At 56.3% G+C, this 69,516-nt stretch overlaps 2 protein-coding genes across 6 annotated transcripts; both read right to left on the reverse strand.

Moving 5' to 3' along the window:
• Positions 1 to 7,152: 7,152 nt before the first annotated feature.
• Positions 7,153 to 32,628, reverse strand: BCL2L11 (BCL2 like 11). Of its 5 annotated transcripts, XM_071208701.1 has the most exons (6): positions 31,502 to 31,559; positions 30,847 to 30,980; positions 30,601 to 30,690; positions 21,132 to 21,241; positions 12,522 to 12,885; positions 7,153 to 11,143 (listed from the first exon to the last, which is right to left on the reverse strand). In XM_071208701.1, the coding sequence occupies exons 2-5, from the start codon at positions 30,965 to 30,967 to the stop codon at positions 12,808 to 12,810; spliced, it is 399 nt and encodes a 132-aa protein (XP_071064802.1). In that variant the 5' UTR covers positions 30,968 to 30,980; positions 31,502 to 31,559; the 3' UTR covers positions 7,153 to 11,143; positions 12,522 to 12,807. The 5 variants fall into 5 exon arrangements, with proteins under 5 accessions (XP_071064802.1, XP_058134062.1, XP_071064801.1 ...); XM_058278079.2 differs by lacking the exons at positions 12,522 to 12,885; positions 31,502 to 31,559 and adding an exon at positions 32,529 to 32,588; XM_071208700.1 differs by lacking the exon at positions 31,502 to 31,559 and adding an exon at positions 32,529 to 32,588 and having other exon boundaries at positions 30,601 to 30,980.
• Positions 31,498 to 34,539, reverse strand: LOC139436807 (collagen alpha-1(III) chain-like). The gene is made up of 6 exons (XM_071208972.1): positions 34,347 to 34,539; positions 34,066 to 34,260; positions 33,723 to 33,926; positions 33,140 to 33,299; positions 32,388 to 33,045; positions 31,498 to 32,304 (listed from the first exon to the last, which is right to left on the reverse strand). The coding sequence occupies exons 1-6, from the start codon at positions 34,537 to 34,539 to the stop codon at positions 31,498 to 31,500; spliced, it is 2,217 nt and encodes a 738-aa protein (XP_071065073.1).
• Positions 34,540 to 69,516: the final 34,977 nt, after the last annotated feature.

A 69,516-nucleotide genomic window follows, 5' to 3' on the forward strand; every position in this document is an offset into this window, starting at 1 on the left:
CATCTATCTATCCATCCATCCGTCCATCCATCCATTTATCTATCTACTATATCCATCTATCCATCAATGGCTATCCATGTATCCATGTATCCATCCATCCATCTATATCCACCATCTATATTCCTCTATCATCCATCTATCCACGTGTATCTATCCATCTATCCCTCCACCCACCCACCCATCCATCTATCATCTAACGATCCATTTATACCTATCTACACATGCACACACACATACACTTAAAGGGCACACACCAAAATGCCAACAGTGGTAATCTGAGTGTGTTTCCCCCTTTCTGTTTATATGTATTTCCTATGTCTTGTACAAGGGGTGTGTGAATTATTCTTCATGTAAGGTTAAATAAAAAGACACCAAGAGACAGGGATGGAGCCAAGAGCCCCAGGGCAGCATGCTGGACCCAGAGTGGCCACAAACAGCCCCCTGTGCAGGGCGACTGCCGACAGGTGTGTCCACGCGGCTACATGAGTCCAGCTCCTCAGGCAGGAGGTGGAGGTGAGGATGCGCGAGCCCTGTCCCCTGGCTCTGACGGTCAATCTCAGCTACCAAGAACAGCCATGCCGTTTTCACATCTGCGTTGCCTCAGTTGCTCTCTGGAGAGAAAGCACAACTGTGGGACTTCAGGCTCAGAAGCGGACCCGGTGGGGATGTCCACTTGGCCAGAGGGACTGAAGACCCTCCTGACTTGGCCCACAGGGCAGGGACCCAGGCCACTGCGGCGGCCAGCCGCCAGCCTTCGCCGCGGGTCAGCTTTTACCTGGAGGGGGGCAGGCGTGCCGCGGTCCCTGGGCGGGCATGGGTGCCGAGATGCCCCTCGTCCCCTGGTGCCCAGCACGCTGCGCAGTTCGCCAGCCCGCCTGCCTTCTGCCTCCAGGGGGCCCGGAGAGGCACTCAAGGGTATTTAGAAGAGAACCTGAACAGTCTGGGGGGCAAAAGGACCCCTTCTTGAGCCCAGTGAATGCCGGGGCCAGAGGGAAGGCAGGTGGGAAGACTTCCAGGCCCCATCCTCGGAGAGAGGTGACTCGACAAAACAGAGGGACACTGGCGCGGGGAGACGGCTGGCCCGGGGCAGTCGTGGCTCGATGGGTCTGGCTGACAAGACCAATGTTCTCCAGCCCACGAACAGGGGTGCGCTGACCCCCGCAGAGCCAGGCCCAGGGCCGGGCGGGGGCTCTCGCTGCGCCCCTCTCCAGGTGAGCCACTGACCTCTGAGGGCGGGGGCCCTGGCCTCCGGAGCCGGTTTCCTCCCCAGCCAGGCCGGAGGACGAGGGCTGGCAATTTCCCCGGAGCCCAGGCCCCTGGCGGGGGAGGGGAGTGCCTGGGGCTTCTCACCTCCTTGCTCAGGAAGGTCCTTGGCGTTTGGGAGCCTCGGGGCTTCTGTCTCTGATCTGCCGTCTTATCTGCTGTTTCCCCAGAAGAAATCCTTTAACTCACTGTGCGTTGGCCCAGCCCGAGCAGTGCGTTCAGAGCAGGACCCCCGGTCCGGGTGGAGGAGGACGGGGCCTCCTGTCTGGGGCTTTAAACCAGAGCAGCTTTATTTACTCACTGGACAGCCGCGACCCTGGAGGCCAGTCCTTCCACCTGCCCTCCGCCCTCCCCGCGTTTATGCTTCTAGAAAGACCCAGATCAACGCTACAGCTCCTTCCATTACTAGTCACAATAGTTCCATAGTAGAATATCAGTAAGTCCACTCTAGTCCATACTCTATTCCTCCATCCTGTGGACCCTGGGATGATTGTGTCCACTCCACCTCTGTATTGAGAGGGGGCTTAGATTCCACATGGCTGATGGATGCAATTCTCCTGCTTGCAGCTGTAGGCACCCTTGGCTCCCTGGTGTGGTGGTTGACCTTCTTTATCTCCCTGTAAGTCAGGGCAAGTCCAAGAAACCAGAGGGTAGGAGCTGCAAGTCTGCTGAGGCTCAGGGCCTGGCTGTCACATGGCTAGTCCAGAGCATTGATGTGGAGAAAGTGGCTACAGCAGCTGCTGAGGGTAGAGAGAAGGAAGATATGATGTGGGGGCATTTTCAGGATGTGGAGTTGTCCTGGGTGGTGCTGCAGGGACAGAAAATGCTGGACATTGTGTGTCCTGCCATGGCCCACTGGGTGGACTGGGAAGAGTGTAGACTACAACGTAGACCACTGCCCATGCGGTGCAGCAGTGCTCCAGAATGTATTCACCAAATGCAATGAATGTCCCACGAGGATAAGAGGTTGTTGATGTGGGAGGAGTGGGGTGGGGTGGGGGGTATACAGGACCTCATATTTTTTTAATGTAACATTTAAAAAAAATATAAAGAAGGGAAAAAAAAGACAGACCCGGGCCCAGGCCCTCCTCCTGCCCAGGCGTAACTGGGCACAGCCGGGGTTTTGCTGCGAACACAAGCACGCTTACTCCACCCGGTCACACAGCCGTCTGTCCGTCTGCCTGTCCACCTGCCTGTCCGTCTGCCCGCCTGTCTGCCTGTCCACCCACCTGTCCGTCTGCCTGTCCACTTGCCTGTCTGCCCACTTGTCCGTCTGCCTGTCCACCCGCCTGTCCGTCTGCCTGCCTGGCTGCCTGCCTGTCCGTCTGCCTGCCTGTCCATCTGCCTGTCCGTCCGCCCGCCTGTCCATCCACCCACCTGGCCGGCCGCCTGCTGAGCAGCTCTGCCCCACGGGGGTCCAGGTGGAGGGAACAGGCCGAGCCCCGTGACGGTGGCCGAGTCGACTCTCTGAGAACTCGCTCCGAGGCCTCTAAGCGCACGGCAGCCGGACAGAGGGCCAGTGCCCAGGGCCGCCCGGCGCCATTTTCAGCCTGACCCTCATTTCCTGCGGAAGGTTTGAGCAACGTCGGCTTGGCATCCCCCATTGGGGTCCCGTGACAGGCCACCTCTGACCAGGTCCCCCAAGAGGTGACCTCGGGGTCCGCAGGACAACGGGGAGCCTCTCCTGGCCCCCGGGTGCGTGGTGGCTGTGCATCCCAAACCAGAGCTGCGCCTGACGCGACCGCCGAAGCCCCTGCCACGTTAGAGCGCTGCGCTCGCCGCGCTGAAGGAGAGCCTGACCCCTGCTGTCGGCTGTGCCCTGGCTTCTCTGGGGCTCACCCCGCGCTACGTCCAACGGATCTGCTCTTTTTAATTTTTGTTCTAGTAACAGATACACACCTCAATTTCCCCTTCCAGCCACATGCAAACGCATATTCCAGCGTTATTCCCGTTCGCCACATCGAGCTCCCGCCACCCTCCGCTGGCTTTTCACAGCTGCCTTATCCTCGTCTCCCACCTCCTGCCACCGCCTCTCAAGATATAATAGACAAGGACAAACGTTCTATCTTTTCCTAGAATTTGAAAGAAAACTGCAGATGCAGTGCCCTCACCCGGCTCCTTTGGTGTCTCCTGGGAACAGGACCCTCACCAGCCACAGCACAAGGTGGAGACCTGCAAGTCCACACCGTGAAACATGCAAATAACAAACAAGTAAGTAAATAACAATTAAATGGCAGACATCTGGGAAAAAAATCTACAGATTTTATTCGTTTTACCGATCGTCTCAACCATGTCCTTTAGAGCAAAGAAAGCCCAGGTCAGGGGCGCCTCGCGGGGTCCTGGGCGGGGCGGGAGCTCCGAGCTCACCCACCTCCCCCACAGCTGGGGCGCTGCTCGCCCGTCTGCTCCCCGACCCGCGCCCGAGTCTAAGCCCCAAGGGCCTCGCCGCCGCTGCCCGCCGGGGTCCACGTCTGCTCACTGTGCGGATGCGCGCACTTCGGGCCACTTGGGTGGTGGACCACAGGCCCCTCGGCCCCCTCCGACGTGGGCCGGAGACCTCAGGCGCTGACCGAAGCGCCCGGGGCAGCTGGGCTCGCCAACCCCGGGCCCGTCCCGGCTCCCAGGTCACCGACTCACGTTTCGAGAATACGCGCCACGTCTTCTGCACCCGGGACCTCGGCGTCAGGCTCCTCTGTGGACCAGGCAATACGGAGGCCTGCAGGGCCATGGTCGGGTCACACCAGGACGGGCCCCCGAGACGGAGAATCCCCCGCCGGAAGGGCCTCGGGGTGCCCAGCCCACGTACCGGGCCCTGGAGCAGGCCAGGGGGGCGAGCCTGGCAGCGGGTAGCGGGCAGTGGGCAGGGGGCAGTGGATGGGGGGCATCGGGCAGGGGACAGTGGGCAGCGGGCATCAGGCAGGGGGCATCGGGCAGTGGGCACCGGGCAGTGAGCAGGGGGCATCAGGCAGTGGGCAGTGGGCAGCGGGCAGTGGGCAGTGGGCACCGGGCAGTGGGCAGGGGGCATCAGGCAGTGGGCAGTGGGCAGCGGGCAGTGGGCAGTGGGCAGTGGGCACCGGGCAGTGGGCATCAGGCAGTGGGCAATGGGCAGGGGGCAGCGGGCAGTGGGCAGCGGGCCGGCGCTGCTCCGGGTGAAGGCTGTTTGGCTCTCAGCACATGTACCCGCGTATCCTCCGACCTCGAGGCGTTGTCAAAGTGGGGGTTCTTCTGCGGCTAGACTGCCTGGTCCCTAGGGGCTCCCCCAGCTGTCCCTGGAGAATGGGGTGGGTGGGGGCATGTGCTCCGGGGAAAGACAAGCCCCCGGGGCCTGGTGTCGGTGGTGGGGGCTCTGGGCTCAGGTTGGCAGGGGCCAAAGCCCGCCTGACAGGTGTGGGGGGCTGGGGAGAGACGCGCCCGAGAGCTGCTGGGGATGGGGGGCCTGCCGCAGCTCACCCCAGGCTCCCACTTCCCTGGGGCCTGGGACCCCGCTGCACCTTCAGCCCAGGTGCTGGGGCGCCTGTGGCAATGGCCTCCAACGCCGTCGGCCACGTGGGGCCAGCAGGCTCAGGCCCGCCGCCAGCACCTGGGACCCCACCTGCCAGCGCGGAGACAACGGGCCTGGGGGGATGGAGGCCCCTGGTGCCTCTGCTGTCAGGAGGGGCTTGGCCCCGGCCGCAGGCGAGCGCCCCGAGGGCCTGGGGCGTTCCGGCCGCCCGCGCTCCACCCCCACACACACCCCGCGCTCGCTGGGCTACCCGGGGCGCTACGGTGGGGCAGCCAGACCATGTGCCCTACAGCCGCGTGTCCGCTCTGCCACTGACACATCTGTGGTTCTGGGCCCGTGGCTCAGATGCTTCGTGACTCAGTTTCCCTCCGGACACGGGGTCATGACGGTTATGTTCGAGGGCTGTTTGTGCAGAGGGGCAGGGGGCTGAGATGCTCCAGTGCCACGCACACAGCAGGGGCCGGCGGTGTGCTGTCCCAGGAGCGGGACCCCGGCACCCACTGCTCGCGCCGCCCTCCACAGGCAGAGGTATGGGGCACGCAGCCAAATAAAAACCCGTGTTCACGGAAAGGCCTGTTCCAGAATAGTCCCAGGGCTTTATTCCTAATCAGCCCAAACTGGAAACAGCTCAGGGGTCCGCTAGTAAGATGGTGAACAAGCCTGGCCAGGAAAACTCGAAAAAGGAACAAACTGCCGAGCACATCCACTTACCACTGTCAGCAGCCCCCAAAGCCCGCCTACCGGAGGGCCCGGTCCCTCGGGGCTGGGGGCACAAGGAATCTAGGGTGGAAAACAGGAGCAGGGCCACGCCGGAGGCTGCCTGGGACGGGGGTTTCTGGGGCCATGTGTGGGCTCGGCTAACATTCGCTTAAGATGCCTTACTATATGTACATTTGGTCTAAGAGAGAGTAAGAACTGAAAGTTAATGGCTGCCTCCTGAAGTATCAGGTGTGCGGCTGCAGGACTAGCGTGGAGTGCTAGGCTTCCTGCGCGGCCGGTAGGGGACGAAGCAAGGGCAGTGAAGTGGTCCCGGGGGCTCCAGGGGTGGGGGCTGTTTGCTGTAAAATCCTTTTGACTTTTCGTGTTGGGAAATTTCAAGATAAAATGCTAGGGGAGGAAGATACAGAGCAGACTCAAAGGAAAATATTCCTAAGGAGAGATTTATCTAGAATATCGACAGAGCTAATCAATAAGAAAACAGGAACCCAACTGAAAACAAGCCGAATGCGAACTCCTGAAGACTAGGCGACTTGAGGAGCTTCCGCGTTGACCACCCGCCAGGCTGTTGACCCCTCACCTGCGGGCAGTGCCGCTGGAATAGTGGGCGTCCTCAGGGGCTGCGGGTGGCCGGGCAAGCCAGGGCAGCCGCTTCAGACGGCACTGGACGCAGTGTTGGCACAGGCACCCCAGAAAGACGCCCGCGCAGGCAGCACCCCCGACCTGGCTCCCACATTCGCGCCTCGGTGCGGGGCATCGTCAGGGTGGGGGGCCCTGTCCCACTGCGGAAAGGTCTAGCACCGACAGCCAGGCCTGAACCACCACAGCGTGATGGCAGTCAGCAGCTGTGGACGCATGTGTGCGCGCACACGACCTACGAGAGGGCCTGGAAAATCCAGACTCCTGCTCCGATGAGGAGGTCGGGCTGGAGGTGGAGGCCAGAGAAGACTTTACCTTCGTGGTTTTATAATATCTGTAGGAAGTACATACTCATGTGTTGCTCACGTAACTAAAATTATCAACAGGTTACCTGTTTAAAACAACTATCAGCCACAGTATTTAATTTTCCCAGCACTTATTTCAGGGCAAAAGTGACAAAGTGTGTCACTTCTTACTTAGGTTTCTATTTTTTTAGGAGGCGCCAGGGATTGAACCCGGGACCTTGTACATGGGAAGCAGGTGCTCAACCACTGAGCTCCATCTGCCCCTGCTCTAACCTTTATTCCTAAATCAAGGCTCCATTTCTCTGATTGTCCCTGGAGTGACTCAGCCCCGGGCACCCAGCCGCTCCTCCAAGGCTGTGCTTGGCCAGCACCCAGGGGCCTCCGGCTCAGTAGCCTGGCCACTCACAGGCGAACCAGACTTCCCATCCTAAACGACGGGCGAGGCGCAATGGCGGGCGGGTGATCAACACAGCTCAGGGCCGTCTGCCCTGGGCCCCCCCGGCCCTACCTGCTCAGGTGCTGAGTCATACCTGGAGCCGTGGGCCACACTGTGCCGTCGCGCCAGCCACTTCAAAACCCGAGAGGGCGGTCTGCTCTTAAGTACGCCCCACGGCGCTGTCTGCGAGCCGGCCCGCGGTCCTGCCGAGACGGCGCGTGGGTGGGCAGGGCTTCGGAGCCCAGCGCATCTTCCACCACTTTGTTTAACAAATCAGACGGCTCACCAGAACTAGTTGAAAGTTTTATTTATATAAAATTCATTAAGAACATAAAGGATCAAGTCTTAAAAATCTACAGTTATTTACAGCAGTATTGCACAAGAAAAGTGGCAATTACCCTGTCAAAATTCATCAGTGCAAAACACAAGCCAGGGGAATTGCAACACAAACCCTACATACACTGGGTCCTGGGAAACCAGTTGGGTGACAAGTCAGCATACGGACAGATCAGTGCTATTTATAGGTGGGACCTGACGAGTTCTGACACAGTAACCCGGACACAAGAGCCAAGAGTTTCTCCGCACTGACATTTCCAAATACAAGTAGTCGCGTCATCCTGCCAGGCCGTGCTGGGGCTTTTCACACCACAGATGTTTGCAGCGGAGCAGGAGTCACCCCAGCCGATTTGGTGTCACGGGCCAACGCCTCCCCGCACACGCGGGTGCCAGGTGGACCCGCAGGCACTGGGCCGGGCAGCAGGGATGGCCGGCCACAGCCACAGCCCCAGGCGGCTCCCGTGAGCGCCCAGCCTTCTGCCCCAACTCCTGGTCCAGGGGTCCCTGGCCTCTCAGACAGAGAAGCGGGAGGAGGGCTTCCATTGGAAGCATCAGGCAGCCAAGTGCAGCAACTTTGGGGGGCCGGGGGGACTGGACAATGAGCTCCTGAAGACAATCCGTCCCCAAGCAAAGACCAGGAAGCCACAAACCAGGTGGGGAGACCCCAACCACTCTCCAGCGGCCAGCCGAGGGTTCCTGGCACCAGGTGGCTCCCAACAAACAGAAGCAACACTGCCCAGGCCAGGGGCTGTTGGCATGGACCCCTGTACCCCACCCCGGCCAGCCCTGGACACCCACAAGCCGGCACCTCTGGACACTGAGTTGTCAGGATGAATTTCCAGTGGAACAGTCTTTCCCAACTGCTGATAATACCTTTTATTTTTAAGATATGGCCTGGAATTAATTAAAAGTTGCTTCTAGGAGAAGCTAGCTGCTTTGGAGCAAACAGAATGAAGCTGGGTAATCCAGGAGGAGAATTCTGTAGCCAGACGACCGACCTTCTCGTGGGCATCAACACAAGCTTCCTTGTGAGGACAGAGAAGCCCGGGAACTCAGAAGCAACGGGAGTGACCAGGAGCCAGAGCAGCGCTGCGCGGACCAGGGCCCACCTGGCCGTAAAGCAACCACCGGGCCGGAGGGGGCGGGGCGTGCGTGCGTGCGGTGAAGCAACACTTCAATGATTTTCAGGACTTGAGACATTAAATAAGCAGGAAATAAATATACATTATTTCTACAAGTTACAGCATTATAAAACAGTAGGACACATTACATAGGAAAGGATTTACAGTATTTACAATCTTCGATTCTGAAAAAGTTGAGAAAAACAGGGATTTTTACTTACGCTGTACAAAAATATACAAGAAGAAAAAAGAATTGCACACAGACATCTGGCTCAGTTGATTATGATCTAATCTAATAAATAGTCTAAATACATACAACAGGAAGAAGGGGAACTGGAGGAAAACGTCTCCTACTGCACATCTCTAACCAGAAGGGTCTTTCCACTGGCCTTCCCACAAGCAAGGCAAGTTCTCCACAAAATCCTCCCTGCAGGCGGGAGGGGCGCGGCAAGCTGGAATCTGCGCCGCGTACGCAGCATGTCTGCCGCGCTTCGGTGCCAAGCACGGGACACTGTCTACGAAAACCTCACGTGGGCAGAAGTCGTCAAGGCACAAAACCTGCACTGCATCTTCAAAAAAGAGATCTAGTGACTTTTTCTACCAAAAAAACAGGAAAAAAGCGGGCCCGGCGGGGGGAGGGTGTACCTTCTGCGGGAGCCCCTGGGCGAGCGCGGCATGGCCACGCAGCGCGCAGGTCCCGCGCCATAGCTGCTCGGACTCGGCCACCTGCAGCCTGTCCCTGGGCACATGGCCAGGCACGGGGTCTCGGGCTGCGGTGTCGCTGTGGGGGCCGCGAAAGCTGGGGCCGCAGGAAAGCGCTCCCAGCAGAGAGAGGCCGGCACGAGGCCCCAGGGGAGCTGCCCACGCCCCTCGGCCTTCGGGCGCGCCTGGTCAGTGGCAAGAGAAAGGCTGCTTTGTGCCTGTGGGCGTGCTGGCCCTCGAGAGGGGTTCGAGCCTGGTCAAGGCCACAAGCCAAGGCCCAGCCGCTGAGAAAATCATACACAAAAACCCCGAGAAGATAGTTGGGGTAAAAAAAAAAAAAAATAGGACTACTACGCAGAATCAAATGATCTCTAAAGGAAACCACCCGTCAAGGAGAAAGAAGATATGCACTGTATACATATATACGTGTGTTATGTATAAAAACATATATATATATACACACATACCCGAAGATACCTGTGAATGGATTCTCCCTTTCAATTTAACAACAGGAAAACACTGGTCCTCTATGGGGCAAAAGCAAATACAGTAACTGTTGGCACTGCTGACTCATCTGAAAAGTCACGTATTTCTCTCAAAAAGGCTTTTTTGAAAATCTGAGTTTTCCCAAGCAGTAGGTCAGGGTCCTGGAACCATCCCAGCCTCCTTCCCTGCCCCTCACCCATCTCCTGGCCTCCCAGCTGTCCAATTGCCTGACATGACCGGCCGGCGCAGGGGTGTCCCGCGCTGCGCTCTCAGGGCACGTTCGAGGAAGGCGCGCAGCCCGGGGCAGGCGCCGGTGCCAACAGAGCCCAGCTGCCAGCGGAGGTGGCAGAGGCGAGTCCTTCAGAGCAGAGGGCCGGCTCAGGCGCAGACCCGGCTGGTTCTTCTTTGGTATCGCTGAAGCTGGAATGATGCCTGTGTCGTCGCAAACTGCACTCAGAAGCGCGGGAACTGGCCGCCAGCACGTGCGCCACGTCCAGGTAAGCACCATGCTAGATGGACAGTACGGCCTGCACCAGGCCCCGTGTAGCCAGGCTTCTGGCAGCGAGTGCGCAGCCAGATGGGCTAACACCGCGGGCATCTGTCCGGGCCGTGGGAAAGTGCGCAGCGTAGAGGGGCTGCCCTTGCCTCCGACGGACGAGCCTGTCAAATTGGAACGGAAACCACCTCCGGGGACGCGCTCACCGGACGCCGACGGCAGCCTGGAGCGGCGGGCGAGACGGCAGGTCGGCGACCCCTGCTAGGACTGTGAAAATATGCTGGACCCTGTTTGCACAGTATCCAGAGAGACCCGGGGCATGTCACAAAAGACGGGGGAAACGCTCACAAATAGCCTGAAATTTTGCCACAGATGCAAGCGAGTGTAGGAAGTAAGCCAATATTTACAAAACAGCACAGGCGCATCCACGCAGGCTGACGACAGAACCCCTGCCCCTTTAGCAAGCTCTGCGTCAAAATAACTTTTGGTATTAAGAGTAATAAAAAATAAGGACAAAAGACGACGCAATGGCAGAACGTCGGGGCAGGGAGGTGCTAGCACGCCCCACCCTGTTTAAAAATCTGTACAGTCACCTCCAAAAAAATCAAGGCAGCCTTTTAAGTTAGCTGGCCGGTTTCCACTGCCATTTACATAACCCTCTGAGGGGGGCAATAGGTTCTTAAAATTTGAGTACGAAAACCATTCACGATTTTGTCAAAAAGTTTCCATTTCCTTTCTGAAAAACTTGTTCTTATTAAAGAAGGTGAAAAAAAAACCTTGCCAAATGTAAACACCATTCTTGCATAAGATCCTGCTCCAAAGAACCGTGGTTTGTGCACGTCTTTTAAAAAAGCTCTCCGTTGTTTACATTCACAACCAACTTCCATTTAAAAATCCCACCCGAGCGGCGAGCAGGAGAGTCAGGAGCACGTCCACGTGGTGTCTCGGGGCTCGCTGCTGCGCATCAGGTCGCGGATGGCACGGCGCGGCGCTGGACGGTGGTGTGGCCAGCAGGACACAGCCCCACCTCTGCCCGCGCAGTCACTGTGCCCGCCACACCAGGCGGAGGACGTGGCGGAGCACGCGGAGGATTGCCAGGCGGGGGCGGGCTCCGGCCGCGGGGTAGTTATTCCAAAACACCTGCAAGAGAAGGGCAGCCTTTAGTTTGAGCCCTCGGGGCGTCTGGGGGCTGAGGGCACTACTTAAGACCCCTGATCCCACCTGTAGGGCCACGGACGGCAGCCCGAGACCCCGCCGTGCCACCCCAGCACCGTCTGTCCAGGACAAACCCATTCCTACTTCCCTGCTACAAAGGGGGCAGGGGACACCACGGGGTTTTCTTCTTAAAAGGGAAAGAAAAGCAATCCAGAGAAGGTTCTGGAAACTCAGACCCCCGAGGGGCTGCCCTGCCCCTCTAAAGACCACATGCCCTTGTCACAGGCGAAGCCACCACTGGCTGCGCCGCCTGGCGCTGGAGAAAAGCCTCGGCCACGTCGAGCCGAGGGCTACCGCCTCAGTCCCTGGCACAGGCGAGGGAGGCCAGGAGGCTGTGGCCGCATCTGTCGAGTTATGGAGATGCCCAGACACACCTCAGTCCCCCACGCGTGTGTCTCCTGCAGCTGTGATTTACTTAAGAAGCCAGCAGTTGGGTGCAATGGGCCCTAAGAAGCTAAACGCGGCCGAGACGTCCGTGCCAGGCCGGTGGCTCCACCAACTTCTCTCGGGCATACACCGCCGACCTGCGGTCAGGACAGGCCGAGGGGCTCCCGGCGAGGGCAGGAAGGGCCATTTTTACCAAAGGCTGCTCCTCCAGGAACCGCTCACACGTTCAATACGGATATTTACTACAGACCGAGATGCGGTTCAAAAGCACCGGAAAAAATGCCAATTACGAAAGGATCCCGAGGCCCTCGAGTCTCATGGAGAAGTCTCCCTGGTGTGGCGATGGCGCTGCAGGGCGAGGACGTGCCAGCTCAGAGCTCAGAGGCGCCCAAGAGGCAGCGGGGCGCGCCGGACCTGTGTCGAGCTGCGCTTGGTCTCCTGGTCTGAAATCCACGCCGCGCCTTTCCTCCACGAGGGGCCCACGCACAAACCGCTTGCCTCGATTGGCCGCGGCGCTCAACGCGCCTTCCAGCCCATCGGGCACCTGCCACCAGCATCGGGCTGAGAGCACATGCCCCAAAGGCCACCCGCAGATCCCGCCAGCCTGGGGCTCCCTTCTCCCAACTGTTGACGCTGTTTACGGAACGGGGCTGAGATAAGCACGCGGCATTTCCCCTTTTCCTTCCATAACGAGGTTGGAGGAAATCAGCTCTAAGTGAGCGACTCCTGCCGCGGCGCGCAGTAACCACAGTCTGTGATTTTTATCTTTTTGCACACAAGATCGCTTTGTTTTGATTTAACTTTCAAAATTACTCTGCTTTTGCTATGTGAGAATAATTCAGGGGAAGGTTAATTTCAGTTTAGACTAATATTAATAGCTTGAAAGGAGCTTATTCAGAATAAAACCACGACTTACTACAGTGAGGTCGGCGCGTGCGGTGGGAGGCTGAACAATCACCTACGCCGGGGACGTGCCCGGCTTGCCGCCACCCCAGCGTGGCCGGAGACGAGGGTGTGAGGTTGCGAAAACGACCCCGGCACGAGCCTGGCCCCCGGGGACACGCCCTGCCCGCCTGCCCGGAGAAGAGGACGCCCAGGGCAGGACCGGACAGCGTCGGAGGACGGCAGCGACGCAGGGGACGGCAGGCGCCGCGCGGGGAATCCCTTCCCAGCTCTCCAAGGTCTGCTTCCGCTGCGCGAGCTCAGGGCAGGCAGGGCGTCTGAGCACTCCCGGCGTGGCGTGCCCCTTCCTCCAGTCCCGACGACTCGCCCCTGCGGCTCTAAGGGAAAACAGAGAGCAAGCTTGGGCACAAAAGGAAGCGACGAGAAGCAGCCGCGAGCGAGGCGCGCAGACGAGCGCGCAGGGACGAGGGTGCCTGCCGTGCAGGTGGCAGCAGGATGGTGCACAGGCTGGTACGCTGCTCGGTCACTGTTTTGGGCCAAGTCAACAGAGGAAGCCAGGCCACCCCCAGAGCTGCACCGGCCGAGACCCCGGGCAGTGGCACACGTGCCTCGGGCAGTGGCTGGAGGTCAGCAGGGCCTCTTTCAGGCACGCCGGCCGCCTCTGCACCTGTGGCCACGCTAACGAGCGCGCCGGCGGGGCGGAGCCTGGGCCCAGGGGCACGACAGCACAGGTGGCAGCCCTCAGCCCCGGCTAGCGTGCATCGTCCAGGTAAGGAGCAGCTGCTGTGGGTCAGGCTAACCAGGGGTGCCCTGGGGTGCAGGAGTCAGAAGGCTGGCCTTTCTGGAAAGCTGTGTCTGGACTAGAAGCCTGAGCCATCGAAGCGCCCTGGAAGGGGAGCCTGAGAGGCCACAGGAAGTGGGCAGGGGCGGGCAGGGGTGCCAGGTCTGGAAGAAACTTCCACGGCAGCCACCAGGTACGAACAGGTAAGGCCAGTGAGGAAGTAAGGGCCTCCGGCATGCCGGCCAGGGCACCGAGGCCCCTGCCTGGGCGCGGGGCGGCCACTGCGGAGGCGCTGCAGGCGCCTTCCCAGACCTGCCGCCACACCGGAGGCGTGGGTGCAGGTGGGTGCAGTGGGGCGCAGCTGCCCCTGCAGAGGCCCCGGCCGGGCAGCTGGGAACGGCCTCCTCTCCCGCCTGCGGGGTCCCCGTCCCCTCACGGGCTGCATGGAGGCGGGGCTATGTCGGGTCCCCCTGCGCACTCAGCGCCCGCCCCCAGGAGCCGGGCCCTGAGTGGCCACCCGCCCACGCAGGCCCGGCGTTCCGGCACATGTCCCATGTCACGGCCTCGGGCGTGGCCATCGAGAGTCACTCGTGGCATGATCGGCGAGAGCAGCGAGCAAGCGGTCATTCCCGATGAAGGTCCCGCACGGAGCCCATGAGTCACAGCAGGGACACACAGCCCTGAGGGCCTCGGCCGCAAATGCGGCCCGTCTGCAGAGCCTGCCTCGCATCTTCACTTCCTCCTCCCGAGATCTGAAAGGCCCCAGCCAGGCCACCAAGGCCACCCAGCGCCTGCCATGTGAGGGCCACGTGGCCCACGGCCCACAACCCACGTGGTCTGAACACGTGCACATGCCCCACGCCTGCCACACGGAGACGCGCCCAGCACACCTGCCCACGCACGCCAGGGGCCACGCACACCAGGGGCCACGCGCACCAGGGTTTCCAACAGCAAGGCCAGCGTCCAGCGGCCCCGTCCCGAGTGCGCAGGGCCAGCGACAGAGTGCTTCCCGCCCAGGGCAGCGGTGATGGCGCCGGCGCCTGCCAGCTCCGCCTCCAGCGTCCCCATTTGGCCTTTCTAAAGACTGACTTTGGAGAAGCCGTGGGCTTACAGAACAGTCATGCGTCCCGTTTAACCTCGGCTACATCCACGGGACAGACAGGACGACATGCACACGAAGGTTCGCCCCGCAGTGGTGGGAGCCGCCAGGGCCTCGCCCCATGAGCCCTGCGTGTCCACGGCGAGGTGTGGCCTGCGCCCTGTCACTGTGCTTGTGGTGTGGAAACGCGTGGCCAGGCTAGGCAGGGAGGCCCAAAGCAACCACGGAAGCGCCTCCACCACGTGCAGGAGCACATTGGCCGAAGCCCAGAGCTGCGCCGATTGGTTTAGGCCGCTCTACCAGCCGCTGAGAGGAAAGCGGTCACTGTCAACGCACATCAGGCCACCGCGAGGGCCGCGGCTCGCCGGCAGGCCTAGTTTTCATTTAACGCTTGGTATTCAGAGCCGTCGTTCTCTTCAGACAGTAACACAAAGCAGCCTATTTTTAATTCTCCTTTCTTTTTAGAGTGTTCAGGTTTTTGCATTTATTTATATTTGTTTTCTATTTGTTTTTTCTTTTCACGTGTTTTGTGTTCATAGCAGCTTATTTTATTAAGCTCAACAATTAAATGTCTCAAAAGATTGCAATTGGAGAACACACACACGTAGGTTTGCGTCGTTTTTGTTGCTACAAAACAAGGACAGACCCCTGCCTCGTGGCACAGGAGGACAGCTCTACTTTATTCCAACGACAAGCAGGTGGCGCAGGGGGTGTCACTTCCTGTGACACTCAGATGATGGGGAGTTCACATGTGCGTGCAAGAGCACACGGCAGAGTTCGCACCCACGTGCAAGAGCATGCCGCGTACACCGCTGGAACCCACGTGGCCCAGACCAGCCCGCGAGTCCCTTCTCCCTGCCCGGCCCAGCTGCACCCGGCCACGTCCACGTGCGCAGTCCTGGGCGCGAGCGGGAAGGCGGCAGAACAGGACTCACGCTGGTTCTCGCAGGCAGGACGCGCCCGGCGAGCGGCAGGCTCCACTCAGTCCCCGCCCGTGGAGCGCCCTGCCTGGCGGCAGGCCCGCCGCGGCCGCGCTATTAAGGCCCTGACTCCCCGGCGCCCCCAAGGCCGTGCTCACCTGCGCCCAGGGCCTCTCGGGCTGCGCCACCTGCCCGCGGAGCCCCCAGCAGCTGCGGAGGTGCGCGGGCGCAGGACGGCTCCTGCTGTCCTTCCTGTCCTCCCGGCAGCCTCCCAACGGCAGTCGCGGCCCCAGCCCAGGGCACTGCCCCCGAGTGGGCCCAGGGCAGGCCCACGGCACCGCCCCCGAGTGGGCCCAGGGGGCAGGCCCACGGCACCGCCCCCGAGTGGACCCAGGGCAGGCCCACGGCACCGCCCCCGAGTGGGCCCAGGGGGCAGGCCCACGGCACCGCCCCCGAGTGGGCCCAGGGCAGGCCCACGGCACCGCCCCCGAGTGGGCCCAGGGCAGGCCCACGGCACCGCCCCCAAGTGGGCCCAGGGGGCAGGCCCACGGCACCGCCCCCGAGTGGGCCCAGGGGGAAGGCCCACGGCACCGCCCCCGAGTGGACCCAGGGCAGGCCCACGGCACCGCCCCCGAGTGGACTCAGGGGGCAGGCCCATGGCACCGCCCCCGAGTGGACCCAGGGCAGGCCCACGGCACCGCCCCCGAGTGGACCCAGGGCAGGCCCACGGCACCGCCCCCGAGTGGGCCCAGGGCAGGCCCACGGCACCGCCCCCGAGTGGGCCCAGGGGCAGGCCCACGGCACCGCCCCCGAGTGGGCCCAGGGCAGGCCCACGGCACCGCCCCCGAGTGGACCCAGGGCAGGCCCACGGCACCGCCCCCGAGTGGGCCCAGGGCAGGCCCACGGCACCACCCCCGAGTGGGCCCAGGGGCAGGCCCACAGCACCGCCCCCGAGTGGGCCCAGGGCAGGCCCACGGCGCCCGGTCAGCCGGGGACTCATCCGGCGCAGCCCAAACAGCGCGGCCCGCCCAGAGGCCAAGGCGGAGGCTTCCTGCGAAGTTCTCGTGGACAGCCCGAGCCTCCGGGCGGCCCAGCCCTCCTCGCGGCCTTGACCTGTCCTCAGGCCCCGCCCCGGGTCCCACACAGGACAGCTGCGCATGGGCCGAGATAGGGGTTCACTCAGCAGAAAGTGCCCCAGGAGCTTCCGGCCCCTCGTACTTTGTCTGCTGGCCCGTGTCCCTGCTTCCCAGGCACGTCGCCACTTTGTAACAAGGCAAAGAGCACCCGGGGGCTGCCACCAGCCAGGCCCGGGGCAACGTGGCCTTCAAAGTAAACACCGAGCCACACACAGTAACGCGTCACGTGAAAAGGGGCTCTGTGGGTCCGAGCTGGTGAGCTAGACACATAGCAAGGAGGGCAGCACGTCTTCCTCGACGAGCGCGGGTGCTTCACGGCACACGTGGGGAAATCAAGTGAGCCAAGTCCATGTCGCCACTCAGGACAGAGCCACCTGTGCTGCTGGGTGCAGAGGCCCCGGGGACAGAGCCACTTGTGCTCACAGGTGCAGAGGATGGGGGACAGAGCCACCTGTGATCGTAGGTGTGGAGGCCCCGGGACAGACCCACCTGTACTCACAGGTGAAGAGGCCCCAGGACAGAGCCACCTGTGCTCACAGGTGAAGAGGCCCAAGGACAGAGCCACCTGTGCTCACAGGTGCAAAGGACCGGGGACAGAGCCACCTGTGCTCCTGGGTGCAGAGGCCCAGCAGCATCTCCGCAGTGTCCCTGCCGTACATGCCAGCACTAAACGAGTCCCAACACAGGGCAAGTGTACAAGAGCCGTCCAGTTCCTTTCAAAAATGTCCCCATCAAGAAAGAGGAAGTCCCAGATGAAAGAGACCGAAAAGCACAAGCACAAAATGCACCTGAGCCCAGACGGACTTCAGATGGACTCCCGGACCAGAAAGAAAACTTCTTGGGGGTCTATAAAGGACAGTGTTGGACAACTGGTGGAACCGGCCGCGGCCCGTGGATGAGCACACAGGGCTCCACCCCTGGCTCTTCCTACTTCCTACTACTCCACCGTGGTTACAGACGAGGAGACGCTTAGGGCGGCACTTTATTCTCACACAGTCCAGAACACGCACATGCATGCGCGTAAGGAGAGCGGCTAAAGCAGACGTGGCTGAACGTCAGCGGGGAACCTGCTTTAACCCTCCTGGAAGTCGTCAGGGCTCGAGATAAAGGGTGACGACCACACCCGGACCACCACCGGTGCTCCTGCCCCTTGGGGGGCCGCTTGGGACATGCCTGAGTCGAGGGGAGGGAGCACGCACGGGACTGGCGCTCACCTGGTGCCTCAGCTGCTCATCAGGGGAGACCCACACCCAGCACACGCCTCCCCACTGCCCCGAGGAGGGGTCAGCACACGACAAGGACAGGACGCCTCCTCTACCTCTCAAACGGAGAGAACGGGAAAGGAGCCTGCCAGCTTCGCAAGGCTCACGGCACCAGGAGACGAACGCTTCAGAGAGCACTGCAGCAGGGGAGCAGGGGCCGCACGCCTGCACGCTGTCGTGAGGCGGCGCGGGTGCACGCTCGCCTGCACACTGCTGTGAGGCAGTGTGGGTGCACGCTTGCCTGCACATCTACACACTGTTGTGAAGCAGCACAGGTGCACACTTGCCTTCAGGCTACACATCTACACACTGTTACAAAGCAGCGTGGGAGCAGGCGCGCCTGCATGTCCGCATGCTCTGCTGTAATGCAGCACGGGTGCACGTGTGCCTGCACACTCTATTGTGAAGCAGCACGGTGTGTGCTCGCCTTCAGGCTGCACGTCTGCACGCTGTTACAAAGCAGCGTGGGAGCAGGCTCATCCGCAGGTAAGACTGCGGGGCACGCCCGCCTGCATGCCCGCACACTGTCACCAAGCGGCGTGGGTGATGCTCACCCTCCAGAGCCGGCCCTGCTGGGGAGGCAGCGGCTGCTCAAGGCACAGGTTCCCGCCCTGCTTCCCGCCCTGCTAAGATTCAGCAGCAGCCAACAAGTGCAGATCAGACAGCGGGCGGCATTCACCCAACAACTGCAAAGTGGCCCCTGCGGATTCAGGGGCCACTCAAGTCCCCATCTGGACTTTCAGAGTTTGGTGTCTGGAATTGGCAATCGTCACCGTGTCATTATCGTTTCAGACATGTGGGGTCATCGTACCCTGGGATCTGGAACACCCCGGCCTGCAGATGGCCCATGGTCCTTTCGGCCCCGGGGGCTGCATTTCCACACCGGGTTACTTTTTAACGTCCATGAAAGGAGGTCACGATCACAAAGCAGCCTGTGAGGTCAACCTACTTCTGCCCGAAACCACTGCACGAGTCCCGTCTCTTGAGAAAACCAGAATGAACTGTAAACACACCGTCTAAATGGAGCTGAACGCAGGGAGGAGCGGAGAGCATGGCCGGGAGCCTGGCCACTGGGAGGCCCTTGGCCAGTCATGTTGGCACAGCCATCCACGCTCGGCCACTTACAGGGGCGTCTGTGCAACAGCCGTGGCACGTCCAGCTCTGCAGCCAGAGGCTGATCCAGCCTCCGAGGAGAGGGCCGAGCTGCTCCCCTCGGCGTCCAGGGCTCAGGCAGCTTGGGTCCACCGCCTCGCCTCTCAGGCAGCCGCGTCCACGTCAGACTGGCCACTCAGGCAGCCACGTGCCCGGTATGACGGGGAAGGAGAACGCCCGCCCCGAGCTGGGCCTGGGCCACGGAAGTGAGCCCGCCCTCTGGACCCAGAACACGATTTGCCTGCTCTCCGGAGGGACCCACTTCCTTCCCACCTGGGCATCCAGTGGCCCCGTTCCTGCTCAACAAGGAGGGCGCATCCAGCCGCACAGACCCCAGGCCCTCGGGGGACAGGGCAGGGGAGGGGGCAGGTCGCAGCACCAACGTCTAAATCCACCATCTTCAACCCGCAGAGCCAGGGGCTGTCGTGAGACGCTCCTGAGCCCACTCACTCACCGCAACACCCCAATGACACAACCGCAACACCCCAATGACACAACCGCGACACCCCACTCCATGACACAACCGCGACACCCCCAATGACACAACCGCAACACCCCACTCCATGACACAACGTGACATCCCCAATGACACAACCGCGACACCCACTCCATGACACAACCGCGACACCCCAATGACACACTCCATGACACAACTGTGACATCCCCAATGACACAACTGCGACACCCCACTCCATGACACAACCGCAACCCCCCACTCCATGACACAACCGTGACATCCCCAATGACACAACCGCAACACACCACTCCATGACATGACACCCCAATGACACAACCGCAACACCCCAACTCAAGAACACAACTGTAACACCCCCAATGACACAACTGTGACACCCCACTAAATGCCACAACCGCGACACCCCCAATAACACAACCGCCAACAGAGCCCACTTCCCAGCACACTTGCCACAGGAAGGCAGGGGACGTCCCAGCACACACTCCACTCTCACACTTCCCTGTGCACACTCCCATACACTCACACACACACACCCATGATTCACTTGTGCACTCATACGCATGCACACTCATGCACTCAGGCACACACATACACACGTACTCACGCATACTCACCCCCACACGCTCACGCACACGCTCATGAGCATACACTCGTGTACAAGCGCTCACACGCACATGCAACTTCACAAGAGGAGGATCCCAGGCCTGTCCCCAAAAGCAGCCGGCTCGCCCAGAGAGAATGAAGTCCTGACGGAATGGAAGATTCTGCAGGATGGGAAAACGTCTGTGTGTTTACAAACTTTATAGACAGGAAAATAGAAACGTTTCAAAGCAGTTAACAGGCAAGGCCCGTGATTCAGCAGGAGTGAGCTGGAGAGGAAACAGCGGATACAGCAAGGCAGACCCACGGGGGCGTCCGGGCGTAGGCTCCGCCTGGAATAAAAGAAGCGGAAAACCTCCTGAAGGGTCCCGAGGAAACAACAGCCGTCAGGAAGACGAGACACAGAAGGGACGTCACAAGGAGGGAGGACACCAAAAACCACAGCCTTTTCCTCAAAGGGAGACTTCAGCATCCTCCCTTTGGATAAACCGTACGAGGTCGTCTGAAGAAATGCAATCGAGCCCAAAGCCCCGAACCGTGCGCTCCCAGCCTCGTGACGGCCCTGACCCGGGTCAGCCAACCAGCCCACAGCGCTCCCACGTGCAAAAGGCGTCCACACCCCCACCCTGCCGGCGCCAACAGGCCACACTGCGTCTACAGAGCGCATGAGGGCAGAGTGATGAGAAACCCAGGCGCACGCCTCAGCAGCACACTTTGGACCGGCTGGCCGCGTTCTGAGCTCCGTGCAGGCACGGGCTCGTGTGGCCTCCTGCCATGCCCAGCTGCCGTCCAGCGGCAGCACCGGCCAAGGCCGACGGCCCCCGGCCCACTCGGGGCCTCTCTCTCTGCGTGGGCGCCGGCCCCTTGGGGACGGACGGGCGTTCTAAGGTTTCTTCAGCCCTGACTCCGTCTGTGCGCTGGAGGTGCAGCAGCCCAGGCATGGACTGAGCTGCTGGCAGCCCCGGAGGTCTCTCGGGTGACAGCATCACCCCTCGTAAGAGCGGCACTCGGGGTCTGCGCCCCGCCAGGCTACCGGGCCACCGACCGCGCCTTACTTCACTGCAGCCCTTCACACGGGGTCTTAAGCCACGGTCAGTGCGCGGGTAGGGAGCAGGTCGCGGCAGCACAGCAGCCTGTCTGCGCTCCGAGGTGTGGGAAGGAGCAGGTGGGGAGAAACGGGCCAAGGAAACAGCATTACCCTCCGTGGGTAGTCAGCGTTAAATTCGTCTCCGATACGCCGCAGCTCCTGCGCAATCCACATTTCCGGGCGCATATCTGCGGGCACAGCCTGAGACCGCCTCCTGGAAGCTGCGTCAGAACAAACAAAACAGGGTCACATGGTTTTCCAGAGGTCACATTCCAAGCCCCCGAGGAAGCTGCTAGCGACAAGCCCACCACGCGCGCGCTCGCGACAGCAAGCTCCGTGACCTCGAGAACGCCACCGTGACGCACGGCCACAGTGGCTGGCTCTGCCCCCTGACTGCGGCTGAAGAACGCGGGATGCAGGGTAATTCCACTTTTCAAAACCGGAGATTCAGAACTGCAGGCGTTAGCCATCCTGACCCGTTAATGACACCCTGTCCTTTCAAGAAGGCAAAGCGATGCCCACAAAAAAACAGCACAACGCACACCCGCAGACACGCTTTCAACAGCTGGGAACATAAAAATACAGGCTGTAAAATAACTTTCGGTTTTAATAAAACGTAAAAGTCCCAGAAAATCCCAACCATCACACCAGGAAATACGGCTGTCCTAGTCAGAGCAAAACAAGGGAAAACCTGAGACCCCAGAGGGCGCTGGAGGAGCTGGTTTCCATGGAGCTGGGTCTGGGGCACGGCCGGGTCCTGGGAGCACAGGTGCACGTCCTGTCCCCAGAGCCGCCGACCCAAAGACAGAGTCCCGGCGACAGCACCACGTGGGGGACTCTGGGGGGAGCAGGGGCATTTCTGAATGAGAAAGCGGGGAGATGACACTGGCAAGGCGAAACCAAAGCCGCGATGGCACGCGCGCTGGACAATGTGGAGCCGCCCAGAGGTGGCACCGCGTGCCAGAAGCAGTGTGCCCTGTGGGCCACATGGCGGGCAGCGCCGACGAGCAGCCGGTGAGCGTTCACGCCGTGGACGTGACCCGGGCACACCGTGATGACAGCCAAACACGCGCTATGTCTTAAAACCGCAGCAAAATGCCGAAAAGCCTGTGTCAATCGGGTTTTGCAGTAACATTAACTTTCCTGATTTTAGTTTGGTAAAAGGTCAATTAAAACCGATGTGGATTCAGGGCTCGATGAAAACACTTTTTAAAATGACCCTTTTAAAGACTTTTTGCCAATTCTCAAAACTCTTCTCCCATCTCCTCTGCTCCCAGCCCCCACCCAAGTGACTTTAGCACGTTCCCTGCCAAGACGTGGGCACGGAGGGGCAGGGGTCTCGCACGGGGAGGGGGACGATGCCCACGAACAAGCGGGGAAAGCTGCTGAGGCAGGACGCGAGGCCACTGCGGCCACTGGGAGCCCTCAGGGCGAGCCGCACGCCCCCGGCACACACGCATGCAAATACGGCAAGGGCGACCGCGAGGGCTATTCAAATTCCACCCCCCAGGACCAGCCAGGCATGAGACAGACGAGGCGGGACGCGGGCTGACGCCGCGCACACTTCCACTTCCTGTGTCTGCACCCTGTCGGGGCTCGCCCTACCCAGGTGCCTCGTTGGCGAGCCTCTCCGCGCTGCTGGCGGTCAAGCACCCTCTCCCCAGGTGGGAGCGTCTGAAAAGTCAACTCACCGCAGGGAGAAGAAAGGGCCTTTGCTCTGGGTCCTACCACGGGCCAGGCTGCTGTGTGCGTGCGCGCGCCGTGCACCATCCTCGGCTGCTGTGCTCTCTGTGCACCACCCCCGGGTCCACCATGTGCTCTCCGTGCACCACCCCTGGGTCCACCGTGTGCTCTCCGTGCACCACCCCCGGGTCTGCTGTGCACGTACTCTCCATGTCATCACCTATGTAACTCCCCCATCAGCCTGCAAGGAGACACGCCTGCCCTTGCACAGGTGCACAAGCCACCAGCACACCTGCGGGTGCGAGGGCACCTGCTTCACCTGCTAGTCCTCACTGCACTTGGCCTCCTGAGAGGGTAACTTGCCTACAATCCCAGGGTCAGAAACGAAGGAAAAAACTGCTTACTAGAAAGTCTGTGCGATATGGGTGGTGTGTTTTCCAAGGACAATGGACTAGAAAAATCTGCAGGCCATGTTCCCTGATGCTTAATGAACTAAGATACTCACTAATTTCCCCCAAACCATGAACACCCACGTGCCAGACACCGGTCTAGGCGCGCCTGGTCCAGCAGCAAGACGGCCTTGATTTCCCGGCTGCCAAGACAGTTGTCACGGGAGGGCCGAGCGACAGGCAGTGACCAGCGCGCGGTGTCGGGGGCTGCGGGCTTCCCCGGCGTCGGGGCTCCTGGGCCTTTCCGCCACACGGCCACGCACACGGCCGAGTCTTCTCCTCCGCGTCCTTCCTCTGCCCGGAAAGCAGTCGCCAGCGCGGGCCAGGCCCGCCCCCCACCTGGGGCATGTGGCCAACAGCATCTTCTCGGGTCCATCTACTTCGGGCTTGCACCAGGACCAGGCTGAGAACGGACGTGCCCTTGGAGGGCAGGATTCACGCCCAGCAGACGCGGCCCTCGCCAAGGTGACGGTTCCCGTGGACGAAGCGTCTGGCTCACCTCAGCATTGTCTTCTGGGCCAGGATGCCTCACGCTCCTCCTCACAAGCACCCAGGCTACCCCCGAAGGGGCCCGGCACCCCCTGGGCCGCGCGGCGCCGGCTGGCTCGTGGGGGCCGGTGGGAGCCCGTCCAGAGCAGCGCGTCAGCTCCAGCACCCGGGCGCGTAGCCCAGGCCGGTGGCTTAAGGAAACGGGGGCCTCAGTGGCCGTGCCATGCGCCCTCTCCCAGAGGCCCTGCTGTTTCTTGATGGGGAGGGGACAGAGGGGACAAGACGGGGCCTGCTTTTTCTACAGACAGAATCGTTTGGGTGACGGTGGCTTAAATAAAGGCAGAGAGCGGCATCCGCGGGGCTCTGGCCGCGTGGCGCCTGCTGGGGGGACGACTGCCCCATCCCCGTGCACGAGCGGCTCGGCCTCGAGCGCAGACCGGCCGGCCCCTTTGCTACCCGAGGGGGCCGCGCACCCGCCAGGGTTACCTCATCAGGAGCCTGAGTCTTCGGAGCTTAATCTCTTACTGTCAAGTAGGAAGATCTAAATTTTCACATACAGCGATTTTACATGAACATAAAACTTGGTGAATTTTTCCAGAGGAAAATTCTGATGAGATGTGGTTCACACACAGAATACGTAGTTTCAGCAATTCAGAAAGCAGTTCACCTCACAAACCTAGCAGCAAAACTTAAAAAAAAAAAGGACAATGAAAGCCAAAGCGCTCTCAATTACTGCAAATTCACCCCGGAGCAGCAGCGGGCAGCGCACGCCTGCAAGGGCTGAGTCCAAGGGGCAGGCCGGGCCGGGGCACAGCCTCTAGTAGGGAAGCCCACCAGTCGGCGCCTCTGTAGCACAGCGGTCAGCCACAGCCACGTTTACAAAAAGGCGACGAGGGAGCAGATGGGGCTCAAGCAGTTGAGCGCCCGCCTTCCACACAGGAGGTCCGGGTTTGGTTCCCAGTGCCTCCTGGGGAAAAACAGATAAACAAGCAAGCAAAACAAATGAAAAAAACCAACTCAGGGAAGCCAATGTGGCTTAGTGGTTGACGGGTTCAATCTCCAGCCCCCGGAACCTAAAAAAGAAAAGGATGACAAGTGCTCAATTGTCACCAAAAGTCTTAGGAAAGACTTTTTGAAATCCAGAACCTCCTGGCAGTATTAATCCATAAGGACAAATGCCACAAAGAGCAACTCGTCCATTTTTCTAACCCCAAGGGCATGTGTGTGCATTTTTCAGTGTCAGAAAAACTTTTGAGTTTCTAAAAAGTGCCCGTTATCTAATTCACAGAATGTTAGTTTTGGTTCAGCTACAGAAACATTTTCCAACCCACAAGGTAACCTCAAATCCTTAAAGCAAAGCCACTGAGAAGCAGCATTGTGGCGAGGTGGCTTCTGGAAGGACTTCCAACAGTGACCGTGGGGCAGGAAGACAAGACCGGGCCTCCCCAGCACACCTTCTCCGACCCCACAGCTCCGAGCCCACCGCCACACGCGGGCGTCCCGAGGCCAGGCTGGCTCGCAGCGGGCTCGGGGGCCGGGCCCACCCACGCTCAGCACCACGCCTGCTCCGAGACGCCCCTCGAGGGGCTCAGGGCCGCCAGCTCCCGCCTCACAGGGGTGCGACCGTTCTCCTTCCCACCGAGTCACCACTGTGTCTCCACTGTGGCACCAGATTAAAGTTCCCAGAAACACTGGCTGGAACGAGACGAAGGTTAAGTTATCCGTGTTAAATTAGCATTGTTACCCACGTCAAGTTCCAAGTCAATATCCACGTTCCCAAAGACACGAGGAGACGGGACGAGTGAGGCACCTGCTTCATCTGAACGCAGAATGGGCGCCCAGCCGAAGACGAGCAGGCCACGCCCGGCAGTCACCAGGGGCCGGCCTGGGGTGGCAGTGGCCACTCCCCCCGGCACCTCAGGGTGGCCGATCTTGACTCCTTCAGCACCGTCCAGAGCCTCCACCAGGAGCTGAGAAGGACCTGGAAAGAGCCGCTCTAACTCCAGCCCCAAAAGAGAGCATCACTAACTGCCCGGAGGAAGCAGCCTCCACGGTTGGCGCCAACACCCGCAGGCACTGGAGAAGCGGACAGGACGCTCGGTCACCCGCGCGCTCCGAAATCACCTGGACATCGTCAGAAACTTATCCTGATGAAGTCAGAGTTTTCAGCAGCTCGGAGAAGCGGCAGCCACCAGCCGGCCCTCTTGGGAAGCCACGAGAGGCCGTGGTCTCACGCGCCGCAAGTTTCCAACCAGCCACGGTGGAAGGAAAGCAACGCAGGAAGGCTCACAGCAGTGGATGTAATGACCGTCAGCGGGCAGAGAACCTTCCATTCTCGTGGTTCTTGGAAACCAACCGATGAGCCAAAAACTGATTCCACACACAAGGCAGGGTCTGCTTCTCGCTGGCTTCACTTTATCTTTTTGATAAATCCTCGGTCAATTCCACGGAAGCACTGGATGAAATCGTCAGTTATCAGAAATAAAATGGGAGATTCTTTCCAACGTCATAACCCTGTTTTTCTCTGAAGACGTCTGGGGGCAGCCTGGCCAGCCCCACAGACTCAAGACAGTGCTTGAAAAACAGGACAAAACACAAATAATAAAGCCACAAGATGAAGCCGGCGTTTCATGCTTAATTGTTCGGTGCGAACTGCCCATTGTGCCTCGGTGTGGCCACGGGTTAGAAGGTCAAGACGAGCTGCTTTCAACGTCCAGCGACTCGGGGAGCCTGCCAGCGCACGGGCTGGAAGCCTGGGAGCTGTGCCCTGCTTGGAGCACTTCCCCTTTCCACCGCCATCAACCGTGAGGCTGGAGGCGCCCAAGCCGACAGGCACACTCCTTGCTCGCTCCGTCCACCTCGGAAGACCTGGGGCGGCGCACCTGGCCCCACCTGGTGCGCACCTGACGTCCGCTGGGAGCCACGAGGGCGCAACCCAGGACACCGTGTCCAATGCCACGTCTGCGTGGTCCCCGCCAGCCGGCCCCTCCCCGGGCACCGCTGCGGCCAAGTTCTCCCCTCGGACCCCCGACCTCCACTGGCTGCCCAGGGCTGCCGTCCTCTCCCGCGTCTGCTCTCCACCAGGGGAGCCGCCGAGCCCCCGGCCGCCCGCCCGCGGGGAGGCCTCCCGTCCTGTGCCCGCCCCTCCGCTGCTCTGATGGGCGCGTGGCCGCTCTGGGCTCGGCCCCTGTCTGTTTCCACAGCCTCACAGCAGATGAGGGAGGAGTGGGGAAATAACCCAAAAAAGGGGTTCAGCCGCTGAAGACGGCCCCGCGCGAGGCCGCGCCCCTTCTCCCAGCAGCGGCAGCAGCGACCGCTGCAGCCGGCCTTTCCCCGTTTACTCTGTCAAACACTCGGGGAGAGACGCTTTCGGAGGCCCTTTTAAACGAAAACAGAAAACACTACACCAGGTCACCTCACCAGTCCTCAGAAACAAGGGATGAGTGAAAAAGGTTAGAACCTCAGCTTTCCAAGCTGCTCCTGGCCAAAAATCAGTGCTTGGGAGTAAAATGAAAACTTAAACTACAAGTAGGAAAACTTCCGACTCCAAGTACGTGTGGCCTCCTTGAGGAAATTCACCGCCGGCATCAGGAAACTGCGAGGCGCGTATTTCCTCCTAAATTCACATCGAAGTCTCGTACTTTACTTTTGGGATTTTCCTTCAGTAAGAGGGAAGCCTGAGATGCAGCAGACGGAATCCCCCGCAGCGACGCCGCGCAGCCCCGCGGTGGGCAGCGGCCAGGCCATTTCACTCGTGCGCTGAGACGTGTAGTGGCTGTGCAGTGGGAGGCACCGGCTCCTGAACGCAGACCCGATTACCAGGAGCGCAGTGAGGAGCAGGCCCGAGGCGAGCACCCCACGCAAGGCACATTCACGCCGCGCACACGCCTGCGAGCCCACGCTCGTCGAGAAGGGACTTTTCACCTCCATTCCAACACGACCTGTTGTCACGCGGCCGTCGCTGCACTTGGACGTTTGATGGTTTGAACACTTGTCCTTTGAGCACACTCGGCTGAGCCAGCCTGGCGCTCCTCCAGGGGCCTTCCGGGGGACACAGCATGGTAGAAAGACTGGCCAAGAGAAGGGACTGCTGGCCCAAGCGCCAGAAAACCGGACAGTTAGAGCCAGCAGACTCGAGGGCCCTGGCAGAGCTAGGGTGAGGTGGTCAGCAAGGGCGGTGGGTGAGCTGGTCAGCAAGGCGGCCTGAGCCCCCTCCTTCAGCCCCAGATCCCGGGCCCTCCAGACGCAGGGCTGGCCTGTGACCCTAACACTGCAATGCCATGCCCCCCACCCATGTCTCCTTTTGTCACAGAAGGAACAGGAACTGCAGCGACGCTGGCACGAGCCCAGGTCTGAAGGCACGAGAGGGAGCAGCGCCAAGGTGCCGGGTGCGAGGCCGGCCACGGCCCCCATGTGGTCGGTCAACGGCGTGACGCGTACCAAGTGGCGCGGGACGCCGTGGGGCTGCTGCCATCCAGCCACATCCTGCCCTCCTCAAGGCGTGTTTCCAACCACGCTGGTTACCTCGGAGGGAAGCTGCGCAGAACACGCCTGCAGCCGGAGCACACTCACAAACCCAGCCTCGCCACACTAACACCTCGGGGGTGGTTTTCACCAGAATAATCATTTCTCACTGACTATGAGAACATTTGTCAAGGACTAGTTTTTCCCAACAGAAAACCTTAATTCTCTCAGCCTACAAGCGGCCCGAGACTGGACACAAGAGTTTTAAAAACCCTCTTGCTCCCGACAGGTTCTCCTGAACGTACTTCCATAAAGTTCAGGGCACAGGGGGAGACGACGTGGCCAACGCCACCGCGCAGCCCTAACGATGGGGTGCGGGGGCCGCACGTCACTGAGCGGAGAGCCTCTCTGAAACCTCACGCTTCTGTTCCACTGTTCAAACCCATTAAATAAAGACTTCTTTGTGGAAAATGCATTTTGCACTAAATCATCAAAAGCCCCACTGGTGGCCCGGGTGGGTGCTGGTCGATTAAGGGATGCTAAACAGTCAAGGCGCTCAGCAACGCAGGAGCGAGGAACACAACGGCCAGAAAAAAAACTGCGAACTACACAAACTGTAAATTTTATTCTTTAATTTAATAAACTCCCATCTGCCTAAGTCCCCTCCCTCCACGGGCAACTCCCACCTGCCCCTCCCAAATAAACCCCCCAAGAACAATGAAAACCTGCCCTGGCACGTTAACGTCAGACACGGCCTCACGCTTGACCGTTTACTCCTGCGTGTTGAACTCTGACTTCTCACCTGGCCGCACGGGGACGCTGCCACCTCTGTGACACCGCACCTCAGCTCTGAGGCGCCACCCCACGCCCACCCGCCAACTCTGGTTCGTAACTCAGACTGTGCTCGAGAGCTGCACACCCGTCATCTCAGAACAGCGCCTCCCAGGAACTAGCGTGCCACGGAGAATGCCACCAAAGGAGCCCCACACCTGTCCCTACGTTAAAGCTACGGACCCGCCGTTCCCAACCCACAGGGAGGGACGGACTATTCCGGGCACTCGGATGCCGCGTTCCGGGAGCGCTGCGTGGGCGCCGGGCGAGCGAGCACTCTCGGAGGAGCCAGGTGCTCGGGTTTCTAAGCCCCACGAACTCGCTCCACCCCGTCATCACGGCACCAGAACCCCTGCCAGCGCCAAGAACCTCGGACCGAAACGAGCTGAGCAGTGGCGAGGCTCCCGCCCCGTTCCGCGAGGGCACCGAGAAGGCCGGCCTTCAGCAGACCCGCAGCCAGCCTGGTGGACGCTGGTGCTGGGACCCGTGAGAGCCCGAGGCTTGCCGGTCCCCACGTGGGCCAGGCGCTGGCAAGTGACAACACTCACTCACATGGGGACAGACCCACCCGTCCCGCTGACCTCGCCCAAGGTTCCACGACAGAGCCCCGGGCTTCCAAGGCCTGGCGCTGTGCGCGCGGCGGCTCCGTTTGATCAGGCCTCAGCACAGCGCAGCCCACCGGCGACAGAACCCGGAGCTCCCCGTGGCCAAGGCCAACGCCCTTGCACCCCATTCGGCAGGGGGGTTAACCTGGAGAGTCAGCAGCTGTGACCCTGGGAAATACCCGTCAAGACACGAGCCTTTGCCATCGCCAGGAAACAGCGGGCTGTGCGCCCGCCTGGCCCCCTCACTGGAGTGACCTGAAGTCACCCACTGGAGGCACTAGGGTCACCTCCAGCCTGCAGAAGCTTCCACCTGGCTTGGGCGATGCTTCCCAACTCCCCAACGAGCTCCCAGCGCTTACAGGACCCTCAGCACTATCTCACGGGGGACCTGCCACTCCAGGGCACGGCTCGCTTCTCCCGGGGACACGCGTTCTCCGATTTGCCACAATCCCTACCGGGTCGGTACCCCCACCCATCGTACCACCGTCTCTCCAGGTTTTATGGGTGCCGCCCCGCAGTCAGACCCCACGCACTGCCCCTGACGGCTAAAATCAAAACGTGCCAGCTCATCTCGTTACCACTGACCCAAAGCCCCTGAGCAAGCCGAGTGGACTTGGGGAGCGTGAGCAGGAGACACGCCTCCTCCACGGCCCCACGTGGGGACTACCTGGCGGAATGGCCCTTCCTGGACACAGCCCTTCATGCCTCTCCTCCCGCCCTGCCTGCGTCCTAAGCTGCTCTCTGTAACCGACCAGGTCCCTCTCGAGGGCTGTCGTTGACGAGTAAATCTGAGCGGTTAAAAAAGCAGGCCACGGTCTCACGCCTGCGCTTAACCACAGGAGAGGATGTGACCACGGGAGAGCGTGGCCCAAAGGCCGGCGCTCGACGCTGAGCTCAGCCCCTCTTAACTCTGGCCTGCTCCTGTACTGGACGTGTTCCCCCTTCCCACGGAGCCCCAAGCGACTCGGCCAGGGGACTCTGGGGGGCCCACTGCCCCACACGCCCTCGAAGCAGACACGGGAAGGCCGAGGGCCAGTGCCCTGGCCGGCCGCTGCTTACCCATCGCGCTCAGGTAATGGTTGAAGGCCTGGCAAGGCGGGCTTGGGGTCTGTGTTGCTTTGTCACAACTCATGGGCGCCGGGCTCCTCTCTGTGTCAAAAGAGAAATAGCCGCTGGAGGAGCGAGACAGCAAGGAGGATCTTCTCACGAAGATGAAAAGCGGGGACCTGGTGGCAAAAGGCCCGGGGCTGGCTGGCGGGGCCGGCGGGCCCGGGGGGCAGCGGTCCCCTCTGCCTTCCGGATTACCTGGCGCGTCCGTGGCGGCGGGCGCGGCCCCGGGCCTGAGCTGCGGGGGCCGCTCCGCGGGCGGCAGCGGTCCGCCCTCTCCGTCACACACAGCGCTTACATCGGAAGGCTGCTTGGCCATCGGGTCTTTTTTTCTGCAAGTACAAGAAAACACCCGACAGGAAGGCGATTAGAAAACTTCCACACGCGCAGGACCCGCCGCGAGCACTTCGCGCTGCGCCGCTGCTCCTCGTCCCGCCACCTTCCACCCGGAGCGCCTCCCACCCCCCAAGGTGGCGTGACTCCCGGGGGAGGGGTGCGCCGGGCGGCTCCCCGCGAGCGCGCCGCGGCCCCCGGGCGCGGGCCGACCCACCGAGCGGCGCCCCCGGCGGGGCGACCCGGGCCTCCCCGCCGCGCCCCCCGCGCGCGCGCAGGGCGCAGGGGCCGCGGCTGCCGGCGCCCGCCCCGCTCCGGCCCATTGTTCTGCCGAAAGTGCTGAGGGCAGCAAGTCTGCGGCTTGGCAGCGCCCCCGCGCCCCAGTGCGTCACAATAGAGCGGGGGCTCGGCGCGCCCGGCCCGGCCAGCGCCCGGCCCGCCCCCGGGCAGCGCGCACCCCGCACCCCGGCCCCGCCCGGGCCCGCGCCGCCCCGCGCCGCCCCGCGCCACCGCCCCTCACCTCGGCCGCGCCTGGCGCCGCGCACGGCCGCCGCCCTCCGCGCCTGGCGCCCGCGCCCCCGCCCACCCGCGGCCCCTGGCCCCCGCCGCGAGGCGGCGCGGGAGAGCGAGCGCGGACGCGCGTCCGGAGCGCCCGCGGCCCCGCCGGGCCCCGCCGACCTCCCGCCGCCGCCGCCGCCGCCGCGCCTCGGGCCCGCGCCCCGGCCACCCCGCGCCGGCCGCCCGCAGCCCCATTGGGTGGCGCCGAGGCTGCGCGCGGTCACGGCCAATGGGCGCGCGGCGGGGGCGGCGCCTGCGGCCGGGGCGCCCGGGCCGGGGATTGTTGACAAACTCGCCGCCGAGCGCGGCCCGGGCCCGGACGCGGCGCGCTCCCCGCGCCTCTCGGGAACGGCCCGGCCCCGCGCCCCGGCTCCGCGCCCCCGGTCCGCCACCGCGCAGGACCGCGGGGCAGGGGTCCGGAGACCGCCGAGCCAACGCGGCCGGCGCCCGGCACCCCCGCGGCCCCCGGCACGGAGGCTGGGCCCGGGCCGCTCCCGCACGCCCCGCTCCGACCACGGCCCGCGGGCCGCAGCTCAGCGTCCGGGCGGCCCCGGCGGGCACGATCCGCAAGGCACCCGCACGGCAGGCAGGGAGCCCAGGCATGGCGGGCAGCGCGCCGGGCACGTCGGCAGGGCCAGCGCGGCAGCTGCCCCGGAAGCCCGGCCGGAGCGCGGCTCGCCGGCTGGGTCCCGCCCGGCTCCGCAGCCCGCCCCGCGCGCCGGCCAGAGCCCCCGCGCCACCCTCGCTCGCTCCGCGCGGCCGCGTCTCGGAAGCGGGAGCGGGCCCGGGGGGCGGCGCGGTGCGGCATCGCAGAGCAGCCTCCCCGCCGGCCCGCGCCGCATCCCTGCCAACCGCGCGGCGGCCCCGGCGCCCAGGCCCCGCGGCCCAGGGGGCGCGCCCGGGTAGTGGACGCGGGACGAGAAGCCGTGCGCCCACACGTGCGCGGGGCGCGGGCGAGGGGCGCCGCGGCCTCCGGGCGAGGGGTCTACCTTGCGTTTCTCGGTTTGAGGATCAGAGTCAGACATTGGGGGGCCGAGCGCCGGGGACAGGCGCCGGGGCGGCGGCGGAGCGGGGCGCGCGGGGCGGCGGCGGGGGCCGGCGGCGCGGCCCGGGGCGGAGGGCTCCGGCGAGCGGGGCTCCCGGCGGCGGCGCGGGGCGAAGTGAAACCTGCGCGGCCCAGCAGCCCGGCTCCCGCGCACCGCCCCCGCCCGCGCCCAATCAGCGCGGGCCCCGCCCCAGGCCCCGCCCGCGCGCGGGAGGCCCGGCCCCCGTGGGCATCGCCGCCTGCCCACGGCCCGGCGCGTGCGGCCCCGGCCCCGGGGCCGGGCGGCGGTCCCCGCGGGGCGCTGGCGGGCTCGGGCGCGGCTTTTCCGCCCCCCGCGGCGCGCGCGGGGCCCAGGGGGCGCTTCTGGCGCGCGCCGAGCCCGGCCCCGCCGCGGCCACCCGTGGGGAACCTGGGGACGCCGCTTGCCCCGGCCCGGCGTGCAAGCTGCTTTCTGCCTCGCTCTGGCCGAGGCGAGGGGCCCGCGGTGGTCGCGAGACGGCGGGGAGGGGCCTGTGCGCCCCGCTTCCCGGCCCTGCTGGCGTGGGCCTCCCGCACCTGCCGCGGAGGTCGGAGGCGCGCTCCTCCCGCCGCCCGCGGGTCCCCGGAGGGGACAGGGCCGGGAGAGCTCGAGGAGGGCCGGGCGGAAGCCGGCTGCTCTGCAGCCCGGGAGCGGTAGGGGTGGCGGGGGCATGCAGAGAGCCCGGGAAAAAGGAAACTGGGAAGAAAAAGAAAAGGCTCGAAAAAGCCTTTTTTTTTTCTTTTAAGAAAACTTATTTGTAAAAAAGAAGACGAGAAAGGCGCTCAGAAGAGGGGCTGAGTCCAGGTGACAGAGACTGGTTCCGCACTCGGCGCGGCCCGTCGAGGTGGGCTGTGCTCTCCGACAACCGCCCGCGGACCGTTCCTCGGCCAGCCAAGACCAGGCGAGCGGACGAGGGCCATGGAAATCGCCACCCGGTGCGGTGCGCAGAGCTCGGCTCCCGCGGCCCTCGGCCCTCCCGGGGCGCTTCCACCTCTTCTCGGGGTCCGCGCCCCAGCCACCTGCGCGCACCCTCCCCGGCCGGCGCCCCGGCCTCTCCGCCCGCACTGGGGTCCTGTGTGCCGCCTGCAGGGAGCTCAGACGGAGCATCCGACCGCGCACCAAGGAGGTCGCGGGGGCCGGTGCCACACCCCGCGGGGAAGGGGATGCCTCCGTCCCCGAGGACACCGCGGAGCGGAGGGGCCCCGTCGGGGGCCACCTTGGCATTTAGCTCCTGGTAGGTACGTGACAGTCCCAGGTTCCCGTCCCAGCGGTCCCCGGGCGAGTGCCGAGCAAGGCGGAGGCGGCCACCGACGCCCGCAGGGGCTGGAGGACGAGCTCCGTGCCCCCTCCGGCAGCTTCGTTGCCGGGGCAAAGGGAGTGGACGTGGACGCGGCCGAGCGGGCGGGGGGTGGGCGGCCTGTCCTGCCGGCGGCCGCGGCCTCGGGCGACTTGGCTTGCTCACCCCGCGGCACGCCCGGGAAAAAGGCTGGCACCCCGCCGCGCCCGCTGGGAGCCCCGAAGCCGCCCTCGCCGGGGTCCTCCGCGCTCGCCGCGGGGGCGGGCGAGTTAGCCAGGGAAGGACTCCCGCAGGAGCGGGTGTCGGGTCCCGCGCAGCTCCGCCAGCCCTGCGCGGCCGGCTCTCGCGGCCCCGGGGTCGCTTTAAGAGGCCAAGGACCGGAAAGCTCCGAGGAGCCCCGAGCCGGAAGCGGGGGCAGGGGTTCCTGCAGTCCAGGGGGGCGCGACAGCTTCGGCCGGTGCCAGCTCCGGAGGCATGGGGTGACCTCCGGGCGGGGGACGGGGCAGGGGCATGGCTGCGGGGCTGTGCCCTCCCGCGGACGCCAAGGGGTGCGGAGGGGCTGCGGGCCAGGAGGGCGGGGGGCTTGGTCAGCGGGGGACCCTCGGCGGGGGCGCGCAGCCGCCCACCAGCTTGCCCCATGTTCCGAAAGCCACCGGGCTGAGCGCCCCGGGCCGTGGGCTGTGGACCGGTGGCAGGAGCGCCTTCCCGTTTTCTTTCTCTTCTGTTTTTCAAAATAGCATTTTACTGAAATTTGTCATTCCTACCCAAACATGCGTAACCCGTAAGGGGATGGGAAAAGCTGGGCACTTACGTGGAGTGCGTGGCGTAGCGCAGGGCCCCATCCACCGCCGCCACCCTCGTGCATCCTGACCAAGTATTTGTCGCAACCCCGCAGGCCCGGCGAGCGCAGCGCCCACGGCGGCCGCCACCTCGGGTGTTCCCCCACCCCCGCCCTCTCCTTATTAAGCTTTCTCCACACACTGGCGCGGCCAAAGGGCAGGTGACACGTTTCATGCGACCCCCGCAGGACGTCCGCTCCAGGGACCCCGGTCCCGAGGCTGCAGGGGGGTCGTGCTTGGCCAGGAGCCACCCCCAGGGCGGTGCCCCCGCCGTCCCCAGCCCGGGCGGGCTCATGGGCCCTTGATGTCACCGAGGGACCTCAGGGCACGCTCGCTTTCATGTTTGGATTTCTTTTTTTCCCCCACCACCAGTTTTCTGCAATCACTCGGAATCTGAGTCACCGCTGACAGCGGGAGATAGCTGCCCGCTTCGGGGGGGAGCCCCGGGCAACCCGCCCCGGGCCGCACCCCCGCGGGCTGCCCTCTCCGGCCACTCGAGGGGTTTCGGGCACCCGAGCGGGAGAGGCGGCGGGCGGCCGGCGCGAGGTTCCGGGGAGAAGGTAGAGAAAACGCCTTTCCCCGCGGCCGCCCGGCTCCGCGCCCCGCAGCCTGCCGCGCGCCCTCCGGGCACGGCCTCTGCTCCCCACCTCTGCTCCCCACGCCACCCCCGACCCCAGGGGAGCGAGCGTCGTGGCCGCTGCAGGCGCACGGCCGCGATCCTCCCGCGCGCTCTAACTTGGCTCCTCGCTTGGGCCGCCGGGAACGCGCTCCTTCCCGGCCGGGGGCTACGGGGGCCCTGGGTAGAAGACCCAGGTGGCCCCGCGGGTTGGGGGTCCCAGCGATCGGTGCGTGGAGGGAGAAGAGCGGGATGTTAAAGGCATTGGTCACCTGCAGGGCCTCGTCCTTCACGGCGTCGCACAGATCCAGCAACTGCAAAACACGACAAGGGGACGGGTCACAGTGCCCCCTCCCCCCTAGCGACCTCGCGCCTGCGTCCTGGCGCCCACCCCAGCACCTGCGGGCCAGCGGCCTCCCCAGACCCCCGGCGGGAAGGGGTTCTGGGCGGGAACAGTTCCCGGGGCCCTTTTCCTCTCCGCAGTTCCTTGCCCCACGGCGCCCGGGCGCACAAAGTCCGAGGAGGTCTTCCTTCGGGCCGGTGGGCGTGGGGTCTGCCCTCCTGGCCGGGAGCTGAGACGGAGGTCGGGCCGGATCGGGGCCCGCCTCCCCTGCCCGCCTCCCCGCAGCTCCTCCCGGCACGGAGGCCTGGGGTGCCCCCCTCTGGCCTGCAGAGGTAACCGGCAGCAGCGCGCCTGAGCCGCCGAGCCCGCGGCGACGTGCCGGGGCTCCCAGACCCACGGGCCCCTGGCCGCGCGCGCGACCCGGGGGCTCCTGCGAGGCCGGTACGGTGGGCAGGAGTCCGGGGGCCTTGCCTTCGCGCATCTCCCACCGGCTGCTGCCGGATATCAACGTGCGGTTCACGGCGACGCCAAGGCGCTGCGCGGAGGACATGGCCCGCCGGGTTCTGCCTTCTGCCAGCCCTGGGAACTCGCAGCCACGAGCGGAGCAGGAGGGAGGGACAGACCGCCGGGCATCCCAGGGAGCTGCGCTGGGGGCATTTTTATTTTGGTTTCCATAGTTTAGGTACCATCCTTTTTTGTTTGTTTTTAATTGGGGGGGAGATCACACAAATAAGTTTTTCTAAAACTAAACAAGAAAAGGACAGAGGGATCGCTGTCCATTCCTGTAATCAGCTATTACACATTACTCCACTTTTTTCAAGTTCTCAGTCAGCTGTACATTTCTTTCTGCAAATTACAGCAGCCCCAGGCCTCCGTGTTTTTATTCGCCTTGCTCTTACGGAGTCAGACACCCCCCTCCTGTGCCCGGGAGCACACCAGCTCCGAGCCGGGCTGCTGCTGACCCCCAGGTTGAGGTACCAGCACGCGCTTGGGACATTTCCAGGCAACGCGGGGGCCCTGGGCACGGGTGGGGGAGGAGGCAGGGAAAAGCAGGGGCCCCAACAGTCGGGCAGTACTTGCCCCTTCCAAGTGTGTCCTCTGACATCAGCAGAGTCTAATGAAAGCTTCATTTCCACACACTGTGGTTAAGCATCATCAAATCAGTACTGAAAAGACTTTGATCATATTTTCAAGATGCACTGCGATGAACTTTCACTGGCCAAGATCTCTAAGGCAGTAATTAACACTCCTGGCAAATCGCCCACCGCTGTCAGCCCCGGGGGCTCGACCCGCGAGGCCAAAGCCGGGAGGTGCAGTCCAGCCCCTGAGCGTCCCCAAAACTCTATTACTCCAGATGATGTTCCCCATTGGGTTTGCATGATGAAACAACCAATTTTTGGCGTAAATTCAACAATGGGGGAAATGCGCTTATTTGAAGGAGCGCTGCGTGGAGGAGGCAGGGAGGTGGCTGGTCCAGGCGGTGGACTCCCTCCCCGCGTAAAGAAGCCTGGAAAGCGTAAGAGGCCTCAGGGGGTCCCTCGCTCCCCAGTGTCCGGGGCGGCCGGGAAGCCTGGCCACCGACTGCTCGGGAGCGTCCCCTCCACCGCGCTGCTCCCCCCCATCTGGTGGTCACGGGCTGCGGCACGACTCTCGGAAGGCCCGGTAGGTAGCGTGGAGCCGGGCACGCCCGAGCCCCCACACCCACCCGCTCCGTCCCTGATGTCCTTTCTTCCCCGTCAGGTGCTGGGCGGGCATTGCAGGGTAGGTGGTATCTTCCACGCCACGGGGCTGAGTGTCCACTACTTCCTAGAGACATGCCTCCTGAACACGGAGCCAACAGGTGCTAAGGAGGCGCTGCGCGCACAGCTCCAGGTGTGCTGTCGCCAGGGCGCCTCCGGGCTAAGCCAAGGGCTGCTGAAGGCCGCCTCGCTGCAGACACACAATGCCCAGGAGAAACACGCAAACAGCACGTACTGCCGGGGTCCCCCGCTCGGCTGGGCTGGGACCCACTGGCGCTGGACAAAATCCTACCCATCTGTTCACAAAGAAAATTCACCAGTTTTGGGGAAACACACTCAAACCACGAAGGTGCTCTTTAATAACTAAACAGCGTGAGAAATTCTCGCAGGAAATTTTCAGAAGGTCAGACCCAAGGCACGGGCCCTGTGGCTCCACAAACGTGGATGAGAACTGCGGAGAGAACTGAAGGGGGGCTGGCGCCCCGCGGGCCAGCCCCCGCCCCCACCGCGCTAGCCAGATTGCGCGAGCCCGTGCGTGTCCCTCCACCAACCACCACCCCTTCCTCATCTCCGGGAGGGCCGTTTGCCCCCAGCAAAGCCTCAGTAAAAGCAAAGTGTTGAGGACGGAGAAAGAGGACGCAAAATACAACCAGGAGGCCCTGGCCCTCTAAATGCACCGTCAGCAGAGAAACGGGGGGTGGGAGGGTGCCCCTCCACCAGGCGGCGTGGCCGGCTCGCTTCTACCACTCCGCTCCCGGGGAGGTTTCCCACAGGGTCGGCGCCGAGGCCTCGGGGCTGCCCGCTGTAAGGGACGGTGAGAGCCCAGCGCCGGCGGCGCCAGGTGGGTGACACGAGGGGAGGCACGTGAAGGCCACCTGGTGAGCTGCAGGATGCGTGACGCGGGAAGCTCTCGCTTTAGCCTCACAATGCTACCGTCAGGGCCTCTGAAGGTTTCCAAGACGCTCACGCCCACTGAACCTCCAAGCGGCTGTCCACTCACAGAAGCGCGGCCTGCGGGCGGCCACGGGGGTGGGCCCGAGCGTGGCCACCTCCCCCGTCCAGCCAGCGCACGTCTCTCATCCGCGGATGCTGCCGAAGGTCCTTCCACTTAAACAGCTTCGGAGAAGACCCACGTCAGCACAGGGCGACACGCGATGGCGCCTTCAGACGACCCCAAGAGCTCCTGGGAGGCGGGTCAGGACGTCTCCATCCGGCCACCTGCCCGCTGATGTCTGAGAGGCCCCTGATGAAGGGGTGTGGGCAGCACCGCCAGAAGGCCCTGCTGAGTTCGTGAGTGCCCCCTTCAGGCTGTGCGGACGCCCCCGCGGGGTCGCCAGCCCGTCGCGCTGGCCTTCCGCTGCCGGCGGCTCTTGCCGAGGGAAAGGCTGGCTTAGCTCTGGGGTCCTGTCCTCACTGGCCTGGAACCGCCTCCCTGGATTGTCTGCTCGACTTGCGCGCACGCCTCCTCTCCCTCCCTCCTCAAGGTGGCCTCCTCCCACGCTGCTGTGATCTGGTCACTCTCCCCAGAGGCCCCGAGTCGCCTCCACTCGCTTCCAGGTCAGGGTCAAGTCACGGCGAACCTGGGTGCTGCGACGGGGCGTGCCGTGCTGCCTCCCCACGCCGCTCGGCGCCCTCCCGCCCGCCCACCTTCACGCCCTCTTGGGCCGGGACGCGTGCTTGCCTTCCCCCGCCAGCCTTCGCCACCGCCAGCGGAGTGGCCTCACGCGCCTCCCTGGACAGCTGCTTGCGTTAGGCCCACGCCTTCAGGGCTCTGCTTCGGGCTTCCCACCTTAGGGAAGTCATCCTGTGAGAGGCGGGCGCTGGCTTGCCCGAAAGGGCGCGAGCAAGGCCCTCCGTTATGCTGAGCCGCAGTTGCTTCATCTGTAGAAAAGGGATGCTACAAAGTTTTCTAGGTATTAGGGGAAATAAGAAGTAGGCAAAATATATTTGTATTTTTAAAACAATAATAAAATCCTAGCACCCCAAACCTGCCACATGGCATACACTTGCTGGATGTCGAGTCCCTTCATTTTCTTTCCTGTCATCTTTTATTTTCCTTAATGTCCCTGAACACCTACTTCTGTGTATGAATGCAGTGGAGCCTGGTCGCGGCTGGTTCTGTCCCTGTTAGCCTGTAAATTATTGCAGATGAGGCCGCTCTGTTCTCCTCCTCCCTTTGTTGGGAAACTTGACCGAGCAGGTGCTTAGGGCCTCGTTTCTCGTAATTACGAGTCCTAAGACGCTTCGTCCTGGGGATGCCTCCTCAGATTTTTCAGTCTAACAGGATCACGGGCATAACCCTACTTGGGGAATGTCTCGTCTACCCATAGAATTTCCATCATGCAATAATCTCATCTGTGAGCTTCCGTCTGTCATCAGGGTCTCGTTCTAGCCGCAAAAACTGTAAGCATGGGTGGCTTGCACGCATTTGCCCAGATCAGCACCACGTGGCATCCCTCCTTAGAGTTCTTCTTCTAGCCAATCAAACTGTCCCTCCATGAAGATGATGGAAACAATACACTGCTTTTTCAATTCTGCAACATATTTCTCATATTTTAATAACTGTAAATAGGATATATCTTGCAACACTTCTTTCTTTGTAGCATGTACAATAATATTTTTAAAATAGTATCAGTGGCATTTGATCGAGTGTTTTGAGTGTATCTTTTCATGTGACTCTTGTTAATGCTGGTACAATCTTCCACTGTATCCATGCCTTGTCACAACCGTCCACGCTATGCCATTTCACCAGCTCCAGTGACATGCAGGGGCTCACCTCCCTGTGTGTCCCTGTGCAGTACGACTCTCTCAAATGCCTTCTTAAGACACAGCAGAGCACCAGGCAGAGGGTATGTTTGCTTCGAGAGTCAGACGTAAGGTAGAGAGCCCAAGAGGAGAAGGAAAGGCCTCTGGATTTGCCCCTTTCTGCTTGCTGTGTTTTCCTCCTGATATTCTGACTCCTTCGTTCATTTTTTTCCATGCAGAGAACCTCCTTTAGCCACTCTTTCAGAGCAGGTCTGCCGCTGCAAACTCCCCTACTTTCCCTTCATCTGATCATGCCATGACTTCCCCTTTCTTTCTGCAGGGTGTTCCCACTGGGTATAGGACCCTGGGTTGGCAGTTCTTTTCCTTCAGTACTTGAGAAATGTGCCACATCCTGGCCTCCATGGTTTCTGGAGAGAAATCTGCTCCATCTGGATAGACTTTCCCCTGTAGGAGAGCTGTCGCTTCTCTCTCGCTGGTCTCAAGATTCTTTTCTTTGACTTTATTCTCAGAAGTTTGAGGAGGATGTGTGTTGGTGTGGATTTCTTTGGTTTTGTCCCATTTGCTTTGCTCAGTTTCTTGAATCTGTAGGTTCATGGCTTTTGCCAAATGTAGGACTTTTCAGCCACAGTTTCTTCAGTATTTCTTCAGCCCCTCCCTCTTTCTGTTCTCTTTTGGGAACCCTAATAACATGTATATTAGGCTTTTGTAGTAATCACTCAGTCCCCTGAGCCTTTATTCTTTTTTTTTTTCACTTTCTCTCTGCTGTTCAGAATAAGTAACTGCTAGTGTTCTACTTTCCAGGACACTGGTTATTTCCTTTGTCTCCTCCATTCTATTTTTGAGCCCATTCACTGAGTCATTTATTTAGGTGGTTGTATTTTTCACCTCTAAAATTTCCATTTGGTTCTTTCTTATATTTTCTATCTCCTTGCTTATACTTTCAATTTTTTTCACTTGTTTTGGGTATGTTCATAATTGCTTGTTAAAGCCTTTTGTGATGGCTGCTTTAAATGTTTGTCAGATAATTCTAAAATTTCTGTCATTTCAGAGCTGGCATCTATTATTGTCTTTTTTTTGGTGCAGTTTGCGGTCTTTCTGGTTCTTGATATGAGGAGTGATTTTCAGTTGAGAGCGGGGCATTTTGAGTTTTATGTTCTGAGACTCTGGGTCTTATTTAAATTGTTTGTTCTCCCTGGCCTCCTCTTATACTGCCTAGTGCCAGGGAGTAAAAACATCCTCCTCATGCTTTTAAAAATCCTTTCTGATGCTCACTCTTAGTTCAGGTTGCAGGAGGACATGCCTGCCCTCGAGAGGTGGCACCATGCAGGCGCCCGCACACCTTGCTGAGATCAGTGGGGCCATGGCAGCCATCTGGTGCTCTGAGGTCCTTTCTGGCTTGGGCTGGCTGGAGGGGCAGAGCCAGGACCAACCGAGGGGGGCTTTACCATCCACCCCATAATTTATGGAACGACTTAACCTGCCTTTAAAAAAGAAGCATTACACCCATTGGAAAAATAATCATTCTAATGAGTGATACTTCGGTGTGCATTTTTCAAGAGCTCGTGGCTGGCTGAAAGAAGAGAGTAACACTTGTTCTTCCATGCCTCAGATCAGAGACCTCCAATTAAACAGATACAGCATCACCAGCCTGTGGGGCGGAGGTGGGAGAGGAAAGGGTCTACATGGGAGTCGGACCCCAGCAGCGGGAAGTCCAGGAGGGGGTCTGCAGGGGACGCTCACGAAGGCACGCGTGGAGGAGGAGCCCACGCCTGGGGCCAGGGAGCTGGGGTGCGCGTCTCGGCACCGCCACTCCCTGGTCACGTGTCTGTTTCCTCCATGTGAAATGGCCTAACGTCCGGAAGGTGCCCTGCAGGCACGGAGCGGTGTGCCCACTCCCTGACGTCCACCCTTGCCCAGCAAAGCCGACAAGCCCTGGCTGGGGATCGACGACACGTTCTTCTAAAAGGAATCTTCAGGGAAGCGGACTTGGCTTCACGGATAGAGCGTGCGCCTACCACATGGCAGGTCCAGGGTTCAAACCCCGGGCCTCCTTGACCCGTGTGGAGCTGGCCCACGTGCAGTGCTGATGCGCCCATGGAGTGCCCTGCCACGCAGGGGTGCCCCCGCGTAGGGGAGCCCCACGCACAAGGAGTGCGCCCCGTAAGGAGAGCCGCCCAGCACGAAAGAAAGTGCAGCCTGCCCAGGAATGGCGCCACAACACACGGAGAGCTGACACAGCAAGATGACACAACAAAAAGTGACACAGATTCCCGGTGCCACTAACAAGAATGCAAGCAGACACAGAAGAACACACAGTGAATGGACACAGAGAGCAGACGACTGGGGGGGGGGGCGGGGGGGTGGAGGAAGGGGAGAGAAATAAATCTTTAAAAGAAAGGAATCTCCATGCAGCCAATCATTACTTTCCAAGGGATTGCTAGAAATTTGTGAGATATTCACATAACTTCCTATCTATTCTTTTTCAATGGATTTGATTATTGGATTAACCAGGTATTGAGTCAGAACCTTAAAAAATGGGGAGTTGTAAAACCATCAATCAACAAATATTTTTAATCTCAAACTTTTGTTAAGGAGAGAAGCCAGAAGCCATTGGAAAATGAGGTTTCTGGGTTACCTGTGGCTGTCGTGTCACCTTTGCTGCCGCTGTGACATGTCCCTGAGACTCTGCCAGGGGCGCTGGGGCCTCTGCCTGCCTCTACCTCCTCCACCTGCTCAGCACGGCCTCCCTGTCCCTTCAGCCAGCGCTCGTCTCGTGTGAGGAGGTCCACTCAGGACACAGGCTCTCCTTCAGGAGCGGGGACAGATCCTTCTGCCTCAGCCACCGCCTCCCTGTCCCTCCAGCCCACTACCTTACGTCAACAAATGCAATTCAAATCCCCTCAAAACAGCAACACGCCAAACACAAAACAGATCAGCTCAACTTGCCCAATCCAGGCCTTTGTTTGCGGTAATTACCATGTCTTCAAAGACATCCAGACCCGTTCAGTGCACAGCGGACCCGTTCAGCGCACAGGGGACCGGGTCTCCCTCCACAAAAGGCCTCTGTCCCTCGTTCTGCGCCCTCCCCCATTTCAGCCGCCCTGAAGGGCGCAGTGTTGGGTCTGTGACGCTAATTTGCCACGTTAGGCCCCAGGCCTGACTCAAGGTCAGTATGAAGAAAGACTCACACACGAGGCGTAATCTCATGCACGCACCCTGAGTCTATAACCTGAGAACGGGGGCCTGCTCCCGTGCGCACCGGCCACTGACCAGCTCCTAGGGCTGGATCAGCCCCGGCTGGAGGGGCCCCGGGCCCCGGGAGCAGACGCCCGCGTGGCTTCCTCCACAGGGAAGTCTCACCAGCACGAGAGGAAACCCCTCGATTCCATGCATAACAAGGCCCCAGCCTAGTGTTTTCTCTGAATCCTTCTAAGCCATAGTTTATGTTTATTCTTTAGTTCTTCAGCTGAGAAGGAGATTTAGCATAACCTGAAATGTTAGAATGGAGAAATTGCCTTCCTTACCAAACAACAAAACAAAAACCCTTCCTTTTAGCTTACCTAGAGAGTTTATTTGGGGAGTTTACCCCCAAGATGCTCATCCTATTGCAATGTTTTTAGTTAGAGAATACCCACGCCTGTTCTTTGGTGACTATTCCTGAGAATGCCCGTTTGGGTAGGGGAGGGGGCAGGCTGTCCTCCCACCCTTTTCGCTGACTTCACCGGAAAACCTCACGCGCGCCCCCTTGTCCCCTGGGGGCCCCGGCCCCGCCCGTCCGCTAGGCTGGGGCCTTCCTTGTCACTTCTCGCTGAGAAGGAGGAAGGGGTGTAGCACAGGATAAGGATTTACAATAAAAATCGAACGGGAGTATTAGTATCGTGCATTCTCAACTTTGTAGTAAAAACGGTCTTTAAACAGCTATTGCCATTTCCATTGTGAAGTCTGCTTAATCATCATTACCCAAAACAGGAATCCGAGAAAGAGGTATCAACGTTAACCACTTAATAAGAACTTCTGACATTTATTCATACTAGCACTGATTCATAAGAGAAAAAGTTTAAAAAGAAGACAAGTTCGCAAGCTTTCCCTTTACAATACAGGAAACCATATAAAAGTATTGGCAATGGAATTAAAGTAACCACAAGGCTATCTCGGTAGCACTTTCTACAAAGACTTACGTGAAGCAAGAAAGAATATTAAATTAGGTGCTTACAAGGCAAGTTCTCTATTAGCTCCCGCCTTTAGCTACGGAAGAGGACAGCAGTTTTATCAGCTGACAGCTGAACTTTCAGGGCAGATCCAAGGCAATGAGCCGGCCCAGGAAGGAGTCTTTTCCAGCCAAAACGCTTCGAGAAGCAGGAGCCACACCACCTGACTGAACACAGAGCTGAGAGCCGAAGGCAGCACAGAGGAATTCTGTGCCAGCGAGTTCCATGGACCCAGAGGACTCCAGAGGCTATTGGGAGGACTTTCGCTTCTAGGTAGGATACAGAAGAAAGCAAAAGAATCTCACTCCCGTGGTAACAACCCAGAGAACCTGACAAAATAAAAATGACGATTTCTCATGGGGCTATTGAAGAATGGGTCACTCAAGAAAGCTGTGATAAAGCTAGTTCAGAGAAAATTACTTAGGTATAAATGTAACAATATATATAAATAGGGTACTTTTATACTGAAAACTACACAATGTTGATGAGAGAATTTTAAAACCTGGAATAAATGGAGAGACATACTGTGTTCATAGACTGGGAGATGCAGCAGGGGAAAGATGCCAATTCTCCCTAAATTGATATATAAATTAAATACAATTCCTATTAAAAGGCCAGCATGGTTTTGTTGTGTGTTTTTTTTTTTGTATATATGGACAATATTATTCTTAGGTTCCCATGGAAAGTCAAAACAATTTTGAAAAGGAATGAAGGGGAGGAGCTGGCCCACCTGATCTTGAGATTTGTGCAGCTGCGGTGGTCCAGCCTGCGTGGTGTTAGCGAGGAACGCACACCCACACCCGGCATCCCCACGAGACCGAGGAGCAGAGCCCCAAAACTGTGCCCACCTGAGGAGCGAGACAGCGGTGGACGCGTCTCAGGGGGGAACTATAGCTTTCCAGCAATCGGTGTTGGAGGCAAAAAATGAACTTCATCCTACGTCTCATGCCTTAGACAAAACTAACTCAAAATGGATCAGACACTTAAATGAAAACTGCAAAACTATACAGCTTTTAGGAGAAACACATGGAGAAAATCTTTGGGAGCTAGAACTAGGCAAAGCATTTTTAAACTTGACACCAAAAACAAGATCCCTAAAAGGAAAAATTGATGAACTGGACTTGATCCAAACTAAAAACTTTTGCTCCATAAAAGACCCTGTGAAGGGGATGAGCAGGGGAGCTGGAGATTAGGAGAAGATATTTGCAAACTTCACATCGGAGAAAGGACTGGTACCTAGAATGTATAAAGCACTCTAAAAACTCAACAGTTAAAAACAAACAGCCAATTAGAAAATGGGCACAAGGCACGAACAGACACTGCACCCAAGCGGATACGCGGAAGCGAAGCGGCACAGGAGACGTCCACAGCATCCGCACAGGAGACTCCCGGCGAGCTATCGCCGCACAGCTGTCCCAGGGGCTAAATTAGAAAACAGCGACAACGCCAAGCGCTGGTGAGGACGCAAAGAAACCACCGGCTCCTGTGCTGCTGGTGGCAATGGCAGCTGCTACAGCCACCGTGGAAGGCAGTTTCGCGATTTCTTAAAAAACTCAACTGGCTACTACCAGTGGGCCCTGAGCTCTCATCTTGAGAAATGAAAACCTATGTTCACACAAACCCCGTTCAAGGAGGTTTACAGCAGCTTTTTTCCTAATGCCAATGCTGGAAGCTGCCCAGATGTCCTTCAAGGCATGAACGGCTGAAGAAATGGCGGCACGTCCACTCCATGGAACAGTCTTTGGCAATGGAAAGGAACAGACCACTGGTGGACGCAGCGGCTGAAGGAACCTCCAGACGCTGTGCCACGTGGAAGAATCCAGAAGACTACCTCACGTCGATCCCACGGGGAAACATTCTCGAAATGACAAAATTACAGAAATGAGACCAGACTAGCTGGTTGCCAGGGTTTGAAGAGTGGATTGGGGGAAAGGAAGTGCGGTGTAAGAGGGCACCGCGCGGGGTCTCGTGGTGACGGAGACCCGCTGTGAGTTCACCTCCAGGGCATACATCCCAGGTGGGATGTTGCTCCACAGTTTCACAAGAGATGACCAAGAGGGGAAGGGGAAACTTGTTTCCTACAGCTGCATGTGAATCTATAATTAGCCTTTAAAGAGTTTAATTAAAAATTTTTTTAATTTATTAAATTTCAGTTTAGGTTTTAACCAAAGGCTGAGGTTTAGCATAAGCACCAGAAGATTCTTTTTCTGTTTTCCTTTTCATGCTTTTTAGCTGAAGCAGAACATACATGCAGAGACGTGCACACACAAAAAGTGCTCGCATCTCGCCAGGTCGTCCCCAAACGAACGCACCCGTGACACCCCCTGGTGAAGTGGCAGAGCCCCCGCTCCCGAGAGCCCTGCAACAGCCCCCTCCTGAGCCAGGCGACGGTCCCGGCCCTGGCCCAGCGCTAGCCGGTTCGGTTAGCGCATCTACTCGTTTAAGCGCCTTCTGCCCTTGGCCCGAGGCCACAGTCTGAAGGGAGTTACTGGCTGTCCGGGGAAGGCGCCTCCACCTGCCACGGCTGTGCCGTTTCTCCAAAGGAAGCCCTGCCCCTCCTCAGCGCCTCGAAACAGGCCCCCACGTGCTGGGAGCGCTGCTTCCTGAGCGCCAAGGACTTCGAGCCCCTCGAGAGGGGAGGGGGAGCAGGTCGCAGCAATTGCCAGTCTCTGACACCAAAAGAAATGTAACTTATCCTGAAAAAAAATGGAAGGCAACCACAACACATTTTGTTTTGCAAAAAGTATTAGTCTCTACCTAGAATATTAATTTCTGCCAAAGTGGATGCCCCGGCGGTAATTTCTGTTCCCAGGGTCGTCATTCATTCATCCTTCCTGGAATCACAATTCAACCCCCTCGGCTAACTGGCGGGGGCTGCACACCTGCTTGGACCCAGCTGGGCTCCATCTCCCGAAAGGTCTCTTTTGAGTGTAAAACAGCTGTTCTTAGGTGCAAATTCCACCAGCAGGAAATTCTCCCTGTGCATCCTGGAGCCAGAGGAGGAACGCAGCGTCACTCGTGGCCAGAGGTGCCCCAATCACCCAGGGCCTGCAACTCCTCTCCCAGGAGCCAGCACAAAGTCGCTGCCAGGAGGACTCGAACCGGCACGCGCCTCCTCCCGTGGCTGTAACCAGTTCTCCTGGGCGGCGGCGGCCCGTTCCCCAGATACACGAAGCTGCACTGTTGGGCCTGGCAGGAGGGTTGACCAGGCGGCTGCCGTGGAAACCAGCCTTAGAAGACCTCAGGGCGCATTTTACTGGCCAAACCGAGGAACCTAAATGTCATGCCTCCTCTGAACGTCAGCTCACGGCCTGCCTCAGTCTGTGCCGTTGGGGAGCAGGCTGGGGTAAGGGCAGCGGGAGCCTCCCCTTGCTGGGCAGCCCTGGGCCAGCCCTGCCGTGACCCATCTCCAGGAAGAGAGGGTGGGCCAGGACTCACCCAACCTGCTGGTCCCTGCTGTCTCCTAAAGGTGCCCCAGGGGTCCTCCTGAGGGAAGCGTCAGTTAAAACGGCTCTGGGGTACTTTCAACACAAGGAGGCTTTTGGACTTTGACTTGGTTGCATTCCCATATGATCAGTCACTGCAGTGTCCCTTCAGCACCGCCCGAAGAGCAGCTGCCCCCGTGCCCTGGCCAGTGCGCCCCGGCCACGGCAGCCCACGCCACCTGGCCGGCAGCCCGTTCTCAAGACACGTCGCTGGGCCTGACTGGGGCTGAGGAGAGCAGAGGGCACCCCTCACATTCCTTCCAGAGACAGACAAGAGCGTGCGGGTAGTGGGTGAGGGCGAAGTCCAGAAACTTAAGCCCCGGGTCCCTCCCCGCGGCCGCGCACGCGTGCTCTGCCCGAAGGCGCCTGTTCTTGAGCGGGTCCTGCGTTGATTCGGGCGTCTGAGCTGCTCTTAGCTGCCCTGGTCTGGGAGGCTTAGGGAAAGGGAAAGAGAAGAATGGGGAATCCGAGCGTCCATTAGACACAAATGCTTCACGCAGCACGGGAAAGCACTGCCGTGGCGTGCTCAGGAGCCCAGGACGCCCGTGCCTTTTCCCGGCCTCTACCCCGCGGCCACGCCAGCTGCACCCTCTCTGTTTCTTCCCCATCCAGTTCGTTGGTCTCACCCAGGACAACTAACAAGGAGGTGGGGATCGACAGCCACCACACCAAGAACTGAGAGAGTCTACAGCTGCACGCAGGAGAGCCGTCCATCAGCCCTGTGGGATCACAGCCCCCCTCCCCAATTAGAGGGGGAGTGGACATCACCATCCCAGAATCCTCAGGATTGGGGAATGAACTACACACTAAAGTAGACTTACTGGTATTCTACTGTAGACTTATCACGATTCCAGCCACGGAAGAAATTATATCACTGATGTGGAGGCAGGGACCACTGAAGGTTCTGAAGGCAGGGAGAGGGAAAAACAGGTGTTATATGGGGGCATTTGGGGGATATGGGAATTGTCCTGAGTGACTGTGCAACTGTGGATACAGGCCATTATGCATCTTGCCATAACCTACAGAATCAGGCGGGAGAGAGTGTGAACGACAATGTGAGCTTCCGTCCACGCTGCGCGGCAGTGCTCCAAACCGTTCATCAATTGCAGGGAGTGCACCTCGCTAATGCAGGATGCTGCTAATGTGGGAAAGTGTGGGCGGTGTGGGGAGCAGGGCACGTGGGAATCCCCGATATTTTCTATGTGACAATTGTGTAATCTAAGTGTCTTTAAAAAAAAGGGTGGTTGCGAGGGTTACACAGCACAATGAATATGGATGAGCCCACCGGAAAGGAGTGAGTTAGACAAAAGCTCTGGGGCGTTGTCTTGCGTTTGAAAAATAAAACAAAACCCAGCCCACCCCCTCCCTTGCAGGCTTCGGTGGGAGCCCTGGGCTCTTTCGCTGCTTTCTGGTGGGATGGAGAGACGTGGGGTTCTGGGGCAGCAGGCAGGCCCTGGCGCCTTCTTTCCTTCTTCTCCTCCTTTAGGGCCAGTGCTCCACGCAGACAGGGAGGCTGTGAGGGCGTGACACCTGTGCTTCCGGCGACCGGACCGGGCGTTCCAACAGCCACCCTCGCGGGCGTCTTGGGAGTCACGCAACGTCTCCGTTGTTCAGTATTTTACTTTTTTTTCCCTTTTGATTGGGAGTTAGATCAGCCTTACTTACTCTGAAGTTCTTTGAGCATTAAATGAGATAACATTGTTTGAGCACAAATCGCTGTGTTTCTGATTCCACTCACCTGGCGCTTCCCCACAACTCCCGGTGTTCTGGACAGCTTTACTGCTGGGCATCGGCTGGCGCTGTCTGCAGCCCCCGACGCTGACTTTCTAATTCTGGAATACTTCTATTATGTTTACTGAGAAGTTCCAAAGACAGCGTGGCGTTCTCCCACCCCCTTCCCCCAGGCTCCCTAACGTTCATCTCTTACCTAACCACCGAGCACTGAAGGCCAAGACACTGCCATGGCCGTATCACTACTGAGTTAACTCCAACCTTTCAACCAACGTTTCTGTTGAAAACAACTAAAATATTTGGAGAAAAGACGGGGGACCTCTTCAAAGCACCACTGATCTGAAAAAGCAATACAACCAAAACTTAAGGGAAAAGGGGGACCTAGAGAAATAAAAAAGTAAGGAAATTGCATGTGCCCTGAAGGAGTTGTCCGATTCCAACAAGTCTGAACTTCCCCTTTGACCTCGCGGCAGTGGGGGCGGGGGTAGGGGGCAGTGATCATCAAGCCGGGGCCAGCACGAGGCCAGGCATCTCCCAGGGGACCCTTCCCACGGAAAGCCGGTGTCAGAGCTGAAGCTCTAGCAGAGGGAGAAGGAATTACTGCCCTTGTTTGACCGAGTCTTCCAGGCAACTTCAAGCCTGGAACTTGGTTTAAGGTTCGTCTCAGACTGAGAGTAACCTGAGGAGCCTGGGGGGGAAGGACCGTCAGTTTAGACTCCTTTAAATCTTACCAATCGTTTTTCAATAACAATGGCCAGCAATCAATAAACTATAACTAGACACACAGCAGAAGCAACGCACAAGAAGAAACAGCCTAAAGAGGTTGCTGATGTGGGGGAGTGGGGTGAGGGGGGTGAGGGGTATAAGGGGACCTCTTACATGATTTTTTTTTAAGATTTATTTTTATTTATTTATTTCTCTCCCCTCCCCCCACTGCAGTTGTCTGTTCTCTGTGTCTATTTGCTGAGTGTTCTCTTTGTCCGCTTCTGTTGTTGTCAGCGGCACGGGAATCTGTGTTTCTTTTTGTTGCGTCATCTTGTTGTGTCAGCTCTCCGTGTGTGCGGCGCCATTCCTGGGCAGGCTGCACTTTCTTTTGCGCTGGGCGGCTCTCCTTACGGGTGCACTCCTTGCACGTGGGGCTCCCCTATGCGGGGGCCACCCCTGCGTGGCACAGCACTCCTTGTGCGCATCAGCACTGCACATCGGCCAGCTGCACACGGGTCAAGGAGGCCCGGGGTTTGAACCGCGAACCTCCCATGTGGTAGACGGACGCCCTAACCACTGGGCCAAGTCTGCTCCCCTCTTATATGTTTTGAATGTAACATTTTTTTAAAAATGAAGAGGGAAAAAAGAAAGGAAACAGCCCTGTAAAGACTTAAGATATTGGAGTCATTAGCTACAGACCGTGAAACAACTATGCTTCTATGCGCAAAGAACTAAAAGATAAATTTGAATGTATCTGTGGGGAATAGGAAACTAAAGAGCGATAAGGGTGATTTGAAAATGAAAACAAAAAAATTAAAAATAAAACAACTAGGGGAACAGATGTAGCTCAGGTGGTTGAGCGCCTGCTTCTCATGTACGAGGTCCCGGGTTTGATCCCCAGTACCTCCTAAGAACAAAACAAACAAAGGAAAAAACCAATTCTCATTGGGGAGTGGATGTAGCTGAGTGGTTGAGCGCCTGCTTCCCACGTACAAGGTCCTGGAGTCAATCCCCAGTACCTCCTAAAAAACAAAAACAAAACAAGAACTGGAAATAAAAATTCATTGTGTGGGTTCACCAGCATATTCGATGCACCTGAAGAGAGAATCCATAAACTTGAGGAGATTTGGACCAGTTTCAGTAATACCGATTGCCCCCCACCCATCTAACACCCCCAGGTGACTGAGGGCCCCTGACGTTTTAGTGATGAGAAGCTGCCAGGTCAGCGACTCCCTCCCTCTTGCCACCCCAGCCAAGCCCAGAGTGCGCACGGCTGCGGCTCAGGCGGGCCAGCAAAGGCCCGGAGATGCCTCAGAGCCCGAGCCACCCCGCCTGGCCCCACAGAGCGCTTGTTCCACAGGCGCCGGCCTCTCCGGCCCCTCCGGCCTCCCTCCCATCTGCCATGAGAAGTGTGGGACGCTCGTCCCCCTGACGGAAGGCAAGAGCACGTCCGGGCCTTACAGGAAAGGCGGTTTCTTTTCCTCAGCACTTCTCTGATGCTCTATTTATCCAATTCCCTATCCTTGAAATAGCTGGCCACACCGATTTAAAGCCGTCCCTCATGCAGCCTTTTCCCTTCCCTTCCTTTTTTTAAATTAAAAAGTGCTCTCCCTCCCCTCCCCAAAGTGGGCACGGTCTCTGTGGGAGCTGGTCTCTCAAGATGGCCGCCCTCACCCCTCGCCCTTAAACGCAGCTCCGCTCCTTCAGCCTCCTCTCTGGGCCCGAGCCTGCCGGCTCCGTGAGGTCCTCTGCCTAACAGAACTCAGCAGGCCTGACACTTGGTTAGTTCTGGGCCAAGCCTTCGGGGAGACTGGCGCCTGCCGCGTCCTCCCGGTCAGAAGCCAGACACCACGTAAGACGCCGGCAGCTGAGACCACGAGGCAGAGGACGTCCCGGCTGGAGGGAGGCCCCCGCCGGGTCACAGAGAAGAGCCAGCTGCCCAGCCCAGCTCCTGCCGCCCCAGGGAGGCGTCGCGCCGAGAGCAGGGAAGCCGCACTGGACGCCGCCTGGGAGAGAGGCCTGTCAGGTGGCAAATCATGAGAAATACAAACAGCTGTTGTTTTGGGCCTCGAAGTTTTGCTCGCCAGCCTTGCGTCCACCGCTCTCCTTCAGCCTTTTACACTGAAGAGGAGAAAGGGTCTCAGGCGTCTTCAGGGCCCACCATGGCCTGTCGGTCTCTTAGCTCCTGAGACGCCTGCCAAGCCGGCCTCGTCGCTGTCCTAGGCCCCGTTTCCATGACTTTTCTCACTCGTCAGCCCTGGGGCCGGCTGCTTGCCCTGAGAACGCCACCTCCACTTTGCCTTGACTTTCCACTCTGAAGGCCAAGCTCGGCCTCGTTTACCCCTAAGTGGTATTTGTCCTCTGAACTTTGACCTTATTCTCCTTGGCCTGCTCCCTGGAAAGCCTCCCGTCCCCTGAGCTGGGTCCTTAAGCACAACGAGCTCCCTTGCACGCAGCCATCGAGTCACACCCCTGTTTGTGTCCACGCATCGAGCAGAGGGCCTGAAAGAGGGCGTGCTCAGGAAATGCGCTTCCTGGTGAATGTACACTTTTTTATGCCTAAGTTATATATATAACTTAGAGTAGCACCTCTAGCAGCTCGCTGGCTCCACCTTCACTTCCAGAGGGCCTGTAGCTGCCACGCTGAATTCACGTTGCTACCACTGACAGGAAAACAAGGCACTTTTTTTTTTCTGAATGTGAAGAATGAGTTAATAAGTTTTGGAAGTAGAAAAATGAAAATAATTTTTTTTCTTCTGCCAACACAAGGAAAACATTTTTGATTGCCCCCTCCCCTTTCGGAGAAAGATTTGTATCAGAACTTTCATGCACAGGCTCATTTCCTTGTCACTTAAACCACGAAGTGGAATGCGATCGTGGTAGGCAGTGACAGCTATGTTTGTGAAGCCCTAGAGGTGTGAAAATCTGTGGGTAAAACTGATAGAAGACTGACCAGGTGGGGTTCTGAGAAGGCAAAGTGCCGAGAGCAGATGTGCTAAGACTCCCCCGCACCGTGCAGCCTTACCTGCCTCCAGATCCGCCTGCTGGCTCCGGGATCCAGGTACTTGTGTTCTAAGTACCAGGCTCGCTCCTGGAACACCAGCCTGGCTCTGAACAGCAGACAAAAGTAAGCGGGAGAGGAAGAGGGCAAGCCATGATGTATCGGAGGACAAAAGGAGATGGAGAACCACCAGTGTACATTCTGTGAAGTCCAAGAAGTTATTTTCCTTCGTGGACAAAAGTCATGTTTTGAACATGCTTTATTTTTTAAAAATCCTTCTATGGAAAATTTAAAGAACATATAAAAATAGAAAGAGACGTTTCACCAACGCCCACGTATCCATTACTCAAGACAAACGCTGACCCCTGGCCACACACCAGCTCATGCGACATAATTGTAGCTTTTTTTTTTTTTACTTTTCTTCTCAAGTAAAGAAAAGAACATTCTAAATGTACATTCTGAATATTATTACCTACATGTTTTCCATTGAGCATGGTTGGACTAACCTTTCTTAAAAGTAACATTCCTCACTTAAATTTCACTTCATTAAATTTTTCCGATTTGGTTTTTCAAACCTATACACAGAGCTCCTGGATGGTATCAGTGGCGTCAAGCAAAAATAAAGGAATTTTTCTGTATCAAAAAGTAACTTTTAATTTAATCATTTATTCATTTAACCTTTATAGGAGAAATTCCAAAATTATACAGCAGTAGGGAGGACAGCAGCAGGCGGCCCCGCGTCTCCACCTCCTGGCTGACCACTGTCAGCTCACGGCCAGCCCTGCCTCGCTCCTTCCGCCCACCGCCCACTCCGTGTGGTACCACCCGTCCCAGCATGCTGTCCAGCAGGTCACTCGGAATCTCCAGCAGTGAGGGCTCTTCAGAAATAAGAGCCCCGAAGTCAAACCAAGCAGCAGCCACAAAACTCTCTTATCCAGAGTCAGACCAAATGCCCCTCGGACTCAGGGGCCCCAGGTCCAGTCACGGACACGTCCTCTCCGTCTTCTCCAGGCCTGGCCTCCCTTGACGCGGCAGCTTTCTGAAGAGCTCAGCTCTGCAGGCTTGTGAGACGGGGCCACAGAGGGCCTTCGGAGACCGTCCACGAAAGGCGTCTGAGGCGCGTCAGGGCTCTTTTTATGAATCTGCCAAAGCCTGGGCCCTCGCTGCTTGGCTAACGTAGGCCTCCTTTGCCTGTTTTCTCTAACAGCAGCAGAGATGGTTGCTGGCCTCACAGGCATGGTGGGAGTGACTGAAAAAGACATCCTGAAAGCATAAAGGTCATCTAAAAATAAGAGGCTATGCAGATTATGTGGCTGAGCTGAGTCAAACTCAGGCACAAGGTGAGCTTCAAACTCAAAGTCCGTGCAGAGGGGCCCGCCTCACGCCCGAGGCTGGGACTCGGAACCCCAGGAGGCAGGTGCGCCGGCGTCCCTCAGCCAGCGCTGCGCCAGCCAGGCCCTCCGAGACAGACGGCACACTCAGGGGTGGGTGGCTCAAGGGGAGCGTAATATACAGATGCTCATTTTCACAAAGGTGCAAGCAAGACCCAGGGGAGGCATGAGAGAGCACCCCTGGACGGCACGCCCCTGGAGCTATTACCCCCAAGGCGCGGCGGGCGGAGCAGAGAGGGGGGTACCAGTGTGGGGGTACCAGTGAGGGCCCTGTGTGCCGGCCGCGTTGGGGAGGGGCTGCGCCCTTCAGCTGAGGGCCACAGATGCCCAAGGCGATCCCAGAGGGGGCTGGCAGACGGGACCCTTCCCCTTTTCTCCCCCTTCCTCTGCTCTCTAGCTGGCGCTCCTGGTTACCTGCCCCCCGTGGAGCCAGGGGACGAGCGGCTCCCCTGGTGCAGGCCATGGGGGCGAGCTTCCCCCGCCCGGAGCGGTGGAGGGTGGAGACCCCCAGCAAGAGCCCCTCTCAGACCCTGACAGGCCGTCACCTTGGTCACCCAGCCCCTCGTCCAGCCCCGTCTGGCCCGGCCGAAGCCCACGTGGCCCTGCAGAGCTCCTCGCAGGCCCGCTGCATGCCGGGCCGTCCTCGGGCTCCTTTGCTGGCTGTGACCGCCTCAGCTGGGTCTGCTGACGGCCGCCTGCCCTCCTCCCTCGCTCCGACCGTCCTCCTGTGGACAGCTGAGGTGCTCGGTGTCCGCCCCTCAGAGCCGCTTCTCTGGCTCTGGGCGTTTGCTCTCTCCTGGCCACACTCGCCGCGCCTGGCGGCCTTCCCTTCCTGTCCGGGCTCTTGGTACCAGCAGCCTAGGCTCAGCCCCTCAGACAGAACCTCGTCTCTCCTTCCGTGCTCCAGGGCTGGAGCTGAGCGCATGAAGAGGCATCCGATTCTCTAACGGTTTCACGGCCGGAAAAGCCACTGGCTACTGAGTCACCGCTCCACGTGGACTGTGAATTTATGGGTGTTTAATTGTGAGGAAAGGCATCTCGTCCTGCTCGTCCCTGTGAGCCAAGGGCCTGGAAATGGAAGGGCTGGCCGCGAGCCAGGTTCCTATACCTCACAGCTGTTAATCTTGTAACTTCTGCTGCTCAAGGAACAAAGCAAGAGTCTAGAAAAGCTTCCAGGTAACAGCCCTCAAAAAATTTAAAGAGAGTTTTCACACCTCAGCTGGGTCTTCCTTTTTCCAAGATGATCAGCCTTGATTGTCGTCATCGTCTTACCACATGGTTTCCGTCCCCTGCTCACCTTGGACGTGGTGGTCAATTCTAGGTACGCAATTCGGGGGCCTCCCAGGAGCCACAGGGTTTGTCTTCTCACTGTAGCCTCAGCCATCACTTGTGTGCTCCATGCTTTAGATGCAACCTAAAGTAGACTTTGCTTTTTACAGCAAACACATAACATGTGTCGAGGACAAGAGTGAATGAATGTCGTGCACAAATGTTTGACCACAAGACATTCCCAGTTAAGCCCTTTCAACCACCTCAAACATGCGCATCTGCATCTCCAGAAGGATGGTTTTAGACTTGTTCTCTTAAAATATTTTGTTGGTTTGACCTACCTTTGAACCCCAAGAGACCCCCATAAATCTTGACCCAGCCCCTCACGTGTGTGTTGTCCCTTTGTATATAAATTCATCAGGTCTTGTCCATAGACCCAGCTGATAGGAACAGTTTTCGATTCAAGCACCAGAGACCTCTTTAATGGACCGACATCTGCCTCATATTTCTCTAGCTCGTGCACAAGAATGTCCTGAGAGACTGGCAAAATACTGGCCCAAGTCAAGTTCTATCATGTCTCTGATTGTCTCCAAATTTTCTCTTCTAGTAACTGATTAAAGAAGTAAGATTAGTTCAGCCAGACTCAGCCCTCCTGAGCACGGCCTCCTTCCTGCACACGTCTTTTTCTCTTCTACTCACTCATGAACTTCCTTGAATACATTTTTCCAGAATTTTAACTTGGATTTCCATCAACATCAAATTCCATAGGTTCCCAAATCTACTTTTTCACTATTTTTTAAAATGTTGACATCTGCCAATTTATAATTTTCTGACATCTCTCTTGTCCTCCTTGCTTTCAAATCTCTCTCACCTAAGAGTCCTTCCCACCTGAGGTCACGTTCCTCGATGGAGAAGATGGGCCCTTAGAGGAGAGCGGTAGCCCTGCCTTCTTTTTGCTGTCTGTTCGCATCAAAACTTTCTCCCCTGAGCCACGGGCCTGGCTCTTCAAACTCTGGAGGCAGGTCAACGTGCTCTCAGAGTTCCATCGGGCTCGTCGTGAAGCTCCGTGGCACGCTGGGGTTTGGCCATCCTGGCAGGTTTAAATGCTGCTGTTCGTATCCACCCTCAGACAACATCTCCCCCGCCATCTCCTCGCTGTCGCATGCCCCTTCGTTGGGCCCGGGCCCCGCAGGTCCCCTCTGCTCCACCCCGGGTTTCTTAAATGCGTTCCATACACACCTCTCCTGCCCTGTATTTATGATAGAGTCAGAAGGATATTTTACTGTTTTTGTTACTTTTGAGCCCACATACCCCTCTGAAATCCCTGCCCACAGACTCATACTGGGCAATATTTACTAAGCAGCTACTGGGTGCCCACCATTGGGAGGTATTTCACACCCACCTTGTTTCGTCCCCACAGGAACCCCAAAAGTGCCTGCTGTGGTCCCCGCAGAGGAAGGTTAGCTCCGCGGGCCTGGCCTGCTCAAGCTCTGGACCTCCCCCAGATCCCAGGACAGGCCCTGAGCCCACGTCCCGGCACCAGCACTGGCCCGGGGGCAGGTCTGATAAGTGTCTTGGTGTCTTGGCCTGCCTGGGACCCCGGCCACACGGGGCACTTTCTGCTGGCTTAGGGGGACGTCCGGTCGTGTCCCATGGTCCTTTGGGCCGTGCTGCCTCCATCTTAGCTCTGGGCACCTAGGACTTGAGCAGCTGAGGCCAGGCCCCGAGCCTGCCGGCCAACGCGGCTGACCCAGGAAAGGCCCTGCTCCCCGGGGTCGGGGCGTGCGTCCCTGGTTGGCCACACTCGACACACGTTGCCCCACGCCATTGCTGGAGAAGCCAGCGCCGTCCGCGTGACCCGCTGGGCGAGGACGGCTGGAAGCACCGGTCCTCCTGGCTCCCCATGCCCCTTCCCCTGTGCAGAGTTTGTCCCTTAGAGTGGGGCGGCTCGCATTCTCTTAGGACTCCAAGAAGAGAAAGGCTGGTTCTGAAGGAAGCCGTTCCCATGGGTGGGAGACCTTTCGACTGGACCGGTCAGTGAGCCGCTGCTGGAGTTGAACCTCCGCCTTCCCGCTGGGTCTGATGGAGATGGGGGCGCCCGGCGAGGGGGCTCCGGTTTCACCCACAGCTGAGCCGTAAGGAGAGAAGCCCCCGTGAAGCTCAGAGCCGAGGCCCTGGCGGGGAGGAGCCACGGGCCTGGGAGCTGGTGGCAAACTCGGGAAGAGAGCGGAGCTTTCCGATGGGGGAGGCCAGGAGAGAGGCGAGCCCACGCCTGGGTGCCCTGGGCTGACCACCAGGAGTCGAGCTGCGGCCTCGGCAAAGGTCAGCGGCCGTCTGGATTTGCCAGTGGCCGGACCACAGGGTCAACGGGGGCTGGCCTTGGTGACAACGCGCCTTTGACGGTGCCCTCTGGACATCTCACGGCCTTGGAGCTGTACATTGTTACCCAGTAAATCCCCTGTGTGGACGCCGACCCTTCCTGGGGCTTGGCGCTGGCAGCCCTCCGCTGTGACGGCTTTGCCGCGTTCTGGGGGTCCTTTCAGTGAACACGGGGACCTCAGCGTGGTCTGGTGGGTCCCGACACGGGCCCATTTTACTCAAAGAAACTGAGCCGCAAGGAAGTTAAATTATACAGACAAGGACGGAACTGTATCTCCACAGTGTCAAATATTTAATTCTGTCTACATAATGGGCACCCCTCCACATTTCTAAATTTAAGCATAACAAAAAAATCTCTCTAAAAATACAGGTTACGGATCTGCATAAGATGGAATAAACAACTCCTCCCTGATGCCCAGTGAAAGGAGCCATAACACCTAGACCAAATTCATGGACCAGCTACTTGGGAGCTCGGAAAAAAAGTAGTGGCAGGTGTAGGGGCAGGTGGCCTGGGACGACCAGCATAATTCCGAGCACTGCGGACCGGTGGTGAGCTGACCGTTCTCCCCTCTGCCTCTGGTTGCTCGTCCTGGGCCATGGAGCAGAGTGGGCAACGAAACCCCAGCGCTCTGGCTGGAGGAGGGAAAAGGGGCTCCAGGTACCCAGAAACTTGAGTAGGTCACGGAGAGGGAGCTTGGGAGGCAAACCCCAAGGCAGACGAGGACCCCTGGCTCAGCCCAGGTCGCCTGCGTTATCCGACCCCGGTCGGCACACAGAAGACTTTGAGAACTGAACTAGCAGGTGGACGGCAGCCTGGTGCCAACGTGGCCACCTCGGGGCGCACACATGGGGCAGATCCAGGCAGTAGTGCACAGGCCGGGAAAAACCACAGAAACAGAGGTGAGTTGGAACTCAGAGCGTGACTATAACCAGGTAGGCTGCCTGCTAAAACCAAAATGCCAACTTCGCCACAGGATTTAAGAAAGTCTCAGGGGCTCCTGAATTTGGTCTGACCTTCTAGGTCTTTGTGAAGTCATACTCGTCAAGGCAGGGAAACGGCATGTCTTACTGAAGAGCCCGTCAGCCCGTCAAGGAAGACGGCAGGTTAGAAGGACGCGGGACTCTCTTCTCTCCCAGGAAAACAGCTACAGTGCGGCAGAAACACTTGAGAAAAATGTCCCAGGCACCCAGGGAAAGGCTGGGCACACCCAGAAGACAGGGGCACAGGAAGAAAATCTCAACAAAAAGACCTTGAGTAAGGCTGCCGTCGCCAGCTCCCTTCCTCCACCCTACAAGCAGACAATTTTGAATTCTCCAGCCTCAGTCTGGGGCAACAGACAGAGGGGGCCCAGGGGCCCACCTCCCCAGAAAACGGGAGGGAGAAGGGCACAGCCTGAGGCTGACGCAGCTTCTGACCCACGCTCGGTCCTGCTGGGTCCCAGGAGCCCTTCCGGCTGGGCGGGCCACACCACTGTTTGCCTTGAGAGCTAAAGAGATCCGAACCCTCAACCACCTTCCCTGCCGACCCGGACTGGCTGTTGAGGACGCAGAGGGGAGTGGGGCTGCCAGCAAAGGTCAAAGAACAGCCTCTGAGAACGTTGGAATTGGAAAGCTCTTAGGCTCCAGGCAGGCTCCTCCAGCACAGGGACCCACGCTGCAAGGAACACATCCGCCCAGGCACTGAGCTGAGAGGGCTGCTGAAGACACCACCTGCTGGCTGGCCAAGGAAGTGCACACAAGGAAGTCAGTAAACAAGTAAGAGGCTTTTTCTGGCCTTTATAGCCTCCCTCCCCAAGGCCCAGGAAGCGAGCTCACAACCCGTTACTGGGTCCGGGGCCCATATTTGAGTAGCTAACAGGGACAATCCTGAAGATGTAGAATAGATTGAATCAAGAAAAGAGAATGGTAGTAACACTAAGACCCTATGAAAGAGAAATTGAGCATCAGAGTAAACTTACCATTATAATCAGATGTCTAGCCAGCCATCACCAAAAACTTATGAGCCATACTAAGAAAATGGAAGAAATAGCCCAGACAAAGGAATATATCAAAGCCCCAGATGAGACACAGGATTTGAGACAACGAGATGCACACAAATTTCCAAAATCAAATTAAGGAGTTGAAAGACCATATGGCTAAAGAGATAAAGGATATCAGGAAGACACTGAGTAAGCACAAAGAAGAATTTGAAAACCTGAATAGAAAAATATAGCACTTATGGGAATGAAAGACACAATAGGTGAGATAAAAGATACATTAGGGGTAAACAACAGCAGACTCAAAATGACAGAAGAAAGAATAAGTGATACAAAAAACAGAACAGCTAAAATTGAAGAGAGGAAAATGGGAAAAATTGAGCAGGGGCTCAGGGAGTTGAATTAATCCACATAGCAAAACATGTCATGAAAGTTCCAGAAGGAGAAGAGAAGGGAAAAGGGGCAGAAAGAGTATTTGAGGAAATAATTGCTGAAAATTTCCCAACACTCATGGAAGAAATGAACTTACTTATCCAAGAAGCACAGCAGACCCCAATCAGGAGAAACCCAAAAAGACCTACTCCAAGACACATACTCAGAATGTCAAATGTCAAAGATAAAGAGAAAATTCTAAGAGCAGCAAGAAAGAAGCAAACTATCACATACAAGGGACACCCAGTAAGACTTAGAGTGGATTTCTCATCAGAAATATGGCAGTGAGAAGACAGTAGTATGATATAATTAGAATACTGAAAGAGTAAAATTGCCAGCTGAGAATTCTTTGTACTGCAAAATTGTCCTTCAGGTATGAAGGTGAGTTTAAAATATTCACAAACAAACAGAAACTAAGAGAGTTTGTAAAGAAAACCCACCTTTGCAGAAAGTATTAAAGGGAGCCTGATAGCCTGAAAGAAAGACAGAAGAGAGAGGCTTGGAGGAGCATAGAGAAGAAAGAATAGCAGAAAGGAGAGCCAAAAAAAGTAAGAAGACTGATGAAAATAAGATATGACATATGAAAACCAAAGAATAAAATGGTGGAAGTAAATAATGCATTTATGGTAATATCATTGAATGTGAATAGATTAAACTCCCCAATCAAAAGATACAGGCTGACAGAATGGATAAAAAACATGAGCCATCCATATGCTGCCTGTAAGAGACTCACCTTAGACCCAGGAATACAAAATAGCTGAAAGTGAAAGGTTGGAAAAAGATACTCCATGCAAACAGTAACCAAAAAAGAGCAGGGGAAAAAATACTAATGAAAAATAAAAATAAAAAAGAGCAGGGGTAGCTATACTAATATCAGAGAAAATAGACTTTAAATGCAAGAAAAGTTAAAAAGTTAGATACAGAAGGCCATTTTATATTATTAAAAGGGACAATCTACCAGGGAGAAATAACAGTCATAAATGTCTATGCAGCTAACCAGGCTGTCCCAAAATACATGAGGCAAAAACTCTAGCAAGACTAAAGGGAGAGTTGAGACATCTCTACAGTAAAAGCTGGAGACTTCAACACACCATTCACATCAGCAGATAGAGTAATTAGAAGATCAACATGGAAACAGAGAACTCCAACAATGTGATAAATGAGCTAGAACTAATAGACACATGTAGAATGTTTCATCCAAAATCAGCAGTTACACATCCTTCTCAAGTGCCATGGATCTCTCTCCAGGAGGGGCCACATGTTGGGCCACAAAACAGGACTCAATAAAAATAAAAAGACTGGAAGTACACAAAGCACCTCATCAGATCACAATGGGAATAAAGCAAAATCAGCAATGGACAGGAAAGGGGAAAATTTGCAACTGTATGGAGGTTGAACAACATACTCCTAAATTATGAGTGGATCAAAGAAAAAATTGTAAGAAAAATTAGTAAATATATTGAGATGAATGAAAATGAGAATACAACTTATCAAAACTTATGGGATACAGCAAAGGCAGTGCTAAGAGGGAAATTTATAGCCCTAAATGCCTGTATAAAAAAAGAAGAAAAGGCTAAAATCAAAGATCTAACTGAACAACTGGAGAATCTAGAAAAAGAACCGCAAACCAATTCCAAAGTAAGCAGAAGGAAAGAAATAATAAAGATCAGAGCAGAAATAAATGAAATTGAGAACAAAAAAACAATAGAATCAACAAAACCAAAAGCTGGTTCTTTGAGGAGATGAATAAAATTGACAAACCCTTAGACTAACAAAGAAAAAAAGAAAGAAGATACAAACAACTAAAATTAGAAATGAAAGGGGGAAAGTTACCACTGACCCCACAGAAATAAAAAGGACCAAAACAGGATATAATGACAAACTGTATGCCAACAAACTAGACAACCTAGAAGAAATGGACAAATTTCTAGAAACACTCAAACATTGACTCTACAAGAAATACAAGAACTTAACAAACCGATCACATTTAAAGATATTGAATCAGTCATCAAAAATGTCCTAACAACTTACCCTGGCCAGCTGACAGGGAGGTGAAGAGGGTCAACGACCACACCAGGGAGCCAAGGGTGCCTACAGCTGCAAGCAGGAGAATTGCATCCATCATCCATGTGGAATCTAAGTCCCCTCTTGATGTAGAGGGGGACTGGACATAACCATCCCAGGGTCCACAGGCTGGAGGAATAGAGTATGCATTAGAGTGGGCTTACTGGTGTTCTGCTGGGGAACTATTGTGATTAGTAAGGGAAGAAATTGTAGTAGTGATGTGGAGAGGGTGGCCATGGTGGCTGCTGATGGTAGGGAGATGGAAGAAGAGATATGGTGTGGGGGCATTTTCAGGATTTGGAGTTGTCCTAGGTGGTGGACGTTGTGTGTCCTGCCACGGCCCACTGAGTGGGCTGGGGGAGAGTGTGGACTACAATGTGGACCACTGTCCATGTGCTGCAGTGGTTCTCCAGAATGTATTCACTGGGTGCAGTGGATGTGCCACGATGATGGGAGAGTTGGTTGATGTGGGAGGGGTGGCGTGAGTGGGGTGGGGGGTATATGGAGACCTCATATTTTTTGAATGTAACATTGAAAACAAAATAAAGAAGAAAAAAAAAAGCAAAAAGAAAAGTCCAGGACCAGGTGGCTTCACAGGTGAATTCTACCAAGAATTTAAAAAAAGAATTAACACCAATCCTGTTTAAACTCTTCCAAAAAATTGAAGAAGAGGGAAAATTACCCAGCACATTTTATGAAGCCAACATCACACTAATACCAAAGTCAGATAAAGATACTACAAGAAAAGAAAATTACAGACCAATCTGTCTAATTAACCTTGATGTAAAACCAAACTTATTTATAGATTTATTATAATACCAGTCAAAATTCCAATAGCCTACTTTACAGAAATAGAAAAGGCAATTACCAAATTTATTTGGAAGGGAAAGTGTACCTGAGAAGCCAAAAAAAATTCTAAAAAAGAATAGTGATGTGGGAAGACTTTCACTGCATGACCTTAAAACTTACTACAAAGTTACAGAGATCAAAACAACACGGTATTGGCATAAAGACAGACACATTAATCAGTAGAATAGAATTGAGAATCGAGAAATAAACTTCATCTCTATGGACAACTGGTTTTTGATAAACCTACCAAGTTCATATTACAAGGACAAAACAGTTTGTTTAACAAATGATGCTGGGAGAACTAGATATCCATAACCAAAAGAATGAAAGAGGCCCCCTACTTCACTCCCTCTACAAGAACTAACTCAAGATGGATCAAAGACCTAAATACAAAAGCCAGGACCATAAAACTACTTGAAAAAAAATACAGGGAAACATCTTCAAGATTTTGTGGTAGGTGATGGTTTCTTGGATCTTATACCCAAAGTACAAGCAACAAAAGAAAAAAATAGATAAATGAGACCGCCTCAAAATTAAACACACTTGTACCTCAAAGGACTGTGTCAAAAGGGTGAAAAGGCAGCAGATTCACTGGGAGAAAATATTTGGAAATCATATGCCTGATAAGGGTTTAGTATCCATGATATATAAAGAGATGCTACAGCTCAACAATTAAAAGACAAATGATTCAATTATAAAATGGACAAAAGAGTTGAATAAACATTTGTCCAAAGAAGAAATACAAATGGTGGGGAAAAAACATGAAAAATTGCTCAATGTCACTAGCAATTAGGCAAATGCAAATCAAAACTGCAATGAGGTATCATTTCATACCTATTAGAATGGCCACCATTAAAAAGAAAACTACAAGTGTTGGAGAGGATGTGGAGAGAGAGGAACACTTATTCACTGTTTTGGGAATGCAGAATGGTCCAGCCACTGGGGAGACTGTTCGGCAGCTCCTAAGGAAGCTGAATATAGACTTGCCACGTGACCCTGCAGCACCGCTCCTGGGTCTATACCCAGAAGAACTGAGAGCAGCGACACGAACAGACATCTGCACACCAGTGTTCATATTGACGTTACCCACATTGCCAAAAGGTGGAAGCAACCCAGGTATCCATCCACGGATGAATGGATAAACAACTGTGGTCTGTTCACATGATGGCGTACTATGCAGCATTAAGAAGAAATGAAGTTGTGAACCATATGACACATAGATGAACCTGGAGGACATTAAGTTGAGTGAAGCAATCCAGACACAGAAGGACAAATACCGCATGACTGTGCTATTATGAACTAAATATATTGTGTAAACTCATGGCGCTAATAACTTGAATATAGGCCACCAGAAACCAGAATGAGGTTAATTTGTGCAGAATTGGTTAAAAGGCTGTTTGTTAATCTTTGGAACTGAACAGAAAATGTTAAAGCACAATATAGTGTCTATAACTAGCAGTGCTAGTATATAGGTATGACAGCAGTTAAAAGGGAAAGTCTAAGATCACATATATTACTAGAAGGAAAGCTTTCGTTTTTTTACAGTAACATGGGATTGTATAGCATAGTAAAACCTCATGTGAAATATGAATATGGGTAATATTGGGTATGTAATACTTTTTCCTTGAAACTGAACAAATATATGTTAATGTTACAAGATGTTAATATCAGGCAAAAAAATTATGCTAAGTGAAAGAAACCAGACACAAAGTATTATAAACTGTATGAGTCCAATTACATAAAATGTAAATATAAATCAATTTATAAAGATGGAATTAGAATAGTGGTTATATAGGGCTGAGGAAAGACAGAGGGATTGAGAGGTGACAGCTGAGAGGTGTGGAGTTTTTCTTTTTGGAGTAATAAACTTTTTCTAAAACTTTTCATGGTGATGAATACACAGCACTGGTTATACTAAAAGCCACTGATTGCACACTTTGGATAGATCCTATGGTTTGTCAATATTTCTCAATAAAACTGCTTTCGAAGTAAAAAAGAAATACTCAGAGTCTTGTAACATAATGTTCAATATGTCCAGAAATGCCCAGCATAAGAAGAATTAGGGAATTGTTACTTGCATGGGAAAAGAAAATCAACAAATTCCAACAGTGACATGATGCAGATTTTGGAATTATCAGACAAAAATTTTGAAGAAGCCATTATAAAATTTCTCCAACAAGCAACCACAAATCCTTTTGAAACACGTGGTAAAATAATAAGTTTCAGCAAAGAAATAGGAGGTACAAAAGAGAACCAAATGGAAAATTTAGGACTTAAAAATACAATAACCAAAATAAAAGTGGGCTCAACAGTAGTCACTTAATAGGAAAGAGTCATGAACCAGAAGAAAGAAAAATAATAGAAATTACTCTATCTGAATAACAAAGAGAAAAGAGACTGAAAAGAGAGAGAACAGACTTTCAGGGACGTGTAGGAGCATAACAAGAGATCGACTCCATGCCATTGGAAGAGGGAAGAAAGGCAATACTGAAAAGCACTAGAAAAAATTATGGCTGAAAACTCTCCAAATTTGTTTTTAAAAAAACCCAGATGTACAGGTTTCAGGAATTTGATGAATCCCAAATAGGGTAAATGCAAAGAAATCCAGGCCCAGACACGTCATCATTGTAATTCTAAAAACTTTTAAAGACAAAAAAAAAAATCTTGAAATCAGTCAAAGAAAATGTGGTGTATTCTCTGTATGAGAAAAAGGATTTGAATGACTGTGTATTTCTCATCAGAAGCCATGGAGGCCAGAATTTCAATTTTCAATTTTCAAGTGTTGAAAAAAGGAAGAAAATAATAAACCTAAGAGCAGAAATAATTGAATTGAAAAAAAGGAAACAATGGAGAAAATCAATGAAGCATGGAGCCGAATCTTTGAAAAGATCAATAAAATTAATAAACCTCTAAAAAGATTAACAAAGAGAAGGCACAAATTACCAATATCAAGAATGAAACAGGAGGTCTCTCTATAGACCCTGCAGACATCTAAGGAATACTAGAACAAATTCTAAACACATAAAATTGACAACTTAGATGAAATAGATCATTTTCTCAAAGTCACAAACTACTGCGACTTATTCATTATGAAATAGATCATTTGAACATTCCTATAACTTTTCAAGGAATTTGAATCCAGAATTTTAAAAATTCAGAGAAAGAAATCTCCAGGCCCAGCTGATTTCACTGGAGAATTAAATGCTTAAAGAAGAATTAACAAAATTCTACATGATCTTGACCAAAAAGTATAAGAGGAGGGAAGAGTTCCCAATTCATTTTATGATGTTGGTATTACCCAATACTCAAACCAGACAAAAACCAGATAAAGATAATTACAGACCCATATTACTTGTGAATATAGACACAAAAATCTTTGACAAAATACTAGGAAATGGAATTCATCGCTATATAGAAAGAATGATATACCATGACCAAATGTGCTTTCCTCCAAGACCTCAAGGCTAGTTCGATTTTCAAAAATCAGTTTAACCCAATATATGAACAGAATAAAGAGAAAAAAATCATGCAATCATATCAACTGATGCAGAAAAATTATCCGACAAAATCCAACACCCATTCCTAACAACTCTAAGACATATAGGAAGAACAAAGAATTTCCTTTACTTGATAAGAAGCATTTACAAAATCCAGTAGCTAGCATCAGGCTTAATGGTGAAAGACTGAATGTTTTTCCCTAATAGCAAGAACCAAGCTTGGTCTCACGATTCTTATTCAACATAGGACGGGACGTTTTAGCCGACACATTAAGGGAAGAAATGGAAAGTAAGTGCATTCTAATCAAAAAGGAAAAAGTAAAACTGCCCTTATTTGGAGATGACATCATTGTCTATGTGGAAAATCCCCTGGAATATACGAAAAAAAAATTAGAAAAGAAGAAAAGTCTAAAATCAGTAACCTAAGCTTCTACCTTAAGAAATTAGACAAAGGAGAGCAAACTAAACCCAAAGCAAACAGAGGAAATAATAAAGAGCAAAAATCCATAAAAATATAACAGAGAAAAATCAATGACGAACAAAGCTGGTTCTTTGAAAAGATCCATAAAATTGATAAAGTTCCAGCAAAATTTATAAAAACAAAAAGAGAGAGACACAAATTATCCAAATCAGGAATAAAAGAAGGAATAACACTATAAACCACAGAAATTAAAGGATAATCAGATAATACCATGCACTTAACACACAGTAATTTGACCACTTAGATGAAATGAAGCAATTCCTTGATTAGCAGAAGCTACCAAGAATCACACAAGATGAACTATGTCGCATGACCAGTCCTATAATCATTAAACAAAATGAAAAATTGAATTCATAGTTAACAACCGTGTGAAAAGGAAACCTCCAGGCTCAGATGGTTTCACTAACCTAAAGAATGAGTAATGCCAATTCTACGTAATATCTTCCAGAAAACAGAAGACGAGGAATACTTTCCAATTCATTTTATGAGACCAGCGTTATCCTGATACCAAAACCAGACAAAGGCAGTACAGAAAGGGAAAACAACAGACCGATCTCCCTCATGAACACAGATGCAAAATTCTTCCGCAAAATACTGGCAAATTGAATCCTGTTTGTGTGCATATATATACATATATACATACACACACACACACAAGTAGGCTTTATCGTTGGAATATAAGACTGGCTCAATATTTAAAAATTAATCATTATAAGTCACCATATAATAACCTAAGAAAGAAAAAACTACACGGTCATATCAACTGAAGCAGAAAAGGCATTTGATGAAAGTCAATGTCCATTTGTGAAAAAAATTCTTAGGAAACTGGACTAGAAGGAAACTTTCTTAATTAAGGTATCTACAACAAAGAAAGAAAGAAGCAAGCACTACAGTTAAAATCATACTGAAAGCTGGAAAACCGAATGTTTTCTATCTAATATTGGAAACAAAACCACTTTTACTCAATATGCTGGAAGTCCTAGCCAGTGCAATAAGGCCGGAAAAAGAAAATAAAGGCATGCAAATTGGAAAGAAAAAAATAAAAGTGCCTCTATTTGCAGACAGCACAATTGTTTATCTATAAAATCATAGGATTCTACAAAGATAAAACAACCCCTAGAATTAATAGTGAGCTTAGCAAGGCCATAGGATTTAAGTTAACACACAAAAATCGATTGTCTATATACTAGTAACGTACAAGTAGAAACCAAAAATGTAAAAATATTTTCCTTATAATAGTTTCCCCCAAAATAAACCTTGACCTAAGCCTTATACTTTACACACAAATGAACTCAGAGTGACTCACAGATCAAGATGCAAAACATAAGACTCTAAAACTCTTAGAAAAAAGACATAGGAGAAAATTTTCATAATGCTAGATTAGATTGACAAATAGTTCTTAGACATGAAACCAAGAGCATGATCCATAAAAGAAAACCATGACAAAATTGGACTTCATGAAAAGTAAAAAAAATTGCTCTGCAAAAGGCATGATTAAGAGAATGAAAAGGCATGTTGCAGACTGGGAGAAAGTATTGTCAAATCACTTTTTCAAGAAAGAACTTATACTCAGAGTTTATAAAGTATTCTTAAATTTTAAGAGCAAGCAAACAACTATCCAATTAAAAATCAGGCAAAACATTTCAACAGATATTCACCAGAGAGGCTCCACAGAGGGCAACCAGGCACATGGAAAGACGGCCCGCATCTTCAGCCGTGGGGGAGTGTGGATTAAAACCACAGGGAGGCGGTGACACAACTGCCCGATTAACACAACCACAAGTGCCTCCTGGAATAACAAACCCACAAACAACGACACCACAAGTGCTCCAGGGGCGCAGAGCG

Source organism: Dasypus novemcinctus, chromosome 17, assembly GCF_030445035.2.
Source record: "Dasypus novemcinctus isolate mDasNov1 chromosome 17, mDasNov1.1.hap2, whole genome shotgun sequence".
Taxonomy (NCBI): Eukaryota; Metazoa; Chordata; class Mammalia; order Cingulata; family Dasypodidae; genus Dasypus; species Dasypus novemcinctus.

What these genes read in the sequence shown, in the direction of transcription:
- BCL2L11 (XM_058278077.2), bottom strand. Translation starts at nt 30,967, where the DNA reads ATGGCCAAGCAGCCTTCCGATGTAAGCGCTGTGTGTGACGGAGAGGGC. An exon ending in CCATTACCTGAGCGCGATGG is followed by an intron (nt 21,242 to 30,600) that starts GTAAGCAGCGGC and finishes GTTCTGACGCAG; the next exon opens with CTTCCAGGAGGCGGTCTCAG. An exon ending in ACGCTGACTACCCACGGAGG is followed by an intron (nt 11,144 to 21,131) that starts GTAATGCTGTTT and finishes CTTCTCTTGCAG; the next exon opens with GTGTTTTGGAATAACTACCC.
- LOC139436807 (XM_071208972.1), bottom strand. Translation starts at nt 34,539, where the DNA reads ATGGGGCAAGCTGGTGGGCGGCTGCGCGCCCCCGCCGAGGGTCCCCCG. An exon ending in AGCTGGCACCGGCCGAAGCT is followed by an intron (nt 34,261 to 34,346) that starts GTCGCGCCCCCC and finishes GGCCTCTTAAAG; the next exon opens with CGACCCCGGGGCCGCGAGAG. An exon ending in GCCTCCGACCTCCGCGGCAG is followed by an intron (nt 33,046 to 33,139) that starts GTGCGGGAGGCC and finishes CGCCTCGGCCAG; the next exon opens with AGCGAGGCAGAAAGCAGCTT.